This window comes from Leguminivora glycinivorella, chromosome 7 (assembly GCF_023078275.1).
Source record: "Leguminivora glycinivorella isolate SPB_JAAS2020 chromosome 7, LegGlyc_1.1, whole genome shotgun sequence".
Taxonomy (NCBI): Eukaryota; Metazoa; Arthropoda; class Insecta; order Lepidoptera; family Tortricidae; genus Leguminivora; species Leguminivora glycinivorella.
In genome coordinates this window covers 23,221,120-23,276,715 of record NC_062977.1, presented here as the reverse complement: position 1 = coordinate 23,276,715, position 55,596 = coordinate 23,221,120, and the positions used below count along the sequence as shown (strand labels likewise).

Sequence of the window (55,596 nt, the reverse complement as noted above, 5' to 3'; positions counted from 1 at the left end):
TGTGTTTACCAACGGCAAACAGGATAGTCTAGTGAGTTGGATTTTGTTAGTTAGTATGGCACAAACTTAACGCCTGTCATTTTGTAATAGCAATTCTTCGTAGCGAACGATTGTCGTCCTCAACATTTAGGATATCATTGTTCATATACACGGCTAGTGTAAAGTTTAATGTAGTCTTTATTTTAATATTTAACAAATATTAGTTCTTATTTAGTCTCAAAGCTCGTTTTAATCCTTCAGATTTTGTGAAGAGCTACCATAATTATAGTTTATAAGACGTTCATATGTCGTCAGGGTTTTAGTGTTAGCAACTAAAGCAAAGATTACTTCAGCTTTCTTCGTATGAATAGTGGCGCTGAAACTTGCTAGTTCATGTGCTCTGCCTACCTCTTTATGGGATATAGCCGTGATTATATGTATGTATGAGTAGGAATATGAAAGGGTTTCAAGAACAACACTGACGGAACGTTTTTGTAGGGATTGTTTTAAGGAACTAACACTTTAAGCACATATCATTAAACATCATCACTTAATATTATAAGTAAGCAAGTATGTAAACATACTTTATTGCACCATTCTACACATTACATTTATGTATACATAATGTTGAGTGAGAGTATAAATAGTTAGCAATAGGTAGTCTTATCGCTAAAAAGGAATAAAATATAGTCCATGTCAGCGACTTTTACAACTTTTCTTTATGAATATGTATAAGTATGGCTCGCAAAGCCGAACTTGGTTTTAAATGTCTTCGATTGTTGTGTCTGCCCATACCTACAGCTAAACTATAGAATGAATCGTCATCGGCGTTATTTCCGGACCGGACCGATACTACTTTGAAATCTTCAAAAAAAAAGTGTACACCTATCTTAAAGGTCGGCAACGCACCTCCAACACTTCTGGTGTTTCCGGTGTCAATGGGTGACAGTGATCGCTTAACAGTAGGCGACCTGTCTGCTTGTTTGCCTCCTACCCCATAAAAAGTTATATGTTTTACCAAACATAGTCACGTAATGTGTAGATATTATGTAAGTACGTTTAGGGTGAAACTTCTGTACATTGTGTTTTTATATTTTTAGGTCTACATTACTTATCTTGTTCTTGTATAATGGTGGGTCAAGACTTTACTATAAGGGGGGGCACGTGAAGATGCAGGAAGTTCGAAGTTGGGAGAAACCAAGATTTACAAGTTAAAGAGACATATTTAAGATGTTTATTTTCTCTTTTGTTGTTTTTACTAACCCTATATACTTTTCTTATGTACTGTTATGTTTTTCTATTGTTTGTTTTTCCCATTTGTAGCTTAAGAAACTTAAGAAGCTAGCAAGATTGAACGAATGAAGATTAACAAGTTAACGGGATATATTTGAGATGTTTAATTACTCTTTTGTTGTTTTTACCAACCCTATTTACTTCTATTTATTTTTGTTGTGTACTGTTATGTTTTTCCATTGTTTTGTTTCCCCATTTATAGCTTAGGAAACTTAGAAGTTTATGTGAATTGACTCAAGGCACAGTGGAGTAAATATCAGCCAGAAGATATTAAAAGGTTTCAAAAATTGTTGCGGGGACCGCTTTCCATCAGGCGGGCCGTATAATTATCTGTTTGTCACCGACGTGGTAGAAGAAATTGGTAAAATGGTAAATGAAGTTAGACTAGTTAGAGTCAGTTAGCAGTTTCATATTATGTCGAGGTAAGTGAGCATGTCTGTAATATTATAATCTTCGTGTTTTACTTATGTAACTTTATAGATTCGGCGAGATAAACCTATAATGTTTTCAATTGAATTGGAATCTTCTTGAGATTATTTTTATTGGCCGAGACATGTTGCAACATTAGCGATATTACAATGTGAGTGCAACCGTAGTTTCATTGAGTCTTCTTGTAGTTTATATTGCTGCATAGTTGTTAGTTTTAACATTGCTACGTTTATTCAACATTAGAAGGATTTTCATGTTATTCTTTTATACTTCTTTGAACAAAACTAGTTGTATTAGCAATTTTAGTAAGAGTTTTAGTCCTTAAATTAACCAGTCTTTTAAATTTTTGATAAGCACTCTTATCAGTAAACTTTCAGATTAACATTAGAGTCAAGTAAGGTCAAATAGAGTCAAGTAGTATTGCGAAACGTTTCACTCTTAACTTTAACTAGTTTCTTAAACCAAGGTAACTGGTAAGTACTTGTTTTACTAGATATATTAGTAGATTACCATTATCGTCGGGTATTCATAGTATTGCTTTCGTCGACGCCGAGCTCACGGAGGTCTACGTTCACTCTATCCGCTCAACGATATTTAGGGAGACTAGCAGGACGGCGTTCTCCCATGCTCTTAAGGCGAATGTGAGGTAACGATACCGCTCAAAACCGAACGAAACGGTGTGTTCTTGTGTTGAAGGACGAAACTCATTTTGGGTTATCGTGCCAGCGAAGTAAGTAAGTAATAGGTATAAGTAAGTACCAAGTAAGTAGTAAGTATTTGTTCTATTATATATTCTGTGGAAGTAGGTATGTAAGTAGGTATTCATAATATTGCATGTCAAAGAAAAAATATTTTTCATACCTACTCAGTAAAACCTGTGTCTATTATATTCAATTGTTTAAATCCAATTTTACATTCCAATTCTATAGCATCGAATCAGTAAATAAGGGATAGTTCATTACGTTTTTCATAAACGTAGGTATTTATATTTTCTAGCTATTTGGTTTTGATTTTGAAAATATACCTACATGTGACTTACTTAAAAATAGGAAAATTTTTGTTTGTCAAATTTCAACTTAATGTAACTGTCTGCAGAGGGTAAGAGTATGTACTATCTATTGTATTGTATTGTAGTACGGGCGATTTTCCGCAACCGATTTCTCGCGTGTATTTTGCGTTATGTATAAGCGAACTATTATCAATAGGTATTCTAATTATACGCAGATTAACGAAATAAGACGTAGTTTGTCATTACCATCATTATACATAGATAAACGTACTTTAAGAGGTTAAATTGCACCCTACTCAGGGAGTTTTCGCATTGTCCGATGCGATATCGGAGGTCGAATCGGATAGTGTGAGAACACACTTAAAGACAAATTTCAATTTACGTAGTTGTGTGTTTTCTGAATGTATGTATAGTTGTGTTTGAATGTAAGTATGTATAGTTTTGTTTTTGAATGTAGGTATGTAATGTATGTATGTTACGAGACTATTTAGAAGTCATTTATTTTCTATTAAGGGCTATTCATCTATTCATTTCTTTTGAAATCGTTGACGTAATTAAATAAAGCTTAAAGTAAGAGAAATAAACTATTTTCATCACCAAAACCTAAATCATAGAATTTTTGTCTGTAATTTGTGATAGATGAAGAAGAGTTAGTTTCGCAAAAAGGACCTGAAGTAGGCCAACAAGTACCTATGTAAAGGAACACTTTTGTATTTTAAATGTAATGGTAGGTATGTGTATGTATGTTATTTTAGTATTCGCTTGTTTTAAGTGATACGGTAATGCTTGTGGTTAAAACATGATGTTTTAGCATAACATCACATTACATGATCCTAATAACGCCATCTAGTTTCAATTTGTTGTCGTTAGAGGGCAACGGGTAGATTGGTGACAACATATATTTTTTTATTTTAAAAAGTAGGGTGTCGCGAAAAAAAATGAAGATGGACCGTCAAGAAGAAGAAGATGAGAGGTCAATGAGAAATTACGTCATTTTAGAAATGTAAACTGGAAAGTTTAATTGTTTTACGTACGTGAAAAAGACGGTGTATACCGTAATCATATGTACAAGCGGTACGTGCGAGTGTGTTATTGTCGCGGGGTAAGTGTTATACGACTGTTCGTGTATTTACAGGACTAGTTCTAAATGTGCTTAGTGTTCATTCATATTTTTCGTGCGACATTTTGTCCGAAACGCAATTGTTCCTACGGTGGTAAAATAATCAGAAAAGATAAATGAAAGAAAATTAAATATCGAGGCAATCTGTCATCGTCGATATACATTGCCTATTTCACCACAGTCGTCGTAGCACACTTAGTTTAGTGGATAGTGCATTGGGCTACGGAGCGGCACGTTGCGGGTTCGAACCCCGGCATTGACAATAGTTTTGTGTATTTATTGTTTGAGTTTTCCTTTTATTTCATTTTAGTTTAATTTTATTGTTTTTCCTGTTTAGTTTTGTATTTAATTTTAATTTTATCTTACTGTTGTTTATCCATTTGTGATTAACCTTTGGTCAATTGTTTCCATTATTTAGCTTGTCACGAATTGAACCCTTTAGAATACGCTAAATTTTAGTTGTCACGGGGGCATGTATGCCAGCGAGTAAAGAGAGTTGTAATTATTTTGTGTGTGATAAAGATGACTTTTGTTGTGAGTTATCCTCGAGTTTGGTTAACACAACTGAGTATGTAAAAGTTTAGTTCGCAGGGGGGCATGTATGCCAGTATGTATAATTGTAATTAGTTTGAGTAAGCAACAGTTGATTTAAATTGTAAGTGTATGTGTATGTTACTTTTGTTTCCGATTAACTTAATTAATAACTGAGGGTGCTCATCATCATCATAATTCGGCAAAGGTTAGAAGCCAGTATCTAATAGTTTTACATTTACAGAGTTAGTTAATAGCATAAAACTTGCAATGACATGGGGGCAAGTTTAGTGTTAGGATATCTAGTTATGGTGGCGTAGTAGTATCTATTTACGCATCGCTACATGACAATATTGTTCTTTAAAGTATGTTTCTTATCGTGTGGATGGATAATGAATAAAAATATTTTATTCAAGGACAACAATGAACTACAATGTAATGACTATGTGCGAGTCTCGTTGTTTCGAAAGTTGTACGAGAACCTATTAATTAGACCTTAGCTTGATGAACCAATTAGCTACTTACACTAAAATTTATTATTTTGTTTATCAGGCATAGATAGTCATGTTTTTCTATTCCCAAGTAAAACTGATTGTAAATAAGGGACATCCGTCTATAAGCCATCATTTTATCCTCCACCTAGCTAAAAAAATCGTGTAACTGTAACAGTATTAATTTTGCAATGTTGTGTTGGGGAAACTAAAAATAAAGGATAATCCAAAGTTCATATTTTGTTTGTAATTACGCTAACTCGACGCGTTTCGTGCTTCGAGCTTTTGAGTTACAGAGCCAGCAGCAGTTGTACGGGACAGCAGTAGTAGTACGGGCCAGCAGTTGCAGTAGGAAATTTACGATTTGAAGTGGCTGTCTTCGCCTGAAGCCCTTCCAAGAACATATTTGTGCAGTCAGCATCTACTACTTCGGCAGAATAAACAAGTTCAAAAACATCTGAAGAGGATCTGGATAGTGAAGAATGAGACGTGGGTAATCGTTTGGTTCAGGATATTTGTGGCTGGTCAAATGTAAGATGAACATGTTACCATTTTGTAGTTAGAATACCTAAGTTAAGTGGCATAGCGCGTAGTAATTTTGATTAAAGCAATTGGCGTAACTAATTTGGCGTTAAGTAAAGTACATTTTGCGTAAATTTAATTGCAATTTGGCGTAAATGATTAAGCGTAATTTTTAGAGCATATAAGGCGTAACTAAGCGTAATTTTTAGAGCATATAAGGCGTAACCAAGCGTAATTTTTAGAGCATATAAGGCGTAACTTTTATGGTTGGAGTAATGTGGGATTGGTTTTTGGTGGTTGTGGGTGGCCAGTGCATGTGCGGGGCTATGGCTTTTTGTTGAACAGCAAGTCATGGTTTCGTATGTGTAAGGGTTTATTCATGACTATCAGGAATTAATTCTAACGTTGCTCTGACTATATTTATTTTTAGCGTAATTTGTCTCAACCAATTACGTTAAACATTAAGCGTAAGCGTAAATTTTAATTATAAGGTTGTAGTATAGTGTAAATTGTAAATTTCCTATTTCAATATAAAGCACAATGCAATATATATTTTATGGGATTAACTTTTTTACTGTCAATATTTTGATTGTTTGCAACTTTGTATTAAACTGTATGAAAGAGCGAGTGAGGAAGAATAAAAGATGATTGAATGAAACATGTATGATATGTGTGTACGACTCAGATGATGTATGTTATGTGTAGATGTAAGAGAGGATGGATGAAAGAATTGATGTATGATTTTGTATGAGAGAGTTTATTAAGAGTTGTTTATCATCAAATATTGACAACAGTTATTGTTATTTGCAAACGGGGAAAAGGGGAACAAAGATGTGTTATCAAGAGAATATTGGTGTTAGGTTAAGGTCATACCTTTTATAGGTAAATTCTTTTTGATAACACAATACTCTACAAGAAGCTATCACTATTCGTCCGTCACACTCTCTATGAACGAGTGGGTTTGCAGAAGGAGTGTTTTGATTTAGTTTGCTTAACCTATCTTAGGGGATCCGGGGTACCGGGCTGCACAGCAAGCACGTGGAAAAAAAAAAAGAACCATGTGTTTGAACTGCAGTGACGTGGCGGTCCTACCTTTGGAGAGAAATGTGTGCCTCTGATAGACAGTTTTGGTTATTGCTATTTAACTGAAAAGCTTTCTATAGAAATGATTTTTTTGAAATCAATTGCTTTGTAGATTAGTATGGCATTTTGCAGCCGATATACATCCAGATATGTATAATTTTTATAGTAATTTTTCATCATAAGTAGGATTATGATAATAATAACTTCCACAAAATAAAATAAAGTTATTATTAATGTAATAGCAAGGCTGAGGCTGTCCAGGAGTTCCTTCCTGTCCATTTGTATTACCAGTAACTCGGTCGAGACTTTCAAATACTTTTAAGGATGTCTTCTACATTCTTAACTGACCATTTGGCTGACTCCTGAGCTTACGTGATGTGGGGTGGTCAAGCATGTGAATTAAAACACATGTTTGAATTACTTCGTGTCCATCTATCCTGACGCTAACCTCAGATAAGGAATCTAGAGTTCGTTTGGGTTCCACACGAATAAAAAAAAAAAAAAAAAATCGAGTGGAAATCATTTGAGCCATAACGTAATATATATGAATTCAAAATACTTCTAGCTTTCTTGCTTGGAAATAGAGTACTACATCAAGCCAAGAAAGAAAGGAATCGGTTGTCCTGTGTGGGTTATTGACTGGAGTTATTGCCACTGGGAAAAAGTGTTGGAGGTTACCGCAAAGGTTTTTCCATTCTTTATGGGGAGGTTTTCGTTGTTTCTGGACATCTGGGCAATGTAGGTGGTGGAATCTCAATGGCTACGGTCGTAGATTCCGGATGAAACGCGAGGACTTTGCTACATAGGGCTCACTTGCCTCACAACCAAGTGTCGCATGGAGGGTGGAAATTCTGTCTGAAAGCAATTGGACTCATGGGTCATAATTCTGTGGGTTTATAATTTCATGCCGGATAATTTGTTTCCTTTCTAGTATTGGTCACTTTACACACCACATTTACATCAAAGGGTTAAATAACAATATCTGATTTAGAGTGGGAACATTTGTGCTCCGAGTCAAGGTTTACAAAACCTTTCCTCTGTGACAAATGTTGGGGGCAATTGTGACGATCCGATAATCTCGTTTCGTACAAACCTATGCATGCATAAATATAATCGTTATTTTCATTCCAAGTAGAAACATCATTCAAAACATCGGTAGCAAGAGTTCTAGGAAAACAGGTCGGAACTCGTCTTGGCGTCAGGCGATGGTGCGCAACCAATCACGATCGAGATGAGCGCGTCGGCGCTGGAGGGTGCGCTTCGGATGCCCATATATGGTAATACAAGCGAGCAATGCCGTCGGGGCTCCGGGGGGACGCTAGCGTGGCAGGTTCGGGCGGGGCCGTCACCCGAGCGGGCTATATAAGCCAGTACACGGGGCGCAGGGGAACATTCAGGAACGAGTCGCGGGTCGAAGCAGCCACGGGGAGATCTCTCCAAAGATAAGAAGGAGTCATGTGAGTTCTTTAATATTTATCACTGTTTTTCTTTGTGGTTTCATTATGATGTTCTATTGTGCTTTGTTATATGACTATTTTGTGATACTTTGAAACATAACTGAGTTATTAGGGGTTTTATTATACACTTAGAATAATTTATGGATTTTAAATAATTCTCTGATATTCTAGAGCATATTATATTATAATTTTATTACAATGCTTATTGCATATTTTCTGTGTTTGAGATCCAAGGGTCTTACATTAATTCCAAGGAATGCTGAAGCAAACTAAATTATTTTGTATGAGAACTTATTACAATGTTAATTATATGGTTATCTGTACAAGCTTTTGCTTTAATTGGACTAAGGTTCTAAACAACTTCAGAAAAACAATGCTTAACTGCATGTTTTTGTGTTTGAGATCCAAGGGTCTTACTTTAAGTCCAAGGAGTTCTGAAGCAAACTAAATGATATTTTATGTGTTAATTATATGGTTATTCTGTACAAGCTTTTGCTTTTAAATGAACTAAGGTTCTTAATCAACTTCAGAAAATGCTGAAGCCAATTATATTTTATTTATTCTTCAGAAATAAAAGATTATTTTTATTTCTTTATACGTGATATTATATTTTTATTATTTATTATATCTGTAGAATGAGCTGCTAATGGGGACTATATCTTTGGAGGTTTAATTGCTGAAGTATATGGGATAGCTGGGTTTTGAGAAGCTTAGGGACTAGGTTCTGTCGGGAATGCCAGTTTGAATTAAATATTTTTATTTCGGATTTGTTTTTGATAAATTAAAGAGACTCAGGTCTTTTCTCTTGCTAGTTGGCATTGAAGTTATGATGCTTGTTTGGGCAGGAGGTCCAGGCTTGAGTATATCAGCTAAGCGTAACGTGACAGTTGAGGCAAGTCTTGTATAGCAATGCGTACGAGCTTACCACATACAATGATGGCCATTAAATGGAATGTTCTTGTTCAAATATAGTAATTGTAGTCTTCATTTGTCGATATGTTGGAGGAGAGTCTGGGGTTCTATGGTTTATAAAGTTCAAAATTTTTAAGAGAACCGGTTGATAGGTTCACATTCCAGAAAAGATGATTCTAAGAAAGGATCCAAGGCCTGGCATTTTAGATGATAGAATAGGCGACCTTACCTCATGCGCAAACCAGGAGGTATTTGCCTAAATAAAGCCCTGAACACAAAATAAAACAAAGGGTTCTTGGAATTCTTGAATTGCTGAGAGTTTTCCTTTAATTATCTTTGAATAGTATTAATAGTGAAGTTGTATTCTCATTTTCGCTGATTCTCACTGATAACATAAAATAGAAATAATAGAAATAGAATTCCAATTTCGCATTCGATTCGAAGAAAGAATTGAATTGGCAAATAGCTTTACGTTGATGGTCAGAGCTTAGTATGTATTACCGACTATGTATTGTAATTCATACTAGGACGCGTTGGGGATAAAACACCTTTAAAAATAAAATTCCTAAAAATTTGACTAATAAATTGAATTTTTCACCTTAATTATTGTATTTTATTTCTTTCTACTTCACAAAGTGTATATTTGACTATGAGAATTGAAAGAATATGTTGGTTGTAATTGCTCTATAAAATAAATTATGTATCGGTACTCATCTATAGGGAATATCAGAATAGCGGAAACTATTATTACATTGGAGGTAGAATTTCTAAATGTTAGGGGAATATCTGGTGTGTTGAAACTTCCTACACTTGAGAAAAGGATTTGGTTACTTCGTACAACTTAGGCGTCCTTCCTCTACTAAACGATCACATTTTATTATTTTTCTTATGGCCAATCGTTTTAAATGCAGAACAAAACAAACAAAATAAATTGGGATTAAATTTAGGGGTAGTTCTTAAGCTTAATGGGTCTTGGGTTGTTAAATATATGGGGTGCTTATGGTAGAGTATAGGGTAGGGTAGGTAGGTCACCTTTTGACCGTTACACAATTATGGTAATGAAAAATTTACATCACATTTAAAATGTTATTACAATCAGCATAAGCTCCTTGTGTGGTGACACCTTATTACATATCATCATCATCCTCCTTGCGTTATCCCGGCATTTGCCACGGCTCATGGGAGCCTGGGGTCCGCTTTGACACTAATCCCAAGATTTGGCGTAGGCTCTAGTGTTACGAAAGCGACTGCCATCTGACCTTCCAACCCCAAGTAGGCCTTATTGGAATTAGTCCGGTTTCCTCACGATGTTTTCCTTCACCGAAAAGCGACTGGCAAATATCAAATGACATTTCGCACATAAGTTCCGAAAAACTCATTGGTACGAGCCGGGGTTCAAATTACATATAATACCTATTAATAATAATTAGTTTATTTTCAAACATAATTGCGTACAATTAGGTTTTAAAAGAGGTAAGACCATTTCTCAAAATTAGATCGAAAGGGCTCGATCGAGTTTAATTAACATCAAATTTACCTTTCTCAATGCTCATTTGCCACTCACTTTTTTTTTACCCTTAGTTGCGTCTCAGAACTTGCAGATGTAAATTCAGCTTAATACGAATCGTGCTTTAAGCTGCGCGTGCGCTTTGACAAGTCCGGGCGGGAGACTGGGCGCCGCCCGCGCAAGCCGCGCCGGCCACAGTCCGCGCGAGACTCCCGGACGCGACACACGCCGCCATGCCGCGAAACGGTCAGTACCGGCATCTTATTTACGTATTTTGTGAATTAAAATGGTAGTGAAAATTATTAAAAAAAAAACTTATAAATGATGTATAGAGAAAAAAGTGAAACGTTCTCATTCATCCTATGTTGCTGGCGACTTTCAGCGCTTCTTTTCATTTTCACGTATTTCATTTCATTTTTTTTTTAGTCGTATGCAACGAAAATTGTCCCCGAATTGTTTTCGTATTTTGTGAACACAAATAGTGGCTGGGATTATAATGACATTATTTCGTATTTCCTTTATAATAAATAACAAATAACTATGTAAGGAACGGTCCGTACTGGTAGGTACCTATTATTTACGTAAGATTTAAAAGAAATGAGTTAATTGTAATAACGAAAATAACAGTGAAAATTATTCTTAATAAAATCCAGCATTTCAATAATGGTTGGACGTACTTATTAAATAATAATTAAATAATTTGTTTTATCTCAAAATATTTACTCGTTAGTACTAGTATTATTTGATCTGTGCTCGTTAGCATGCCACAAATCGGTGCTCGAATTATTTAGGATGTTAGTGAAAATTATGTATTTGTATAAAGGTCATTTCAATAATTTTTGGAGGAAAAAGTGATATGAAACGATTTGTTTATAAATTTCATTATCATGCCGCGAAACGGTCATTACAGCGGGCCGATTTTTGACTCTCGCGCGTTCGAATTCAGAAAATTGTCACTGAAAATAATAAGCAAGTCACCGTTTTCAATCGGTATTTTAGTGACAAAATCCCGTATGCGGGATTCAAAAATCGCCCTCCAGATCCCTAATTATAAAGGTATTTTGTGAATTAAAATAATGACTAGGAAAACATCTTTATAGTCCGCAATCATTTTACAAATTTTGTTACCTACACCATGATAACAGAGCTGAGATGGATGGTAAGAGGTCAGAGATAAAAAATCGTGATATATTTTTGTGACAATTGTAACATGTGTACTGTACGTTATTTTATTTTGTCATGAAACGTGAAATTATTTACATATTCATAAAAATACGAGTAATGACAGCGATAATAATGAACAGTTCTAGTTATCAGAGGTCAATGGTTATTCATAGAGATAATGTTGAATGTGTTGTCAATTTTAAAATACGTTATAAATCATAATATAGGAAAATTTTGAGAAAACTGTAAATCGATAAACCCACTTACATTTTTATATTTAAACTTTAATATTTACACCGTGTGGTGACGGGTTAAGAATTTCACCACCCCCTTTCTTCTCGTGGGTGTCGTAGAAGGCGACTGTGGGATATGGGTTAAATTGTGGCGTAGGCGAGAGGCTGGCAACCTGTCACTGCAATGTCACAGTTTCGTTTTCTTTCAACCCCTTATTTGCCAAGAGTGCCACTGAAACCTGAGTAGTTTCATGTGCTCTGCCTACCCCTTCATGGGACACAGGCGTGATTGTATGTATGTATGTATATGTATAAGTAACTACATAATAAAACTGTTTAAAAATCGGCAACTGAATCAATACGCATTTTCAAGGTTATGTGAATCGATAGATCGGATTCATTTACATATAGTGGCCTGTTGACAGGTAAAATAAAAGGTCAAAGAACTAATGGTATTATTTTGTAAATATTGTTTACCTATTCTAAAATAGGTATGGCAATTTTTTTGGTTTTTCCAAATTTTGATGTCGAATTGTCGACCGTTATTAATATAGGTAATTTTTGTATGTGAACGTGGGTTATAGATAAAGCAACTGCCCAAAACGATATTGGGGACAGGTAACACCGGCCACTTGTATTGGAAATATCGAAATATGCCTAAGGTGACTAGAACTCATGGACTTTGGTGGTAGGACATTTTTCCTGTTTAAAAATTTTAAAATATATTCTACGATTCTTAAATTAATAATAGGCGAGACGACTAAAAAAACGAATTACTCCATCAGTTAGATTATCAAAGAATTTTAGACACGTATTTTTTCTTTTTTCTCGTAAACGAAAAATGACGACGGTACCTACTGTGCGTTGAAGTTTCTCGTGACGTCACGCCTAGGTACAATTTTCACTTAGAAGTGACGTCACAAGCCCCCACTCCGGAATTAGAAGAAGCGAAAAATATGTGTTCAGTATTTTTTACGATCTAACTGACGGACTAAACAGAATGCTATTTTTTTATGTAGTCGTCATCCCTATTAAAACCTGAACTGGAGTTGCATTAATTTTATTTGAACGCGATTAACGATAATTAAATACATGTTTTATTACACTTTGGAAATCATTTTTGTCTGAGGTACGGTGTGCAGAAAAATAATAAAGCCGAATAAAAAATAATAATGTAATACTGCAAAATGTTTTAGTTAATATTTTTGCTTTTATAAACATGGATAAAATTTACTTTAAATCGATTTAATAGGTACAGTTTATACAGAAAGATAATTATTTTTATGGTATATCAAAATAAGACAATTACTATCATTTAATATCTTATCTTATAGATAGGCGCATCTTTTTATCACAGAATGTTAATAAATCGCAATATGCTCAAAATATTATTATCACTTATGTAGCTACTGAAAATAAGAATCTTTGGTCTAATGTATGTAATTTACCTTTTTTTATTTTGACGTCACTAATTATGGTAATTAGTAATTACTACTTACTATGATACGATATCTATCTTATACGTTGTACCTACATTAGCTGTGGAAGCTAACAATTTTTTTATGGCCAGGCCAATCTAAATAGACAACGGTTTTAATAGTTCAAACTTTGCAAATGCTAAGTAAACATCATAATTTCATGTAAGTTTGACGTTTCAAATAATCTTTGCGCTTTCTAATGTTAATTCACTAAATAAATAAATTTTATATAAATTTTGGCGGACACCTTACACATATAATTAATTATGTGTTCAATAATTATTCATATGAACCCAGCCGCAAACTAATCAAAGACTGTACGATAGGTGTACTACAACTATACATACTTATATTATATAATTATATACAGCATGATACAGTTTGGCGACAAAAATGTTATGAAAATAATACTGTGTACCATTTTTGAGTAAACAAATAAAATAAAATAAATGCTTTTAGGTCCTATGGGTGACTTTCATCAAATTCGCTATTTATATTTTTTTAAACTGGTGCAATAAAGTTGTAAATAAATAAATGTGTATATTATTATAATGTATAATGTCATGCTAACGGTACAAGTGCTCTGAAGTCTGAAACTTATCGCGAACGGATTACCATCCAATACACGGCATTCAAAGTCCAAAATAACAATTGAAATTCTAATGAAACAAGTAAACTGAATATTTAAAGGAAAGGCCTGCGGGCCGATTTTTGAGTCTCACGCGTTCGAATTCAGAAAATTGTCACTGAAAATAATAAGTAAGTCACCGTTTTCAACCGGTATTTTAGTGACAAAATCCCGTATGCGAGATTCAAAAATCGCCCTCCTGACCAGAAGTATACACGGTGAAATAAAAAGGATCGTTCAAACTTTGCTAGGCAGAGTGATGGCAGATGGACTAAAATGTTAACGGAATGGTGGCCGCTCACAGATGTAAGAAGCGCTTGGCATCCGTTGGCTCGTTGGGTGGACGACATCCGGAAAATTGCGGGCCACAACTGGATGAGACTAGCTCAGGACCGGGACAAGTGGCGTACTAGAAGAGAGGCCTATGCTCAGCAGTGGGCGATAGAGGGCTGATATGATGATGATGATGAAACTTTGCGTAGTCAATTTTGAGGTCATAATGAACAAGATTTACTATCGGAACATTACAGAGGATACGGTAGCGAAAATGCTAAAATGGAAAGGAGCCCCCCTTTCAACTTGGGAATTTTAGTTCAATATACAAGTTTTATTAACTAGATTTATCGAAAAAAAAATGTCCATTAAGAACAACTCAGTCAAAAGATATTTCAAAAAATCTCGACTCTTTCCTCCTTCAAAACTTAATCAATCGGAACGAAATTTGAGAATCTGAATAACAATGAAATAATCTATGTCAGACCGTTTAGCTTTTTTGGTTAATTGTTACCAATCCGTCCGACACAGATAAAAATAATAACAATCTAACAATCTGTGTTGAAAAAATCATTGCTCTATCTTCAAAAACCAGGGAGGAAATAGTCGAGAGCGTTTGTATGGAGAATTTACCCCTACCGTATCGTCTTAAATCGCAAAAAAAATGTCTGTTTCATAAATGTCGACTGTCATGATGCCGTGCCGCTCATTGGAACAGCCAAGTTTTTTGCGATTTAAGCATTGGTCCCATAACAAAAGTTGTTCATTATGACCTCAAAAGTCTCTATGCAAAGTTTCAACGGTCCTTTTTTATTTCATCCTGTATAACTATTGTCAAGAGGGCACTGTTATTCCTATGTAATTATGCGGTGACCATTACGGAAATATGCAGATAAACAAAGTGGTTAAATAATAAATATGGTGATAATGGTTCCCCAAAATGGATAATAAATATTTACATAAGTACATTATAATTAGTTAATTACACGCATTTTTTAATTAGTACACATTAATAGGATAATAGGACATTATTCCTGTTGTTCCTTGTCTCGTTCATTAGACGATTATCAGGCAAATTAATCGCTGGACAGATTAAATTCAAAATCAAAAGAGTGTGCGGCAATTTATGACAAATGCGAGTTCTAAGTTCGGGGAAAACTAAATAGGTACTAGTTACTAAAATTGCTATTAAACTAAGTCAAATCATTAAAAATATCTATTATGAAATTACAAATTACAAATCATTTATTCAGCAAATAGGCCACAGGGGCACTTTTACACGTTAATTTACAAGTTGAACTGCAATTATAATTGATAATATTAATTCTAAGTTCTAACTAAAGTATTACGCTACTACAATGATTAGAGATGTATAAGGTCTATAAACGTCGATATTCAACTAAAAACTACTCATAATAATATAGAAAAGTACAAATGCAAAAAAAAGAAGTCTAAAATTACTTTAGAGATGCAAATGACTTTAAATGACACAACTAAAGATAACATGGATACTTAATCTAATTATCCTTAGAGATGTATAGGGTCTCCAAGAGTGAAAATCGTATAGGTAATCAAAATATTAACTTAAAGAAAAGAAACAAACGAGAACCGAACAAAGTGTCCTAATGAAATATAAATCAGAATGAATGTTACTTATTAGGTATAATAACCCTGTAATCTTAAACAGACCGGTCTTCACAGAAACCATGACAAATCGCAAATTTATTCCTCTCGAAAACATTTCAGAGTTTATTTAGAGATAAACATTTATCTTAATATTTTGGGAATTGATATTGATTAAGCCCTTCACACACCCATTATGATAAGTGATAATGATAAGATATCTTTTGCTGATTGAGTGACGCGTAGCGATCTGCGTGATACGTGATTTTAACTACCCCATCACCCATGACTGCATTAGGTATTGATAGTGATAAGGATTACAACCAAAAGTGATAAATAAGACAAAATAGTAAATAGTAGGTATTCAGTTCTTTATTTGATAATATAGACACGAAAGCCATGCAAATACAATTATACATTATAAATAGACAACAATAAAAAGGTAAGTAACAAAACAATAACAACAAACAAAGGAGATAATGAAATAATAAGTGAGAATAATTAATAATAAAATAAATTTTTCAGTGATTTGTACAAGTAATAATAGTAAAAAATGTCAGTTTCACTAACCATTTGACCCATAAAATAAATGTATTATTAAATGTCAACCAGGTAGTTTTGAAGAAAAAAATACTCTTCTCGGGACTTGAACTCGTACTTGGTGGAATCCTTCAAGAGCTCTTCACTCTTCACCAAATTAATTGATTGCTTTTTTTCATTTTTCATGAGGCCTCTACTGGCTACAAAATTCGTTTAATAAACTAAATATAAGTAAGGAACAAATTTCACAAAAATCTGTTAATTAAGTTGAATCATATAATTTATAGAAATGACAAGTAATTAATTAAAAATGAGGAGGCACACTGAAAGGTTATGTATAACAGATGGCGCCACCTTATTAGTCCATTACACAGATAAAGAATTTCATACGTGAGAGCGAGAAGATGAATTTTTTTTTCTCTTGCTCACATATGAATAACAGTGACATGCCTAAGTGCGTTTTCACATTATCCGATCCGATATCGGGTGTCGGAAGAATTTCAATGGAAAAAATCCAAAATGGCGCCTGTAATTTATGGGATATCGGTCCGACATCCGATATCGGATCGGATAATGTGAAAACGCACTTAGGCATGTCACTGTTATTCATATGTGAGCGAGAGAAAAAAATTTCATCTTCTCGCTCTTGGATTTTTTCCATTGAAATTCTTCCGACACCCGATATCGGATCGGATAATGTGAAAACGGTCTAAGCACTTGCACAGGCGCTGCCTGGTGGGATAAAATGTCAGTGTGCCTCCTCATTAAATGTTTATCTAGGTTATTCAGTTTCTCTAACTTGGCTATACTTAGCCTACTTAGATTTACTTAGCCACACGGTATGGCTAAGTAAATCGAAGTGCCACACCCTAAGCTCCAGAAGTCTATAGAGTTTAAATAAAAACACCGATTATATTTGACTTGTTCGATTCCAGTAGGAAAAACAAATATTTTCCTGATATTTATCAGTATCATTAAGCAGAGCGCTGGCCATGACCTCGACCCCTTTATTTAAAAATGGCGGCGCTCCTGGGGCCCGTCGACAATTGAGACATATATCACGTGCCCCTGAGACCAAGAAGGCAAATATTTGTTGACAAACATCAAAATTAACTTTGGGGTGAGAGATGCGATCTAAAAGTAGCACGATTATACTAATATTCTATTAATTACATAATATTATACATATTTTTTTCCATAAATACAGTGTTCATTAAGAACATTTAACTAAATAATGTGGAATGATCTCCCTGCCGAGGTATTCCCGATGAACTACAGTATGGGGTACTTCAAAAAAGGGCTGGACAACTTTCTAATGGGTCGGCGACGCGCATGTGACACCCCTTGAGTTGCAGGCGTCCATAGGTTACGGTGAACTCTTTCCATCAGGCAGGCCGTATACCTGTTTGCCACCGACGTGGTATAAAAAAATAAATTAATTAATTAAGAACAAAGAAAAGAACCTAAAGCGCAATTCTAATTTTAAGATACGTCAACTAATCGTTATTCCACCCAGGAGCTCGACTTAGATTGAACATTTTTACGGATTTAATTCGACATTTTGAAGCTGTCGTTTTTCCTGAATACAAACAAGTGAAAGTGCGTGAGATGGGATGCACGCCAAAAAACGATCGTCGAGTCGCGTTAAAACCATTTCAGAACAAAACCAATATTTAAATCAGAATTGGATTCTTTGTTCAAGAGAAATTATGTGTGGGCCCTTTAACGGTTCTAATTATAAATATACACCTTCCCATAAACAGGAATGATAATTACTTACTTCTTTCCAACTTGTCAGCTAAAAAATATCCTTAGCTTTTGGAACAGGAAAAATATTTTCGTCTGAGGACTATAACCCAGATGTTCGTGAACTCAAATGCATTCTCGTTTATAAATACATGTTATTTCAGCGTCGGAAATAATATCAACTCACACCTTTGTAATAAAAGAGACGGTTCAATGAACTAATTAACCGATACTTAGCGAAAGTCTCGATTTTAGCTTGTGCAAAACATGTTTTTAAATGTCCGGATGATCTTCTGTCGCATTTCAGAACGTCGCATTTTTTGTCGTATTTCTCATGAACTTTTTTAATATTTCAAAATTTTTAGAGGTTATTAAAATAGCTAAAATTAGGATGAAAGGACTTAGACCAATATACAGCGCGTAAACCATTAATTAAGAGGTGTTTTTGAGTTACTCTTAATTTTCACCCCATAATGAATTTTTGAAAAAAATCCCAGCAGCAATGTACTGTAAACGTTGTTGCGATGACAATCAATGACAACTGTCAACGAGCGATAAACGCGAGTGTGTTTGCATTACGTTGCGGGCCGAATTAATTTGTATGGATAAAAAAATATTTCAATTTTAAGTAAAAGTTATCGAATTCCATTTATTATGTCCTATACTCACCACCGTTAAGAGGTTCGCCCGTATTAGGTTTACACCCTGTATAGTGTCAATAGATTTAAAATACCATTTAGACTTTGATGTGACAATGACTCAGGTTTCTATCTCTCAATGTTTAGCTTGTTCAGTTGACACTGCGTTACCTTGCTAGAATATAATAAAACTAAGTCAATATTTATTAAATAAGTTCACCGCCCAAATCACGAAAGTCTACCTAAATCTGGCTAATTTCAAATTTAATTTAATAAGTCTAAACGGTCTAAACCATCGGTCAAAAATGAGAAATTATACCAAATTCCAACTTAGTCAAAATTGTAAATTCCAAAATAAATTCATACTAATATTACTTGTCGCCAGTGATCGGGGATTTGCTTGCAACTCGGGCAAAATCGTCTACCTATATTTTATTCTATTGTAGTTTATGATTTAAAAAAATTACCTACACTCAAAACCAATTATTTTCTAGCAATTTCAAAAGGCAACGGTCTTATAATTGTATCAATGTTATAATTTACCGCGGCATTGCAAACCGCAATTTAGACGATACGGTAGGGGTCAATTCTCCATACAAACGCTCTCGACTATTTCCTCCCTGGTTTTTGAAGATAGAGCAATGATTTTTTCAACACAGATTGTTATTATTTTTATCTGTGTCGGACCGTTTTGATTTTTTTGATATTTTGCTTTTTAAAGACTCTAGAGCCAATCAAATTTTTTCCAAAAACGGCATTTTTCATTGTGGCGCAAAAAAGGTGTGATACTCAAGATTGGTAACAATTAACCAAAAAAGCTAAACGGTCCGACATAGATTATTTCATTGTTATTCAGATTCTTAAAATTCGTTCCGATTGATTAAGTTTTGAAGGAGGAAAGAGTCGAGAGCGGAACCTCGATTTTAAAGATTTTTTTGAAATATCTTTTGACTGAGTTGTTCTTAATGGACAATTTTTTTTCGATAAATCTAGTTAATAACACTTTTATATTTAACTAAAATTCCCAAGTTCAAAGGGAGCTCCTTTCCATTTTAGCATTTGCGCTACCGTATCCTCTTAAGCAGTGATCGAGGTTTTGGTTAAGCACAAAAAAGCACCCTTTGGATACTGAACGCCACATTCCGTCAAAGCACCCTAAAGTTGACAAGCGATAACCATATTTTAAATGAGTTTGAAATATACTTAAAATAAAGAGGCCTGCGCCCACGCAGCGTTCGCAACGTCTCATACATATTAATTTTGGTTTACGTAATATATTGTAATATTGATTTGTGACTAGTAGGAGGCAGGAAGGCGGGGGCGATGGACAAAAATGGTGTGCCATTTTTGTTGCTGACTGTACTTTCCGTCCCACATCTGCCAAAAAAGAGTAGACAGAAAAACCCCGTAGAAATAAAATTCCCGTTTTATAAATTTTTTGATTTGAAAGGAACAACTTTACAATTTTTCATTTAATTTATTAATTTTTTGAGTTCCGTCACAGAATATATAAAAATACATGTACAGAAGGCTCACTCTCAACAACCTGTCAACGGACTGTATGCGACATTGAGTTCTATTGCGCAGCGTGAAGGTTGTCAAACTTTATGGGCCGCCAACTCGCGGCCGTCGAAATGTATGAAAGAAACGCGAAGTGAGCCGCCCCTGGTTCCGTACCAAAAAGGTACAAGGAACCGTTATTGTTCGACTTTGTCCGTCTATCTGTCTGGCTTTCTGCCACATTATTTTGCCAGCCTGTACCTTCGTCGATGCTTTTAATTGACAATCCGGGTACATAAACTGAAGTCAATTTGGTCTAATTTCTCATTTTTGTATTTTTTTATAAAGAGATATGCGCTTGCACAGCGCTTGATTGTATAATTTTTTAACTTTTTTATTGAAGACAAAAATTGAGTGCTCTCTCTCTCTCTCTTCGAGCGGCAACTGTGAGAACTAAAATGAGTTAAAAGTTTGGTTTACAAGAACATAATTTACATAATTATATAAGAAAATTAAGAAACTAAGACTAAACTTAAAAGCTAGCTAATGTCTAAAATAGGCCCTTGAGGAATTGTACCGAGGATACTGGCGACATTTCCTCGCTGTATCGCAATGCTGATACGTTGTGCGAGGAAGTCGCCAGCTCTTCGGTCACCAGTTACCTCAACCAGACGCTTCGCAATTTCTGTGAACAACTTGTTCGCGCTGGGACCCCATGGACCTAGAATTTCTACGCCAAAGGGTACAAAAAGGTATTCTTTGCCAAGACTTTTGTATTTATTAAGTTTGGTTAAGTGCCAGGTCAGGTCAAGATCATGTCAACGGTCAAAAGTTCAATAGGCAGTGAATAGGCTTAGAGACCTTTTAACGTTTCAGAAAAACAACACATAAAATTCACGCGTTTTGCACACATTTATCGGGACTTGTACACATTTTTACCTAAATGTTTTACAAATACGTTATGTTACTCGATACTCAAAACGTCACGAAAAATGCTAGTAAGTAATCGTATGGGTCGCTGGTCACTTTCTCCATACAATGAATACCATTTTCCGTGTAGTTTACGCTATCGTTTAACGTAGGGGAGACCGGGTACGGAAGTAACACGGGTTGGTTGTCACAGTCACAGCAGCCATAAGTGCCATAACTAACAACTAACCGCACGAGTGAGTTGATTGACTAGTGTCAAAAGATCGCAAAGCTATAGCCAAAGGTATAGCCTATATTTTTTGACACCGGATGTGAACCTATTCTAAAACTCACGGTAAAGTGATCTGCATAAGTGCATTGCAAAATCTGTGGATTCATTCATATTTCTCCATGCAGTTTCGCAGCTCACTGCACCTAGAGAGAAGTTCCCTGCGTAGACATAAACATACAACATAAACATATATCCAACAATTACTTAAAATTAGTGATGGGTTACATTTGCCTGAACTAGGATACCCTGTGTTTCAGGCGAGACAACGCCCATCAGAATAGTTTTAGTTGTAAATGTTGTAATATATGAAATTATATGTGACCTGTCACATGGCTTGCACTCTGCATTACGCAACAGTCTTGCGAGGAAAGTAATATGACAGTTGACACATATTATCAAACATTACAACGAAATTTGTATATCTACATGCTGAAACGGAGCAAGCTAACTGTTCTCATTTTGTATTACTCATACAGGCCTAGCCAAAAATTACATTCCCAAGCGGGGAGGGCAGGTCACATGAAAACGGGCTCATAAGGACCATCTGTTCTGAAAAACGCTAGTAATCGTAAGATACACGTGCGAAAAGGAAATTAGTAACTCCCTTCGTTCGTGTTTTAATTTATCGCCACTCGTTTTGAGCTTCCTCTTTTCCGCACTTGTGATACTTGTATCGTAATGTACTATTATCATTTGTATTACATATTTATTACCAAAAGTTATATGATTAACCCTTAAATGCATGAATTTTTCTTTTAACGAGATATTAATATATGTGATAGACAATGGTTTTCTGACTCTGGGAAAAATAATAAAAAAAAATATTTAATACCGATTTTAATATTAAATCAGTGTTAGACGTTAAATAGGGCAAAACATATTTATATAAATATATAATTATTGGTAAGTTTTATTTGTAAAGTTTGACTACTATTAATTAGAAAGGTACACTATTTGTGAAACCCTCATGATAAAATGTTTAAACATAAACTAATTACTAACTCCGAAAAAATCTGCCTAAATCACATACTAAAAATCGCCATCATCCCGTTTTTTCACACTTTTCCGCCTTTTCATCTTTATCCTTAAATAATAAAAGTAATATTATTTAATTTGTCCGGAACACCATTGTTCCGTGATGGGAAAGACATACAATAAATACTGAATAATAATTAAGCTACAAATGTGATTTTGGATAGCTACATATTGAGCCACACCAAATATATGATGATATATACATCACATATATTAGTAAGGCGGCGGAATTGAAAAAAGTCGTCTAGTTTTGAAGTTGATGTGACTGGAGAGTATACTGCTGACAAGTGGTATCGTTGTGATCGGTAGACTTTACTGAGTACGAAATAATGACTTGTCACTTTCTCAGACTGTGGGGGGGTTAACTATGACGTCACAAAGATCGCGGTCCCGGGTTTCAATTTTTTGCCAATTTGTCTAGAACTCCTTATCCAATTTTGAAAAATGAGGTGTCGATTGAAAGCGTATAACATGCTGATTAAGATTTATTATATGTGAAGAGTATAGTTTTGTTAGTTATTTTTTAATTAATAATAATGCAAAAAATACTTTTTTTACTCTCTTTTTTGATTTTTGTGACTCAAAAAGGCAATGAAAACGGCCACTTAGCTAAAAAATATGTTATATAAATCATTTAACTACATTATTAAGCTATCTGTTGCTTTTTAAATTTCTACGATCGGATAATAAATAAGCAAACTACAACCACATACCTGTAGGCGGGGAGTACCGCTTGACACGCGTTCCCATACATTCGGCGTCTACCAAATTACACCTCGCGCAAAATTCGTTTCAAGCAGATATACCTCTAATCTTATTCATCGTAACCTATCAATATTGGTATCATTTGAAAGTACAATTAAAGTACTTTAAGAAACAATGTCAATCATTTTCATAAAATCAATAATCGCCAGTCTGTGGTGGTTACAAAGGAAAAAAGTGGGTATGCAATTTGACTGGTTTCCTAGGTTTGATACCCTAGACGAGTTTAAAAGGGGAGGTAAAGGTGACATATGGGTTGTTCTCTGGCCTAAAAGCTATACAGAGGGTCAGGGGAGAAAAAAAACTAGGGTTTAAGTTTAGTTTTAAGTTATTTTTTCTTTTATTTGTTGATTTTATTGTGTTTAATTTTTTTGTAATTTTATCAAGGATACACATTGGTTTCTTTTGCTGAAAATTCCCTTTTTTATGAGAAATGTTATGAATTTCATGGCATTTTCCGATAGAGACTAAAATTAACTTTCAAATAAGGCCACATAGTCATACTGATACATAGTCATACCCTTAATATTATATAAGTAAAAGTATGACTATGTGGCCTACTGATACATAGTCGTACCCTTAATATTATATAAGTAAAAGTATGACTATGTGGCCTTATTTGAAAGTTAATTTTAGTCTCTATCGGAAAAAGCCATAAAATTCATAACATTTCTCATAAAAAAGGCAACTTTTAGCAAAAGAAACCAACGTGTATCCTTGATAAAATTACAAAAAAATTTAACACAATAAAATCAACAAATAAAGGAAAAATAACTTAAAACTAAACTTAAACCCTAGTTTTTCTCCCCCTGACCCTCTGTATAGCTTTTAGGCCAGAGAAAAACCCATATGTCACCTTTACCTCCCCTTTTAAACTCGTCTAGGGTATCAAACCTAGGAAACCAGTCAAATTGCATACCCACTTTTTTCCTTTGTAACCACCACAGACTGGCGATTATTGATTTTAAAAAAATGATTGTCATTGTTTTTTAAAGTACTTTAATTGTGCTTTCAAATGATATCAATATTGATAGGTTACGATGAATAAGATTAGAGGTATATCTGCTTGAAACGAATTTTGCGCGAGGTGTAATTTGGTAGACGCCGAATGTATGGGAACGCGTGTCAAGCGGTACTCCCCGCCTACAGGTATGTGGTTGTAGTTTGCTCATTTATTATCCGATCGTAGAAATTCAAAAAGCAACAGATAGCTTAATAATGTAGTTAAATGATTTATATAACATATTTTTTAGCTAAGTGGCCGTTTTCATTGCCTTTTTGAGTCACAAAAATCAAAAAAGAGAGTAAAAAAAACGTATTTTTTGCATTATTGTAAATTAAAAAATAACTAACAAAACTATACTTTTCACATATAATAAATCTTAATCAGCATGTTATACGCTTTCAATCGACACCTCATTTTTCAAAATTGGATAAGGGGTTCTAGACAAATTGGCAAAAAAATTAAACCCGGGACCGCGATCTTTGTGACGTCATAGTTAACCCCCCCACAGTCTGAGAAAGTGACAAGTCATTATTTCGTACTCAGTAAAGTGTACCGATCACAACGATACCACTTGTCAGCAGTATACTCTCCAGTCACATCAACTTTTCCCGAGACCCTCTCGCCGCTCTACTATATGATGCATATATACATCCATCACCATGCATTTAAGGGTTAAAGATACTTGAAGATACCTAATCAAGTTCGCTGACGCTAATTTAAATGTAATTATTTCTAATTATATACAATGCAATGCAACCACAATACCCTCTAGTCACCTTTGAAACTATTATACCATATCATTATTGTATTATGCATTATTTATGCATATCGTGAGCGGCAGAGCGTGTGTTGCAAAAACAGGGTAGAGAAACTTGCGAATTTCAAAGTAGGTGCGATAAAATTAGCCGAAATACGAACCGGCAAATTAAATAAAGACAAGCCGAAAATATTATCACAGGTCATCCTAGCCCTAAATTAAAGCTTGTACAATGGGTGCTAAGCAACGACATATGTTTATATGTTACATACCTACCTACAGTCAGCAGCAGAAGTAATAGCGTAGCGGGCAAGGTGTTCAAAATGAACTTGACACGATCTTATTTTTAAGACAATAAGAGCGTGTCAAGTTCATTTTGGACACCTTGCCCGCTACGCTACTTCTGCTGCTGACTGCATGTACATAGTTATACATACATATATATAGAAAAGATCCATGACATAGGAACATTATATTTGTGTTCATCGCACAAATAAATGCACTGACCGATATTTGAACACACTGGGTCACTACGAACTACGACAGACCGGTCGTGAAAAAAAAACCGGCCAAGAGCGTGTCGGGCCACGCTCAGTGTAGGGTTCCGTAGTTTTTCGTATTTTTCTCAAAAACTACGGAACCTATCAAGTTCAAAATAATTTTCCTAGAAAGTCTTTACAAAGTTCTACTTTGGTGATTTTTTTCATATTTTTTAAACATTCGCTCCTTGAAAAACATAGTGACACTATCCAAAAACAATAGGTTTTTAGTTAACAACGCCATCTAGGTCGCGCGTTCATAACGAACGCAATGCAAAGACACCTATCAATTTAGCTCGCTTAGAGGCGACAGGGGGCGCTAATGTCACTATGGCGAATAGTGGGAATAGACGCGTGGGGGACGGGAACAATGTCATGTTTGCAATAATGACCTGGACGCCGATCAAAATGTAGTGAACTCTAAGACGAAAATTGTCATTTTGTGTTTAGTGACGGTGTTCCGCGAGATTGAATGGTAAGTATAACAATTTTCTTATGGAACATTGTATCAATCCTTAAAGTGTCACTTTGAACTTGTAATAACTATTCAATATTGAGTTTCATTTTAAAGTAACAGTGTCATTTTTGCTATAATGACACTAGTACTTTAACAATTCTAAACGTTTTGAGATAGGTATAGTGACACTGTGCACGTAATGACGGTTTGACTTTAAACTATTAGGCTTAATGCAGGTTAAAAATAAAGTTGTACTGTACTTTTACTTAAAATGACGTTATGGTCTTAACTCGCTAAAAAGAATTTGCATGAATGAATCGTCATTATCTGTTTAGTGTCATTTTTGATTGTGTGAATTACCATAACTACGCTTGCAAAGAAATGGAATACCACTGTTATGAGTTTAAAGCCACTTTAACTGGTAATGGTAGCTTTAAACGCGTTGACTGATTATTGTCATTTTAAGTTTTATGTCATGCTTTGCGGTAATTAAAATTACAAAACAGTTAATGATTAATTACCTTCTAGACATATTACGTTTAATACCATTGTTCCATTTAAGTTTAGCACATAAACCTACACAATTTTGATAAAATCCTATGAAAAAGACATTTTACTCTATTTTTTTGTAAAATACCTATAAACAGCGCTAATAAAAATGAAGGTTATTTTTATTATAATCATTTTTTACGAAGTAATTGCTATTTTTGTGATCTACAAGACACAATTATTAATTTAAGATACAATATAAAAACTATGATTGCTAGTGGATAAATTTCTTGTGCATTAATAATAATTAAATTATTAGCCATAAATAAGTATATTTGTTTGTTACAGTAAAAAATGGCTCAACGATATTCAAGGCTCAAAAATTCAAAGCAATCATCAATAGTATAAACACAACAGCATCTGCAGATCACCTATTTGCTACATCGCCACGAGCATGCACATTTCAAGCGGCCGACTAAACTTTGCATAAGTTAGGGTATACCACGTTCAAAAAAAAATCGCACCTCGCGCAAAATCGTTTCAAGCAAAAATATCTCTAATCTTATTGACTGTAATCTATCAATATTTGTATCATTTCAAAGTACAATTAAAGCCCTTTAAAAGAAAATATGTACAACTTTCGTAAAAACAATAATCGCCAATCTGCCGTGGTTTAAAAAAAAGGTATTGATGCGATTTTAATGGGACTCTAGGTGTGCTACTCCAGGCGGTTTTTAAAGGAGCTGTAAAGGTGTCATGTGGATCTTTTGCACTCCAAAGGTCACCGAGGACGAACGCCTGCAGAAAAAAAAGCCTTGAAGGCAATAGGGGTAAAACACCGGAAAAAGCAGCTCAAGTGGTACTGCTCTTAAACGGACTACGGCAGTAGCAAGTTGCTGAACGCCTAAGCATAATCCGTTTCCGGGTGCGACGAGTCTTGTTGGGGTTTCTGGAGACCAGTAACTACATCAGGAGGCCTAGATCTGAGGGAAGACGCTGCACCACCGCTAGAGACGACCGGTACATTGTATCGGCCTCTTTGCGGAACCGCTGTCTTATCGCTCCTGAGCTGCAGATACTGCTTAGAACAGCTCCAAGAACTGTAGTGAGTGTCTTCATGATCAGAAGAAGATTGAGGGAGAAGAAAATGTTACCCCGAAGAGCTGACAGGGGCTACCAATTGAAGCCAGAGCCAATACCCCAATCGAATTGCCATAAGGCTTAAGGATTGGACGTTGCAGCAATAGAGGAAAGTTTGTTCCCCAACGAGACGAAGGAGATCATTTATACCAACTATAGACGCAAAAGGGTGTACAGGAGTCAAGGAGAGCAGTTTACACCAGTCTTCACCGAAGAAACAGTCAGTTACGTGCATGTTCTGGGGCGGCATTTCCATCGACGGCAAAACGGATCTCGTCTGTGTTTCCCGCACTGGCTGTGGTCGGTTTGAGGGGTCCTTAACTGCAGGCAGTTACATTATGGAGATCTTAGAAGAACGTAACATGCACGTCTACGCCCGTTGCCATACTGCCTTGATAGTGCGGGACTCCCTGCATGAGGTCGGAATGCACCGTAATGGAGTGGCAGCAACGAGCCCCGACCTGAACCCCATCGAACATCTCTGGGATGAGTTAAAACAGCTTGTTTGGTCACGGGATCCTGCTCCAGCCACCCTCAACGAGCTGGAAGCCGTAGTTATTGAGGAATGGGAAAATATTCCTCAAAAACTGATCGTAACACTGATCAGCCCCTCTAGCACAACTTGTCTTGTCGCGCGCGAGTCCATACTTGAAGTCGTGCTTGATGTATGGACTCGCGCGCGACAAGGCAAGTTGTGCTAAAAGGTCTGGTCCATAACTGATCGCATGGAAGCTACACGAAGGGCCAGAGGGAGGAACATTGGGTTTTAAGGTTAGTTTTAAGTCATTTTTTTCGATATTTGTTGATTTTATTGCGTTTTATTTTTTTTAATTTTAACCTGAATGCACTTTGGTTACTTTTTCCTGACAATTTTAATTTTTTGTATAAAATGTCATGAATTTTATGGATATTAAAATAAATGTTGTATTACTAACGCAAATGTCAAGATTGAAAGTGATTTTTGTTTCTAATATTTTTTTAGTTATATTTTATTGTTTCAGAGGGCAAGCCAGGAGTGTTTCTAGTTTTTAAGGGCAGTAATACTAAATAGATACAGGGTTTGAGACCGAATGTCATTTAATTCAATAAATTTTAATGTATATACATAAAAGGTGGTTTGATTGCTAATTATTCATTGAAATAAAAGGTAAATTTCATAAAAAATGGCTATAGTGTCATTTTTCCACAAAGTAAAACGAAGATATAAAATTGTCATGTGTCCCTAAACAAAAATAAATGGAAAAGTGTCACTACCATTTTGTTTAAGCTTAATTATCTTAGAAACAAAATAAAAAAAATACAATTTACTATTATATCTATCAGGTTTAGTCACAAAACTAACAAGAACTGCCAAAAAAATTACAAGTTTGTTGTAAAAATGGCAATTTTTGACAATTCAAAAATTTCAAAACTTTAAACCATTGTACCCAAAAAAGACGTTTTTCATTTAATGACACTATGTTTTTCAAGGAGCGAATATGGTTCAAAAGTTAGAGGGGGGGGACGCACTTTTTTTTCCTTTAAGAGCGATTATTTCCGAAACTATTAATATTATCAAAAAATTATTTTAGTAAACCCTTATTCATTTTTAAATACCTATCCAACAATATATCACACGTTGGGGTTGGAATGAAAAAAAATATCAGCCCCCACTTTGCATGTAGGGGGGGTACCCTAATAAAACATTTTTTCCCATTTTTTATTTTTGCACTTTGTTGGCGTGATTGATATACATATTGGTACCAAATTTCAACTTTCTAGTGCTTACGGTTACCTACTGAGATTATCCGCGGACGGACGGACGGACGGACGGACGGACAGACAGACATGGCGAAACTATAAGGGTTCCTAGTTGACTACGGAACCCTAAAAGTAAAAATATTTTATTAACCAAGAGAATTTGTTTAAAATACAGTATGCAATTAATCGACGACCCCCACACTAGGCTAAGTCAGCTACATGCGTGATTTGACTTCTTTCAATCGTGTTTTAATTTCTCACCACTCGTTTCGAATTTTTTTTATCACACTTTTCCACACTTCGTAATGTACTATTTTATACATCCATACTTAATATTATAAATGGGAAAGTGTGTGTGTCTGTTTGTTTGTCCGTCTTTCACGGCAAAACGGAGCGACGAATTGACGTGATTTTTTAGGTGGAGGTAGTTGAAGGGATGGAGAAAAATGAGAAATTAGATCATTTCATTTCATTTCGTGATAAGAACGGGGGTGTGGCGAGTGTCGACCCGCATAATCACACATTTTTGGAATGATTCCAAATTAAAATAATCCAATCCTATAGGGCGCTGCTACCGGCGCGTTTTTATAAGCATATTCAAGCTTATTTCATAGTAATAAGGTGTAAAAGACACGTGTTTGTGACCGCGTCACAATTATTTATTTTTGTAAACCAATTTCTGAATCTGGTTTAAAAATAACTACGGCTGTAAACAACGCAGTTGTTGGGCGGTTCTGTATTTTTATAATTTATTTGTTTTGAAGCTAAGTTGATAGTGTTGAATACAATTTAAAATGTGTTAAAATCCAAAAATAGTACTGTATGCGCTATTTCATTTGACATCTTTACAGGGCATTTTCGCAAAAAAAGATTCAAGAACATTTTTTTTCTAAAATAGGTAAATTTAATGTTTTTCCTACTCGGAATTACAAAACCTTTTCGTCCTACTAGGCGGAAAAAAGCGTCCCAAATTTTTTTTCCACTTCGTTACCATTTTTCTAACAATTTGTACAGCGGTTATAAAGTGGAAAGTAGGTATGCAAAATAATAAGATTTTGGGACCATTTTTTTGTCTCATGTTTTTTGTTCTAGATCGAAAGGGTTCGGGATTCTGGTAATAATAACAATAATAAAGACGTTTATTCAAAAGTTTGAACACAGGTACATTATAAAAGTACACAGGCATGCTTACAATCTAATTGAAAAGGTAAGTGGCTCAGCTAATGTCTGTGCCAGAGGGCCTCGAGGCGCAGCGGCCACAAGGACTGGAGTAGGAAAAACATAAAATTTACCTACCTTAGAAAATAATTTTTTGATGATTATTCTCGCGAAACTGCCCTACAGTATTTTACCAATGTCACCGAAATTAACCATTACTAATTTTTAGAGGCTCCTCTAAATACCTCGCCTCTTTACCAAAATCAGAATATGAACAAAATTAAAAAGCATCCCATAGACAATTATAGGTACTCTCCCAAAATGGCGGGAGTCCCCTATCACAAAATTACCGTCAGGATATCAAGATTATGAAGCTTTAATGGGTTACCCTATCTTTTACGAACCAGCTTTTGACCGCGGCTTCGCTCGCCTTAAATTCCAAAATTGCGGATTCCATACAAAATACCACCCCCCATTTTAGGGAAATGGTGGGTTAGAAATAGTAATGTAGAAATTGCAGAACATTCCCAAAAAGCGGAAACATTCTTGAGAATGTTCGCAGAACATTCCCGCAACATGCAATTTATTATTTAAACAAGAAAATATACTTGAAATAATGTTTAAATGGGCATAATATAGAACTATATGTTATTATATGTATAATATTGTCTATTACAGTTAGCTATTTTTTTGACAAGTGATAAGTTACTTAAATTCTCACTATAAGTTGCTTAAATTCTCACTATACTTCAGGAAACATTTCGACTTTCAGACTTCACAGTTTTAGTACTTTTTTAAATTAGGTACCGAACTATTATTTCTTGATGCCTGTTTTTGGTCATGCCAATATATGTATATACAAAAAAAAAACAAACAAAATAAAAACAAAAAGATCGCTGTCAGTATCGAACCTGAGAACATCGGCACACGAAGCCAGCGCACTACCACGGGACTACGTATTGACTTGCTGAGTTCGACGAAATTATGGTATAAACTACAAAGTTACTAAGTATTCTGATAAATTCTCGTTCTCGAGAACATTCTCAGAAGTTGCCGAAAATTCTCATGAGGAATGTTCTGCAACTTTGGAAACTTCTCGACCGTGCATTGCTAGTTAGAAAGATACAAAAAGTAGCCTATGTCACTCTCCATAAATTCAACTAATCTCAACTTAAAAAATCATATTTTTAAATTAAAGGAAAAATGGAAAAATTCACACCTCCGGCAGGACATAATGTAGGAATATGTAATATCGCTCGCAGACGTTTCTGCATGATAAAAAACAAATTTAAAAAATCATATCAATTCGTCGCTCCGTTTTGAAGTGAAAGACGGACAAGCAAACAGAAATAAACTTTCCCATTTAATAATATTATTAAGTATGGATGGTAAATATGACAAACCGGTAGCGCCATAACCTTCAACAGACGTAGACATTCAAATAAAACACATTGTACGCATTTATTAGATGTAAATATAAAATTATTGCTTAAATATTTGCATACTAAACGGGCAAACATGCGACCAAAGTGATAACTTTTGTATTCACAAAATGTGCATGTCCAAAGAAAAGGTTCCTTATGCTTCTAATGCAATAATACTTCTTCATCTTATTTCAATTTGATTTTAATTTTTAATTTTCAATAATAGTTATTTTTACCCTCTCGGGGTTCAATGTCCTAATACTAGGACAAAATACCTACGATGAAATTTGAATCTACGTTAAATGGAATTGAGTTGCTTTTGTTTTGATTCGTTCGATTTTCGAAAAAAAAGAAATTCAGCCCTGTTTTCTAGTCCATTGATTCAAATTTTTTGTGTGGTGGGCCGCTAGAGGATAATGTGACTGGTGCATAATGAGGGGCATTAAAATAGGAGGGTTTTATGAAACGTGCCGAAAGGCGAGTACAAATGCATGCATAGATAACTTTTCTACAATATGCAGGTACAAACATAGTCTCAATCTTAATTCAGGTAAGAGGTAATATCAAGCAGTGATTGACTATCACTTCACTTTTAAAACGTTCGATTTTGATTATCATTCGCAAAGTAACTCCTGATTGACCTGATTCCATCGATTATTGCAGTTAAATATGTTAAAAAAGATCAAATGATATAGTTTTGATAGTCATTTGTTTAGCTATAGCTTTAACTTTTTTAATTACGGCTGTGTATCTTCTATCTCGAGATATGGACTAATATTTTGGGGAAGGTTAAGTACCAATTTCTTTCATTTTTAAATAATTTTCCTCGTTAAAATATTATGTTTTGAGGGCATGAACTGTATACAATTATTTTACTATATTTTGCATACAATGAAAAGTTTATTTATCTGCTCGTACTAACGCCATGTAGCCCATGTTTGATTATGTATTAAATATTGTATTTACTTATTATGCATGCCTTTAACTGTTATGGCAATTCTTGTGTAATGTTAAATGAATATTTTATGTTTTATTACTTATTTACATATGGCGGTGTAAACAACACAATGGAGTGTATTTCCTATGTACTGCGTAGGTGTTAACATGTAATATATATGTTGGAACCTTAAAATAACTACATAACATGTCATTAGGCGAATGACCGACCCACGCGATATGGTTTATTTATCTACTTACGAAATAAATAAACATACAGACGTTAAAATTGGCGTCATTTAAGACATGTTCTTTAGGTTTACAAAGTTATTATTACGTTTTATGTAGTTTTGGAAACATTAATCGACCTTGACATTCGCTAAAATTAATCTAGATAATATGAATTCGCTATTTTTCATCGCTCGACTCAAGTTTTACAATACTAATCGACATTTTTCTGGAATACAGGCCGCTAGCCGCTGTAGAATATAGGTAGAATTATTTGAGAAATTGCAAAAATATACACCGTGTTGTTTTTGTTTTCCGTTAAATTCGACACGTAGCTAGGTTCATTATAAGGAACCATTCTGTATATCACTTTTTTTTTATAGCCTATATGGTGTCCCACTGCTGGGCAAAGGCCTCCCCTTCCTTTCTCCAGTCCTCACGATATCTTTACGGTGACTTTTAGTTAAATTCGCAACAAAAAATTTTTCATCATTTTCATACATAATAAATGAATTTATTAGTGTGAGAGACCCTTAAGAATAACATTCAAGTTAGTGTCAAGTGATTGAATAGATAAATTATGAATGAATTGATATTTTCGCCAAGCACTTTTGCAGCTCACTGTACATCCCAGATGCACTATTGTTTTGTCTGACCGCTATGACCGATAGGCAATGGGCAGGTCTCCAATTTTCATCAATTATAATGGATTAATTTGCTTTAGTCTGGTATCGTTCAAAATGACTGACATGAAACATAAATGTGTCTTATCAAGAGTATATTATGTCTAGTAAGTTCTATCTTTATAAACCAGTGTTAGTTAGTGTTAGTTGTCGTAATTTTAACTTCATATTTGCGCCATCTACGAATTTAAAGTCATTGGCATGAGATGCGTCTAGTCCTATTAGAATGTAGCTGCAAATTCATTTATCATTTCTCCATGCAATTTCGCAACCCACTGTACAAAGAAATTAGAATACGATAACTGAATGGCATTTTTTAGATATCATGGAATTTACTTTATTAAGTGTTAATTAAAAAATAAAATAAAACTGACTACCTTCTTTCGAAATTGACTCACAATGATCGAGGACCAGAGGCAAACCAAAAATTGATAAAAACGTAAAAAAAAAAAATCAAACGGCCAAGAGACAATGAGGAGGAGGAGGATCAAGAGAATCTATGGGATAGTAGATAGTACATTCTACAACATTTATTTTTTCATAGACTCATCTATAATAATCAGGGATCAAAAATTACATACATACATACAATCACGCCTGCATCACATAAAGGGGTAGGCAGAACACATGAAACTACTAAAGCTTCAGTGCCACTCTTGGCAAATAAGGGGTTGAAAGAAAACGAAACTGTGACATTGCAGTGACAGGTTGCCAGCCTCTCGCCTACGCCACAATTTAACCCATATCCCATAGTCGCCTTCTACGACACCCACGGGAAGAAAGGGGGTGATGAAATTCTTAACCCGTCACCACACAGGTCAGGGATCAAAAATTAATGTTTTATTTATTCATTTCAGACGAAGTAAAAGGCGTGAGCGGAGCCATACGCGTATACTGGCGCGCGGTGCTGACCGAGCTGGTAGCTACAGCCCTGTTGGTGCTTCTCGGCATCGCGTCATTAGTCCCGAAGATCTCAGCAGCCGACACGCTCATACCTCCGCCCCTGGCGCACCCGGCACTGGCTTTTGGCTTCGTAGTACTATGTTTGGCACAGGTAATTTATGCCATTTAAACCAGTTCGGCAACACAAGAGAAAACGTACCTTTTTAGGCTCTCAAAATGTAGCCACAGCTAATAACCAACTCATCCCAAAAATAGGTCCCCGTGATCTTCCAAATTTCATTTCATCCACCCAATCGACCAACTCCACACTTTTCGTACCTGTGCTACCATATTGGCGATATCCGTGGACGAGTAAATAGACTGTTGTAATAAGTTTTCAAAATATATTGGGCCTTGGGCCGGCCGACCGCACAGATAAATAAATTGGGGACACCTTACACAGATCAACTTAGCTCCAAACTAAGCAACGCTTGTACTATGGGTGCTAAGCGACGATATACATACTTAAATAGATAAATACATACGTATACATAGAAAACATCCATGACTCAGGAACAAATATCTGTGCTCATCACACAAATAAATGCCCTTACCGGGATTCGAACCCAGGACCGCGGCTTAGCAGGCAGGGTTAACGAAAAGAACCTAAAACTTACATACATACCTATGTTTGCCTATGTGCCTAGAAACTTTATTCAAACAGAGTTCATACTGGCAAAGAGGATCGAGTATTATAGAGAGTTACTGTCGAAGTAAAATGTGTACCTAATCACAGTTTTGACAATTTGGCCCATATTCTTAGCTTGGTATGTTTTAAAATGTCAAATATTAATAATAGCGCCATCTAGCTGAGCGTACCCCAACGGTGTAATGCCATCTAGGCCACCGTACCTTTTTCTGTATGGTACTGAGGTACGTTTTTTTCTTAGACTTTATCTGTCTAATATACGGAGTTATATACGTCTTTATACTGGTGAGAGTACAATACGGACTTTATGCTAGTGTCAACGTACAACTGAGTTGCAAAAGTGCATGGCGAATTTATCAATGAATTCTTTCATAATGTCTCCATGCAATTTCGCAGCTCACTGTACTCGTACCTATTTGCGTAAATTCTAACAAGTCACAGCACTTACTGACATCTAGTGTCAAGTAGCGGAACTGATAAACACTGCTTGAACAAAGGTCTTTAGAAAGTCGCGTTTCGATAAGAAAACTGATATGTAGCACTATCCTTAATTATTAATGTGTTTATAACAAGCTACATACAAAACAAAAGGCAACGCATCCAAGACTTGTGAAATAATTATTCATGTTTATAGAACAAAACAAATATTATCTGTTACCTTATCTACCGAATGGGAGACCGCGCTTAGTTTATCTAGACAGGGCTAAGTGCAACCAGTTTTAGTTCAAATATTTGCTCCTGTCTTGGATGTTTTCTATATTAGTCTTAGTAGTCTTTGTTCATGTGATACCTAGAAAAGATATGTGTAATAAATGGTAAAATGAAAATAAATAAATATTGGGGGACACCTTAGATAGATCAACCTTGCCCTAAACTAAGCAAAGCTTGTACTATAGGTGTTATGCGACGATATACTTACTTATATAGATAAATACATACTTATAAACATAGAAAACATCCATGACTCAGGAATAAATAGCTGTGTTCATCACACTAATATATGCCGCCCATATCAATTCGAACCCGGGACCGCGGCTTAGCAGGCAGGGTCACTACCGACTGAGCCAGACCGGTCGTCTTTTTGTTGAATTATACATAATAACTTGTAATTCCAGGCATTCGGCGAAGTATCCGGCGCGCACATGAATCCGGCCATCACCGTGGCGTCGACGCTGCTCGGTCGCACGCCGATCGTGCTAGCCCTGGCGTATTCCATCGCACAGATGCTAGGCGCCACGCTTGGTTACGCTGCGCTGTTCGCTATAACGCCAAAAAGGATATACAATGGTTCGTACGTTCGTAGTCACTCTTTATTTTAAGATTTCACATGCTTCGCTCCTTAGCTTCTACGAGAACATAATGTTAGGTACGCCAATCGTGCTAGCCGTGGCGTATTTCATCGCACAGATCTGATATTAGGCGCCAGCGCCACACATGGTTAGCCGCGCTGTATGCTATTAAGTATAACGCCTAAAAGGATATAAATATAATGGTTCGTATGAAATATGCAGTATTATAATTTATAAACGGTTCACTCTTGATTTTAAGGAGCTTTGTTTCGCTTCTAAATAATAAGCTTCAACCAAAGCATGTAGTGGAAGACCGACGCATAAAGTCTTACCGTGAAAACAGAAATTACTTATTATTGCCCCCCTATGGCTCTAAAAGCAAAAACGGTAGAGGTCAATATTTTTTTCCCCTCACTAGCTCGGAAACATGTGTTTTGTCCTTTAATACCAGCGGGTAAAAACGCATTTTATCCACTAGTGGTTAAAGTAATTTGACCTTGAATAAAGTCAAATTAACTGCTTTAAAATTGACAAAAGTAGGTGAATCTATAGTAATAAAGATGATTTACCACCTGTGGAACTACTGGAAGCAGTGATAAACGCATTTTTTGTAGTTTCCTCGCTATAGTGAGGGGAAAAGTTTTGTGTTACACTCGGGTGCAAATGTATTTTACTTCTCGTGTGTTAAAAAACTCGCAAGTTCAGGATTCTATTCTCGAACCACTCGATTCGCTCGTGGTTCAACTATAGAATCCTTTCACTTGCTCATTTTTCAATTCCACACTCGGCGTTAGAATACAACTTTGCCCCCTTGTATAACAAATAACTATTACAGTAGACCCACAAGTATCGGTTTGCCGATGTGTGCTCCCATCGTCGATGGAGCTACTGAACTTACGTTGAACATTACGTTATGTAAAGTTTGTAACCGCGCGCGGGGGCATAAGCAATTCGGCCAATTCCGCCTCCTCGTGTTGCCGTGGCCATGTTAACGAAGGCACCTCTTCAAGAAAATTTACATTGACATCGCCAACGACCCACTGCTGCAACGCTTATCCAAGGCCCACAGAACGCATGCCCCGAGCTTACATGCATTTATTTCTACAATGTATGTCGAGTGCCGTCCACAACCGTTGCTTCACTGTCTCCCCCTTGTTGCAGAATTACCAGCGCTAGGCGTGACGATGCCAGCGAATGGATTCGACCCAGCAGCCGCGGCGGTAGTTGAGGCTGTGATCACCGGTCTCCTGACTCTTCTGGCTTGCGCGTTGTGGACAGGCAAGCCAGATCCAGCCGGGCCGATCAAGTTTGGACTTGTTGTTGCTGGACTTGTTTATGCTGGAGTGAGTAATCGAGTTTCTTCAGGTCATAATCTGTTCAGTTCATAGCAGCACCTATTTTAACATGGCTTTGAGCACCGGTCTCGTAGCTGAATGGCATTTTTGCGACGCGAAACGCCACCGGAATGCCGAAGAAATGTAGTCTGGCTCTGTCGCGCCAATAAGCAAGAGCGATAGAGATAGATAGCTACGAAAGAGATATTATCGTGAGCGTTTGTTCATTCGGCTACGCTCACTGGTCTCCTTACTCTTTTGTGTGATAATTGGTTTACTGACTCGTCAAACATGCAATTGAGGACAGACAAGCCTGATTTTGGTCTTATCAACAGGCCTAATTGATATTTGATACCAAATTCATCCGTATCCGAGATAGGTTGAAGGAAATGAAGCTTAAAACATGTTTCGCCAATTGACTGATAAGTAATTAATAATTTAACACTTACTCTTTCAGGGTGAAATGACCGGAGCCAGTCTCAACCCAGCGCGTAGCTTCGGACCTGCGCTGGTCACTGGTCACTGGGAATATCAATGGGTAATTATTTATTCTGTCACATTCCTAAAAAAAAGAACATCACCCCTTTAAGGAACTTTTTAATCCGCCTTGCACCTTTGTAATATAATATTGGATATCGCCATACAACCTGCACGGGTAGCAAGGTCGCGCGATAGACGATAAAATATCAGGCCGTCCCTATCGCACTATTAGTAAGTGCGATAGGGACGGCCAGATGTTTTATCATTTATACGCGCGACCATAATTGCCTGCCTGGTGTGCCGCAACTGGCGCAAGACTATTATTGCTAGTTCACTGTGACTTGAGAAACATGACTCTCACAGGCCCCTAGTATAACAGTGCCGTTATAGTGCGTTGCGAACACTAGATGGCGCTGCATCGTGTACCTGGGCCATTTTTTTATTCAAAGTTGTCCACCCCACTTTTTTTTTGGATTTGGAAATTTTTATGTGGTTTCCATAGGAGAAAAATAGTGTCCCAAGGTTTTTTTCCCATTCCGTTACCATTTTTTCATGCATGTTGTATGGCGGTAACGGAATGGAAAGGTTCGAATAAATGTATGGAAATCTTGGGACATTCCTTTTCTCCTATCAGTATCGAAAGACCTCGCGATTCTGATTATTAATCGCGTAAAAAATACCCATGTTACAAAAAAAGTGGGGTGGACAACTTTGAAAAAAAATGGCCCACCTACCCCGCCCAATACCTACGACCTACGATTAAAACCATATCCCACAGAAAACTACCTTCAAAAATTTTACGTTAGTGGGAAAAAGTTCTTAAACTGTCTACTATTCGCTAAGTGCACGATTTTCCCTGCCCTCCTCGTTTTGTTGGATTTTCTATATCAAATTGTATCTTGTCAAATTAGTTCCAACGGCCGCCGCTAGCATTAACATTGGACATGCTTATAAGATGACGTCTTATTTGTCATAATCAGCGTCACTCTGTCACGAACTTTGTCAATTCCAAAACCAAGTTTAATTAATATTTCATGTTTTCAGGTATACTGGGTAGGCCCGCTAGGCGGCGCTGTGCTGTTCGCGCTCCTCCACAAATACGTGCTCGTCCCGCAAGCGCACAAACCACCGCCACCCACGCGCGAAGAACTACCACTGAACGACAAGAATAATTGCTAATAACGCTGTTTAAAAACAGCGGGCCGATTTTTGAGTCTCACGGCGTTCGAATTCAGAAAATTGTCACCGAAATTGCCTACTATTTTCAGTGACAATTTTCTGAATTCGAACGCCGTGAGATTCAAAAATCGGCCCCCAGAACTCAGAAACTGTGCCTCATTATACTGATGTGCCGTACGGTCAACCAATCTGAACCCTAGGCCACTCTAGAACCCTGTCTTATTTAAACCATGTTCTATTTGCCATAAGAAGTCACATTGACGTTTACTGTGCAAAGGTTCTACAGTGGCCTAGGATTCAAATTGGTTGACTGTACCTAATACTACCTATTGTAATGAAAGTCACATGAGAGAACTCGTCCCGTTTCGTCCCTTGGACTTATGTAAACCGCGCGTACTTGCGTAAATCGCGGACTGTTGAGGGTAGATACCTACTTTCAACTCACCCATCAAATACCGTAAGCTGTCAGAGTGCATGGCGAATGTCAAAGAATTTATTAAGGCCTGATTTAGACGGCGTGCGAACTCGCATGCGATTTTAGTTACTTTGCAGGCTGTTGAGGTTACATACAATTTTGTACAGCCATGTAATACTGCAAACTGCAATGTAATAAAACTCGTATGCAAGTTCTCGTACCGTCTAAATGGGCCCTAATTCTCCATGCAATTTAGCAGCTCACTATACTGAAAATCGTATGTATGTAATATGGAGTGACTCTTTAACATTCTTATATTACAAATGTTAACACGCTAGTACATAAATAATAAATTGACTAAGGTTCAAAAGTACAAACTTAATTTATTCACACTAAAGAATAATAGCGGCGAAATTTTTCGGCATTTACCTACTACATAAAGCTTGCCTAGAAATGTTTGCGTACGCGCCATATTGCGGAATTTCATTGGAACAATTTTCTTCATACTATACTGAACTGTCACCCCATACATCAGAACAACAGCGCCCTCTTGACAATAGTCATATATTCTGATCAGGGGGCCGATTTTTGAGTCTCACTGTCACTAAAATACCGGTTGAAAACGGTGAATTGCCTATTAATTTCAGTGACAATTTTCTGAATTCGAACGCGTGAGACTCAAAAATCGGTCCCCAGGCTTTATATTGAATCCTTTGACTCAAATCAAACAAACCTACACCTGTTACAATATTAAACAATCTCAATGTATAACCTAGGTATGAACCGATATGTTCATGATTGAATTGCAAAAGCAAAAATGTGTTATTTTTAATATTATTTTTAAGTATACCAACGATATTTACGTTCGGGTGATTTTTAAAACAAAGAAACTCAAAAATAAAAGCTCACTTTCTCATCAACTTCATATATTTTTAAGTCTCTGGAATTCACCCATCGTGAATGATTAATTATTATAATCGAATTTTTACGATACCGTCTCAAAATGCTGTAAATACTGTTGTGATTTATATTTTTATAAGATTTGTTTTGACAATAAAATACTGTTGAAAATCGATGATTTTATTTAAAACAGCATCACAGTGAGGATTTTTTCGATGTGAAAGTATGTTGCTGTGTTAACCGTAGCGACATCTAGTGTCGAATAGAAACCAGAGGACCAATTTTTGAATCTCGAACGCATGAATTCACCGTTCGAAAGTTACGACTTTCGAACGACTTTCGGAAGTCTGTGGAAAACGACGTAAAGCTACGGCTTTACGTCGTTTTCCACAGACTTCCGAAAACGGCGAATTCATGAGTTCGAGATTCAAAAATCGGTCCCCAGGTCTACAAGAGTTTGTTAGCGACATCTATCGCCGAGTAGAAACAATACAACTAAAAACGTACACTAAAAATCCCCCCAGTTCGAACGTAAGATGATGTCAGAATAACATCCACTCACGCTTGGCCATGGTGCCTTCTGAAGGTATCCCAATACAAAGAACTACAAACCTAGACGATATCGCCATAGACTACCAATTAGTGGCAACTCGCCATTTTGCGTAGATTAATGGAATCATCAGTACTGCTCCTTTGCACTAGATGTCACTAGTATCGCTGCAGTCAAACTAAAAATTCTGATTCCTTGAGAATTTACGGTTGGCAAAGGTATTGGCTGTCTAGCCTATGAACTTTATTAAATATGTGAATCCAATGTCACAATATTTGGTAAACCAGTCTCCCGGGGAGTTCATAGACGCAACTCGCCATCTTGCGTCGAGTAGCGGAATACTGCTACTTGACACTAGATGGCACTAGTATCGCGTCAGAAATATGCCCAACAATATAATAATCACAATTTACTTTACTATACTATATGTGAATCCAATGTCATAATATTTGGTAAGTCAGTCTCCCGGGGAGTTCATAGACGTAACTCGCCATCTTGCGTCGAGTAGCGGAATTACCAGTACTGCTACTTGATACTAGATCGCACTAGTATCGAATTTATACCGCTAGTCTAAAAGGATGTGTTTTTAGTTTATGATATCGCAAGAAAAACTGTCATATAATAATCGCAATTTGCTTTATTAAATATGCGAATCCAATGTCAGTCCGGCGTCTTGGCGTCCTTGCCAATCCGGAGTGGTGGGCTGGGTATCCGGCGCGCGCGGGACGTGTGTCTTCCGGCGTTCTTGGCATCGGCGGGTGCGGTCGGAGGTCTGGTTTCCCAAATTTTGGGAAAGGATATTAGCAGCGTAACCATACCGTACTCTGCCGTTGCTTTGGAGGCTTGGACCACTCTTAATCCGGGTATGCCGGTGCCTGAAAGGCCGGAATCCCAACGATTATGGGACGATGTTGGGGTGAAGCGGATTTTTGAGGGCCTGTTGGGTCGGTCTGTGGGTGTGGATAGGGCAAGGCTTCTTGCGGGGTCGAGACCGGAGTCTGGGGCGTGGTTGCAGGCGCTTCCTTCCCCTCATTTTGGCACGCTTCTCGACAATGATTCGTTGCGGGTGGCTGTTGCTCTTCGCTTGGGCTGCGATGTTTGTGTGCCCCATTTATGCATTTGCGGCACCATGGTGGAGAGCAATGGTCACCACGCTTTGAGTTGTTGTCGATGTGCTGGTAGGTTTCCTCGCCATCATGCCCTGAACGACATAATTCGAAGGGCGCTCGTCTCTGCAAATGTGCCTTGTGTGCTCGAGCCTCCGGGGCTTAGTCGGTCGGATGGCAAGAGGCCGGATGGATTGACTTTAGTGCCGTGGGAGAAAGGAAAGTGCCTGCGATGGGACGCCACATGCGTCAGCACTTTTGCTGCTTCCCATGTCACTCGCACGGTGAATTTAGCGGGGGCAGCTGCTGAGACGGCTGCTATTAAAAAACGCGATAAATATTCGTGCTTGGGGGGTTACTTGTTTGTTCCACTCGCGGTGGAGACCACTGGGTGTTGGTGCTCGGAGGCTCGGGCCTTCTTTTTGGAGCTTGGGAGTCGGCTGAGGGAGAGGGGGCTCGATCCCCGCTCCGGGTCATTCCTGGTGCAGAGGTTATCGATCGCGGTCCAGCGCGGAAATGCAGCTAGCGTCTTGGGAACCTTTGCACCTGGAATGACTCGTGGTGGGTTGTTTGACTGATGATGCGGTTAAATGTGTTTGTTAAATATAATTTATTCTACCATTTTTAGTTTTAGGGTTATGTATTTAGGTTTTAGATTTAATTAAGTTTTATTTTTAGGCTATTTCTATTTGTACCTACCTATTTTCTGTAATAATTGTAAAACATTAATTATCCAATGTCATAATATTTGGTAAGTCAGCCTCCCGGGGAGTTCATAGAAGTAACTCGCCATCTTGCGTCGAGTAGCGGAATTACCAGTACTGCTACTTGACACTAGATCGCACTAGTATCGAATTTACACCGCTAGTCTAGAAGGATTACGGCTCAGCAGGGTTAGCACATGATTGCCTCGAGAGTATGTCGCCGCGAGATAGACTACCCATCCTTATGTCTTTAATACAGTCAGAAGAAGACGCGTGATCTATCTCGCGGCCATCACGTGCTAGGCCTACAGCAACGACATTGGTCTAAGCGCGACAGCGGTGAGCGGCGGCCATACATTGGAGCGAGACACAGCGATGGGACTTTTCATTCGCACGTATGGCTGCCGCTCACCGCTTTCGCGCTTAGACTAATGTCGTGGCTGGGCCGTAAGTGTTTTTAGTTTATGATATCGCAAGAAAAACTCCAATATAATAATCGCAATTTACTTTATTAAATATGTGAATCCAATGTCATAATATTTGGTAAGTCAGTCTCCCGGGGAGTTCATAACCGCTTGAGCACTTTGCGCTTGTCGCGCGCGGGCGCCGGCTTGTCTCGCGGCCGCCGCTCGCGCTTGGCCTTGGGGCCTTCTGTGGCGGCCTCTGCGGCGCTCGGCTCGGCTTCTGTTTCGCCACTGCTAGCTGGAGTGGGCTCGTCTAGGCCGCCGATGAGATTTGTGTTTTCATTCTGTAATGTATAATGTTATTTTGTGAACTATTCTCACAGATTAGGATGCAAAAGTGTGTCAAAAAGCGGACCCAGAGTCACCTAGGCTGGGAAAACACTAGAACATAATAACAACACCCGTCTGAGAGGTCATCAGTATAAACTGGTCTCTCGCAAGTAATACAACAATCCTCATAGACATTTCTTTAGTAATAGAGTGGTAAAAGCTTGGAATCAGCTCCCGGAGGATGTAATATCGGCCCAAAGTGTAAACGAATTCAAGAATAAGTTAGACAAGCAGTGCTAATTCCACATAACACCTGAAACCTCTGCCGACAACTGGATACAGGTTTTATCAGTTACTACAACTGCCTGCCTGCTTTGCAAATAATAATAATAATAAATGCATCCGTAATAAATGTATTGTTACCTGTGTTTCATGTCCTTTGGCAGGTTTAGCGTGTATTTCAGTAAGCAGCTTCGCACGAGCGAAGTATTCTTCATAGCGTCCCCGCAGAAGTTCTGCTGCGTCCGCATTGAGCGCTGAATCTGCATTGGGAGCTATCATGAGGCAGCGGAGCGCTAGGAGCGCGTGTTCAAGGCCTAGCTCCGGGCGCCAGTCACGCTGAAACAGGAATTATTGCATCATCCTCCTTGCGTTATCCCGGCATTTGCCATGGCTCATGGGAGCCTGGGGTCCGCTCTGACAACTAATTCCAAGATTTGGCGCAGGCACTTTTACCAAAGCGACTGCCATCTGACCTTCCAACCCGAAGGGTAACTAGGCTATTGGAATTAGTCCGGTTTCCACACGATGTTTTTCCTTCACCGAAAAGCGACTGGCAAATATCAAATGACATTTCGCACATAAGTTCCGAAAAACTCATTGATACGAGCCAGGGTTCGAACCCGCGACCTCCGGATCGAAAGTCGCACCACAGAATATATAATAGAACAAGTACAGAAGGCCCACTGCTTTGATGTTCCCGAAATGCCGCCTTTTTAAATGCCTACAAAATTCTAACAAAGAAACGAGCCTGACGTCCGAGCAAAGTGTCACGGAGATGTAAACAACACAAAACTACCCGATATTAATTTATATAAATGTTCGGGGTAGACAAATAAATATAATCTACCCGCTTTTAGTTATTGTTTATTTCCCACCGCACGACACACAGCACTCACAACATCCGCGCACTGGTCCGAAGATAGATCTTTTGGTTTGAACATTTGAATCACTGGTCGCCATGTTGGCGATAATCTATACCCGTCTTCCCTGTTGAAGTTTTTAGGATTTTTTTAAATTTCGATCGCCTCCCTCACAATCCCTCACAATCCGGGGATAATAGTGTCGCTCGGTGGAAAGAACTTTGGGTTTGTGTAGCTCAATCCAGTGATTCGTTTCCGCAGTAAGTGTTAATTAATCGCGTTCGACCTGTGTGTGACTTTAAATATGTGTACAAAGCGCGAGAACTTAAAGTGTAATATTCAAGTTAGTGTCAAGTGATTGACGGCACATGTCAAAACAAATAACATTGGGAAGGCTGTCACACGTGTTCAGTAATTATTTTTATAATAACTCGATAACCATAAGAGTTAAAATGCTAGTTTCTTAGAGAAATTAATTGTATTTGATCTAAAGAACCATCTCTTGAAGTCAACGGAATTCATTTTGGAGCTCTTACCTTGAGTGTGTTAACGCAGACCTCTCCCTCTCGGCTCACATTCGGGTGGAAGATGCGTGTCAGGAAGTATGCACGAGGTGGAGCTGCTGGGAATTCCTTGCCCAACTTTATCTGTACACGGAACACACCACCGAAGTATGGAGTCTCCGCTGGAAGGAGTAAACATAAATTAATGTCAGACATAAATAAATAACTAAATATTGGGGACACCTTACAGAGATGAACTTAGCCCCAAACTAAGCAAAGCTTGTACTATGACTACTATGAGGCTTTTCGAGGTAGGAGGTAGGGCATATCAAATGATATGAAATACCTTTAATGTGAACCTACCCTACTTTTTGACATGATTCAAAATTGATTGTTTTGTAATTTCCGAAGGTAGGTTAGTTACATGTTGACATTTTATAACTTCAATTTTTAATCTGTTTAAGTATTTTTTGCATGCCTGTTGGTCGAATACACTGACACTTCCCTAGTTTTAAGACCTATTATATATTTACGTGTATATCTTGCAAAATAAAAAGTTTGAAGTTTGAATGATATTTGATATATGATGTATGATGTCGTCGGCAACCCGAACCCTCCTTAGAACTTGTACACTCCTTTTTTTTGCTGTGTACTTAACACAGCAAAGGCGAGTATACAAGTTTCTAATGGGTTGGCAATGCGCATGTGACACCCTTCGACTTGCAGGCGTCCATAGGCTACGGTGACCGCTTTCCATTAGGCAGACCATATGCTTGTTTGCCACCGACATGGTATAAGAAAAATAACTGATTAAATTAGAAATATGAAGCTGGCACTAAATAAAAACATTTAGTAGGCCTCAGTGTCTTCTCTAAATCTGTATGCAAATTATTAGTGCTACAAAGCACTTTGCTTAAACATTAATGACATTTTAATCTTCGTAAACTTATATGAAGAATCATGGTTAGCAGTCAAACGGGCCACCATAATGGGACCTTTTGTTGTGTCAATCATTATTGATTATTTGTTGCAACATTGATGGGGGAGAATTATTATTACTAAATTCGAAACTAAGAAAGGTTTACGTGTTTCTGTATTGTAAATTACATTGACTATTATTGCAATATAATCAGTTCAGGACACAAAATGCTCTGTCAGGTTCATAATGTGCTTAAGACGTTACAGGTAATGAACTAATTAGCATCTACTTATTATGCAAGCTTGTGTTAATTATAAGGCACTCAGCTAACACGTAGCATTAGCTATGTACCATGTTTTGTACCTACATACATTGAGCATACGGTACCTGGTCCATCAATAAGTGCAGTGATGTCGGAAAGATCATCGTCTCGCAATAACAGCTTGATTCCTGGCGGGGGCCTCGCCGCCAGTCTCCGTAGTTCACGCAGCGCCGTGCGCGACCGCTGCGGCGACACGTTCTCGCTGTTCCACATGCCGGCGCCCAATTTAAACAGCACTCAATCCCAAAATGTTACAATCCGCCCGCCATCACGATCGAAACGATACACAATCGGAAATTTGCCGTTGCACACTGTCCCGCTAATTAACCACTTAATCGATAATTTGAGCTGCCTTATACAAATACAATAATGAATTAGAATGCTGCTTTAATTACTTTATTTCCTCGTTTCTTAAATAAATACACGATTAAGATTATTACTCTGTTTGACAACGACAACGAACGACGAAATTCACGAAATCGACCATAAACAACATCTTTGGCTTTTTAAAAATACAAATTTTTCTTCCAACGGTCGAAAAATTCCAGATTTCTCTACACAGCAATAACATCTATGGTTGTATTCAACTTTTGTTAATGTTACTAATATTTAATCAATAAATGAGAACATGGATAATTCTCATAATTTAATCGCTATCAATGTCTTATGTAAAATGGCATTGTAAACTCCAAGTAATTTATATTAATCACAATAAGCTGTTTTGGAACGTAGCCCTAAAATCATGATGAGATGACAATGGCATTGATATATCGTGGACATATAGGCTCCCCACAGACAGTCTTAAAAATTCATAATCTTAAAAATAACTTGTATGCAATCTGACAGTTCAGATCTGTCAGTGTCTTGTCAGTGTCAGTTTGAACTGTCAGATTGCATACAAGTTTTTTTTAAGATTATGAATTTTTAAGACTGTCTGTGGGGAGCCATACACTGGAGTGCTGAGCGGTCGACTCCCGGCCGATTTCAAAAGTCCCCGAGTGCTGAGCGGTCGACTCCCGGCCGATTTGAAATGTCCGCAAGTGCCATGGCGCCGGGAGTCGACCGAATGGTCATTGCGTATTTGGCGGGAAAATTAAACGTTTGCGCGCGCACCTAAGCTACAAAAACTTTAACAATAGATAGCGGAAAACACAATAATTAATTGTCGCATCAAAAATAATTACCTGTAATATAAATATTATTAGAAAATCCTTATTTTAAAAGCGCCAGGCAACAGGGCCTTTGCTAAAAATGTGATGTTAAACAAATTGTGTTTTTATGTGTGTATTTCTATACAAAATTGTATACGGATTTAAATATAATGTGCCTGGGTAAGTACTGAACAGTTTACAATAGTTTAACCGTAAAATTTGATTGTTTTCACTTATTGATTTGGCATTTTATTTCAAATAATCGAGTGATGAATAGGTTTGGCTCGAGGAATTGGGCGTTTATTTAGATATATCTAGTACTAATAACCTAAAAAAAAACACTTTAATCGTTAGGTTAACTATTTAATAACCAAAGTTTATAATCTTTATACTGATAACTCGATAATTTTTCATCACCGAGACACAATATTCAAGGTCACGACCGTGGCCATTTTATTCAATTTTCGATGTGGATAAAATGTGCCTAATAATTTAGACGAATTTTGTCTTATTTGTATGTCGTTTTCTATTAAAAAATATCACTACTAAGACATTGTTATTTAATGTAGCTTTGAAACCCCCAAAACTTTAATGAAACCACTTTAAGAACTTGGTATTAAGAAAGAATGTACGAAGGTCATCTATCTACTTTAGCTTTCGCATGCCTTATTTTTCAACTCATTTATTTTTGAAAATCGGAACTTTTGTTACTTATGTTCCAAACTCTGGGGAATAAGTTTGGAACAAAAAGAATTAAAACAATTGCCTGAATTCATCTCCAAAGGTTTATCACTATAACTGCTATCATTATAACTCAATCTGTACAAACGTCAGTCAAGCAAAGGAATGATTCATACCTTTGGTTAGCAGTGGCTACACTGCATGTATGGAATGACTGTTAGAGCCTTTCTCTAACCGCTGTCCTCGTTGCTTCCACACTGGTCAGCATGACTGGCATCTCAAGATCTGTATTAAAAAGGGGTAACTATGACTTACAAAGTCACTAAATTATCTCTATATAATATCACACATTTAGTTCTATGCAAGTATTATTACAAGGTTAATTTCATGTTATATTCTTTCCATTATAGGTTCTCAAATCTCACTGAAATCATTAATTCCAAGTTGCTTATTAAAGTTATCACAGTTCCAACTATTTCATCATCATCATCATTATCATTATCATGACCATTATCATTATCATGACCATTATCATTATCATGACCATTATCATTATCATGACCATTATCATTATCATGACCATCATCATGTTAGTTCCCTTTGAACTACATAAATGTAGTACTTAAATACATATGTAAAGTATCTCAAAGATACTTTCCAGTCACCATTATGGTGCATCAATATTCATACCAAAGTACTACACAAATAATGCAGTAAATCAGTAAACAAAGTCAATTTCTAACAACATTTGTCTTTCATTATAGTTGCTATTATCTCAACTAATGTATTGAGATATATCAACTTAATTCAGCATATTCAGGATACAAAATTCCATATATAATAGTCAAACTCAATATGAAAGCTTTGTAACCATTCTCTCACAAAGTACACTTCTCAAATATAGAGAATAAATGCAGATGGTATATCACATATACAACATCAGATCAGATCAGTATAATATCATCATAAAAACATTGCAAGTATCAACACCACTCATAAACACAACTATGGCAAGTACATTAACACCACACATAGCTCAACACATTACAGATTATTAGATATATTTCATAAACAACAGAACACCTCTGTAGTACACACATTATCAAAGCCACTTATAGGTACATCATAGATGTTTCATAAGCCACAGAACCTCTCTGTGGTAACCACATTATCAAAGCCACTTTTAGGTAAATCATAGGTGTTTCATAAACCACATTATCATATCAGTAATTACTTTCATAAACATGAATTTAACCAACACATGAAAAACCCATAGGGAAATCAGGTAGTTCTTTCATCTGGCACATTACCAAATCCATCTTTATCAAATCATACATTTTCTTAGACACAATATACAAACTTAAAGCTATACATTTACATGGTATGTCACAACGCTCCACACTAGTGGCCAACGCCTGACAAATATCATTATTAGACCCAAAATGTGTATGAAGGTTCGTCAACCCTCTCAGAGTAGCGCTAGTCTGTACACATGCCCGAGGGCCCTTACAGTGATCACCATCTTGGGGGTCCTCCCAGAGGATGCGTGAACCCATGGCCTTCAGGTGTCAGCGGCCAGGTCTCACAAACTCACTGGCGTTTACCAAGGCCTGGGGCGCGACTCCAACCCCAGCCAAACTCATAACTTTCCTCATATTAAATAGATAGCACAATTACTAAGGCTGGACCGCACCCCAGCCCCCGGTGGCGGTCATACCAGCATCAGGGCTACCCGATGCCTGGTCCCAAACTCGTTGGGGCCGCGCTGACTTACAGCCACGTTGGCTCTTTCCCGCATTCAACATGCGCCATTTTGTGATGCAATCATGTTAACTACATGATCTTTATATGCATAAACGTGTAACAACTCCCTGCCACACTCATTTCAATATATCATCCATAACGGAAACATCATCATTATCATAAAGCTTGTAATAATGTATAGCAATAATCGTCCATCATGAGAAGTTAAAGTTATAAGTGAAATGAACAAGAAAGTTTGGGAGAACCACTCCTCTTTTAACCTAGAGATATAAAACACCACTTAGCTTTCTTTGGTGACTCAGCTCCCCTTGATGAGCACTGATTCGAATATTAATTTACATAATTAAATTCAACACGCCATAAAGTGACAAACAGGTTTTTACTGGTTTGAATGGAGGTTGTTTCGTTCAGTTGGTAGTGTTGCCAGGTAACTCGCGAAACGTCGCGACACACCCGACGACGAAAGTTTAATGAAAAGGAGTTAGTGTAAGCAACAAGTGGCGGGACCACTCTTTGATCTTCTCCAATTGCTTGGACCGCTGTTGCTCTCTTTTGTCTCTCATCTCTAGGCGTCACTGACTCTATGCCATCTTGTGCAAATCACTCTGACATATTTTCAGAGGTATACATGATTTCTGTTTCATTGATGCCTTCTACTTAAGCCTATATCCACCTTATTTTATCTCTGAGTACTTAGTATGTTATTATCCACTATCTCTTCCTTTGATCTATTTTCCATTATGTTTCACATCTTCTCTTTGAACCGGTATATCTACTTCTATATCAAGATCCATCACTTCTTCCTCATAGGATGTTTATCATTTAATATATCCTTTGCAGGATCCACAGACACCATTGATTCTCCTATCTCAAGGACACAAATGTGCTATATATCCTATAAATATAGTATTACCTAATTTGCTTTGGCCACTCTACATTGCCCATTTATTTCTGTAATTAATTTTGATATACGATCAACTTTCTGAGTCTCTCTGTTCTCTTGATTTTTTCTTAATTTGTACATACTATGTCACCAACACAACACGTGGTGCCACCTTAACTTGAACTCTCACTTGTTTATTCTTAACCTCTCACAATTCGAGAGACCCTCCCGCGCCAGAAAAAGTGTTGTCAATCATCTGATTGCTCAGACATTTAGACGGGCTATATAACAAGAACTTCGGGACAATTTAAGTAGCCAAAATGTAATTTTCTGTCATTTAACGGTCCTTTTGCTACATCAGCCGGATTCAATTTGGAGGATACATAACGTAGATCTAAGTTTTTGTTCTTTTACATTTTTTCTATCCCTTTTGTTACAAATAGTACAAGTAACTTGTTTGACTGCCACCTATAACAAACTGACTGTCACACTCTAATGTTTGCTTAGTCACCTTTTATTGGGAGATATATTTTTCCATATTATATTAATCTATTTTCTATTGAGGTGCCTCATAGTTCTAAACGGACATTTTTAAATCATCCTTGATTTCTTATGAGAGTCAGTCTATTTCAGTTAATACCTTTGCTGTATATATTATAGTTAGTATCTCTATGCACTATAGCAGAATATGCATTGACTAATGCGTCTGTGAAACCATATATTTGACAAGTTTCTTCCTGGATATATTTCTAGGTAAGTATACCTACATATTTCTTTTACTACCTCTACACAGTTATATAGTTTTCCAGTATGTTACAATTTCTTTTAATAAGGTAGAGTTTCATCTAATATTTTTTATTTACCCATAAAGATTGTAAGAGCAATTTAGCTGGTTAAAAGATAGGCGCTGCAAGCCCACACGGATCATAGATGTAAGCTATGGTATTTAGTATTTCTCTTTTGGTGAAAGTATTTTTGTTAGATTTGTTCTTAATTTAAGTATCTTTGCACATATCACAAACCAAACCTAAGGTTTTTACTGTGCCTTTATTGTTTATTTCTGGAATTTTCCAGATCCATAGGATTCGTATCCATAGAATACGTTTTGTTAATGTTCTATAGCCATAAAATCTAGTCACATCTCTTATCCTTTTCATTTCGTCCGATTTATAAGAAAGCTTTTTCTATATCAGCTATTTGTTATTCTATGACATCTGAACTTGACCACGAGTTGGATGAGATCTTTTAGCATCAGAGGGCTATGATATAGACTCAATCAAGCTTTTACCTTCTCTACCCTCTGCTGAAACGTTGTACAGTTCTCATGGCCTTTCCCCTCAATGAAATTCCATGATGGGCCAAAATATATCGAATGGTAAATTTACCTGGTTGTGATTAGGGACAAACTCTCTAATCCTTTTATTCAATCGGTCTTGTGGGATTTTTTCATAAATGATCAGTGCGACTCTCTATAGCCCCTTTCACTTGACTGACTAGGCTACCTTAGGCCAATTCGAAGCTTGCAGGTAGATCCGTAGGATACTCATTCTACCGCCAGCTAACTACATGACAGTTGTTAATAATAGTAGTGGTCTTATTAATTATTAATAGTTTCTTCGTCTCTATCCGTGCTAGAAGTATCTGTGATAATAATGGATTCTAGTTCTCACACAACTTTTACATTTCCTACATCTAAAGTAGGGTCAGGTTTTGTCAATTTATTCTCATACAGAGTCTGAAAGTAAGTTAAAACCATCAGGTCATTTTGTCTTTATGATCAGGTTTTCCTGATAAGATCTAGCCTAATATAGATTTTCTGAAAATTCTGTTTCTCAGTATTCATAAAGAATAATAATAATAATAAATGAGCGGGCTCGAAAGACCCGAGAATTTTAAACGGAGATGCAAATAATAATAATAATCTCTTCCTATAAGTATGTCAATACGATCTGACAAAGGGTTATCATCTACTAAATTTATCCTTTTATTGTAATTGCTCACATATGTAAGCAGATCTTCTCTGGGACATGATACACTTGGTGTAATTGCTGGTACCATATTGGTAAACAATAATCTTAATATCTATATTTTCAAGCAAATTCTAATCAGTTTACTTTTAATTTCCTTTTGTTTCTCAGTTTCAAATATGAAAATAAATAGGCCAATTTTCTGTTCTGTGCTTAAATATAATTTATTTTCAATTCTTTGTGTCATATAACTTCTTTGAGAACTACTGTCCCTCAATAAGTGACATTTATTTCTTGACAATTCCATTCCTTTTTATAGCAGACAATGCAGCTGTTTGTAAAACAGTGGTTCCTTCTCTGTGTATGTGTAAGGTGTTGACAGGTTTTATTTACTATTTGAAAGTCATAGCTTCGGACACAAGGCCTTGTTAATTTTCCCTGTAGTATTGTAATGAACGCATTTGACATTTTGATTATATTCTTTTCTCTATGTCTTCCTTTAACACAAATATAGCAGCTGTTTGTTAATTTCTTATACAGTTTTTCATGACCTCATAGATAAGGCAAAATCGCTGTAATAATACATACATACATACAATCACGCCTGTATCCCATAAAGGGGTAGGCAGAGCACATGAAACTACTAAAGCTTCAGGGCCACTCTTGGCAATAAGGGGTTTAAAGAAAACGAAACTGTGGCATTGCAGTGACAGGTTGCCAACCTCTCGCCTACGCCACAATTTAACCCATATCCCATAGTCGCCTTCTACGACACCCACGGGAAGAAAGGGGGTGGTGAAATTCTTAACCCGTCACCACACAGGCAGGCTGTAATAATTGTTTTCACAATTTTCTAGCTTTCCATTTAAGTTGATATTTTATATTTTCACTTTTGGTGTCATAAGGCCTCTTTAAAAAAGGAGAGCCTTAATTTTAATAGGTGATGAAGTATAGATAACCTTAGTTATCAGATTGCTGTCGATATACTCAAAAATAGGTCTGAAAACCCAAGCAAGTGGTTAATATCCATTATGCCACTCTATACAGAGTGGAAGGTTTGAAGATTGTCACAAGACCATAAATGAGATCCAATAACATCTCATATTCTTAACAGTCATTAGGGAAATATTGATCATCATCACTTGAGGTTCATACTCATAGAAAAGTTTCCAGAATATATAATATATGAAGTGAAACTAAGTAAGTTTAAATCTACTCAAGAACTTAGAAAACAACTTGATATTGTTATAACAGCAAGAGAATCCTCTCTCTCTCCTTTCGAGGTCACATGAAAATTAACAAAACTGAAGAAGTTCAATTTAATACTGAGGTTCTCCATACCTCCTTTAGGTATATTAATTTATCAACATCACATCAGTCCCACTGACTTATACAAGAATGAAACTGGTCCCAGCAAGGGGTACCAGTCCAATACCTTTCACTTAAACTTGTGGAGTATAAACTCAGATAATTTGCTTCGCTTATTAACCCGTAGTTTACTTAATTGTATGTTAGATACCTTTATATTAAATTGTAGAATTAAGGCATTTTCAGATTCAGCTAGTACTTCTTCACCTCCGAGCTGTGAGGTAGGTAGTCACTTTAGAAATTTCATTGGTACTTGTTTGTTTACAATTTTAAAATACTGATAAAGTTCAGTATTTAACCGGTTTATTATAGTGTGTAATTTTTGATGAAATGATGACGCTTTGTTCTGATTTGTTTTTAACTCATGGTATCAGTGCACTTGGTGTCAGTGGTTAACTTCTCTATATTACTAACAAATGTGGATACTTGGGCAAGCAGGTTTTGTTAAAATTGGCATAAAATAGTTGATTCCAATAAGAAGTATTTTAACAACGTCAATTATGCGGTTATTTCGTAATTCATTTTCAGAAAATTTTCATGTGATTAAATTGCAAATGATGAATCATCAATATTTCAATTTTATGTGACGTCAAACAGAGCGATTCATAATAACACTGTAATGATGAGTACCTATACTCAATGCGTAAAGATATTTTGAGATGAACACATTCGTACAATACAAATTTGCGTGGAATTTCATTATTTATCATTTGCCAAAAGATGCAAAACTGAACATGTACAAAACGCCTTTATCATTCATATCCCCTGACTTTAAAGTAGTTAAAAGCTTTTACAACACTCACCGAGTCTTTCAACATTTTGCCCCAAGGGCGTTCATATCGCCACAAGGGCGTCCTTGCTAGGGATTAAACCCCAAACCTCTTTGCTGTGCCTGCTTCCCAA

General features: G+C 36.7%; 2 protein-coding genes and 1 long non-coding RNA gene across 5 annotated transcripts; 2 read left to right on the top strand and 1 right to left on the bottom strand.

The window, feature by feature from the left end:
• Positions 1-10,455: 10,455 nt before the first annotated feature.
• On the top strand, positions 10,456-39,762 carry LOC125228271 (aquaporin-8-like). Of its 3 annotated transcripts, none has more exons than XM_048132769.1 (7): positions 10,456-10,579; positions 34,569-34,765; positions 36,418-36,589; positions 37,753-37,934; positions 38,383-38,463; positions 39,450-39,600; positions 39,721-39,762. In XM_048132769.1, the coding sequence occupies exons 1-6, from the start codon at positions 10,567-10,569 to the stop codon at positions 39,582-39,584; spliced, it is 780 nt and encodes a 259-aa protein (XP_047988726.1). In that variant the 5' UTR covers positions 10,456-10,566; the 3' UTR covers positions 39,585-39,600; positions 39,721-39,762. The 3 variants fall into 3 exon arrangements, with proteins under 3 accessions (XP_047988726.1, XP_047988725.1, XP_047988724.1); XM_048132768.1 differs by having other exon boundaries at positions 39,450-39,603; positions 39,724-39,762; XM_048132767.1 differs by lacking the exon at positions 39,721-39,762 and having other exon boundaries at positions 39,450-39,683.
• Positions 28,216-28,653, top strand: LOC125228272. Its single transcript, XR_007177272.1, has 2 exons — positions 28,216-28,313; positions 28,544-28,653. It is a non-coding gene; the product is annotated as an uncharacterized LOC125228272 (long non-coding RNA).
• A 3,987-nt stretch (positions 39,763-43,749) lies between the features above and the next one.
• On the bottom strand, positions 43,750-47,343 carry LOC125227737 (ubiquitin-conjugating enzyme E2 S). Its single transcript, XM_048132044.1, has 4 exons — positions 46,945-47,343; positions 45,672-45,820; positions 44,417-44,611; positions 43,750-44,007 (listed from the first exon to the last, which is right to left on the bottom strand). Exons 1-4 carry the CDS (start codon positions 47,090-47,092, stop codon positions 43,825-43,827), a joined length of 675 nt encoding a protein of 224 aa, XP_047988001.1. The 5' UTR covers positions 47,093-47,343; the 3' UTR covers positions 43,750-43,824.
• Between the last annotated feature and the right edge of the window lie 8,253 nt (positions 47,344-55,596).

Excerpts from the sequence above, each read along its gene's own strand:
- LOC125228271 (XM_048132769.1), top strand. Across the intron at positions 36,590-37,752 it reads GCCAAAAAGGATATACAATG|AATTACCAGCGCTAGGCGTG; the intron begins GTTCGTACGTTC and ends CCCTTGTTGCAG. Across the intron at positions 37,935-38,382 it reads CTGGACTTGTTTATGCTGGA|GGTGAAATGACCGGAGCCAG; the intron begins GTGAGTAATCGA and ends TTACTCTTTCAG.
- LOC125227737 (XM_048132044.1), bottom strand. The coding sequence starts at position 47,092 with ATGTGGAACAGCGAGAACGTGTCGCCGCAGCGGTCGCGCACGGCGCTG. Across the intron at positions 45,821-46,944 it reads TGCACTTATTGATGGACCAG|CGGAGACTCCATACTTCGGT; the intron begins GTACCGTATGCT and ends TACTCCTTCCAG. Across the intron at positions 44,612-45,671 it reads TCTGCGTTAACACACTCAAG|CGTGACTGGCGCCCGGAGCT; the intron begins GTAAGAGCTCCA and ends TTCCTGTTTCAG.